Here is a 72089-nt window from a genome sequence, read left to right on the forward strand (position 1 = left end):
ATACACAACAGGGATCAGGTCTTCCTTCTGAGGAATCTCAGGTTCCGCTGGGCAGCTGAAGGGTGGAAAAAGTCCACTGAAAAATGTAATCAATAAAAAAAAACAGCAAATAAACCCAGAGTGGTGCAGTAGAATCACTCATCAACCATAACATTTTAGGAAACCAGGCAAGCAGGATGTAAAAAAGAAGCGTTACGGAAAAACAATGCAATCCTTTTTTTTAAAGGCATTCAGAAAGAAATCTCTCTGAAGCTGCACATCATGGAAAATCATCACGTCTTTCAAAATGAACCGAGACACTTTCATTATCCAATTAGACTTTTCTTTTTTTGAACACCATACACAAAGTTTCACAATTTAAAATGTAATATAGAGCTCGGCTTCATTTTGCACTATGGAAATGGTATTTTATTGTATTCTAATTGTAATATTATAATGTCTGAATTTTAGAAGTCGCACTTTTGCCCTGAGTACCAAGAACATTATGAAATCATATTGAACAGGGAAATTCGAGTGGATTTTTTTTTTAAATATCTTGTAGAGACCCATGATCTTCACTGCTACGTCCTAGATTAGATTTCAGTCATTTATCATTTAAACGGTATGAGACAGTTTTTAATTTCACTTTTCCAAACTGCTTGATTGTGTTCAATACTAATTCTGGAGATTTCCTCATTTCCATGCACCCAAACTAATTCCCCTCAAAAAGGTTTGTTTTTTTAAGGCTTTGTACCGAGTTATGGGTGAATTTCTGTAAATTCTTGCTCCTGTCTTGTACAGAAGAAACGACAGGACAATATACAAGTAAGCCAGATACACAATGTAGACGTCCACAAAGAAACGCTGGAAATAAAGACACTGATCAATCCGAGTTCACTTCTAACACTGAATCCATTGGGAAAATGGATGGATGAGGGTGTTCGAAGGCTTTTGAAAAACAGTGATTAATTAAAGCAGGACCATTGTTTAAGCCATTGAAAACTCTTCAGTGAATGGCCAAGAAAAAAAGGATTTAGATAATAATAATAATAATAATAATAAGTGCAGGAAGTAGGAGCTGTATCTTTTGTCCTGGTGTTCATACAGATTACATGATCTACAACTAAGCTTTCATTCTGATGTTAATGTGCAGTAAATGCCTTATAATATCATAAACACCCACTGGCCATTTTAAAAGGAACACCTAATCAAGAATTGCATGCTTATTCAACAAGAATGTGTTTGTTGAAGGTAGAAATAAATGGCAATGAAGCAAAACATTTCATCGTTTGCCTCACAAGATCATAATTAGGTGAACAAGAAGATTCAAGTTGGCAAAACTCTCGTCTAAACTTGAAATCATTCGTCAAAAGCTGAGAAGTTAAAAATCTCTTACAGTATATTGCCTTGGTAATTTGTGTTCTCAACATTTTTGTTTTTACAGTGCGATCAGCCAATCATGCAGACAAGAGTTTTAGATTAGGCTCAGAACCAACAGGGAAAAGTCTGATCTCACTGACTGACTCTGGTCGGCTTGTTGTATTTCAGAAACAGCAGATCAGCTGTGATTTTCAAGCACAAATAACTAGAGCTTACACAGAATTCTACGAAAAACCATCCAGTGATTGGCAGCTGTGCAAGCGGAAACCCCTTGCTGATGAGAGAGGTCAGAGAAGAACGGGAAGACTGTTTTGAGCTGACAGGAAAACATCAACTCAAATAACCACTCTTTATAACGGTGGTGAGCAGAAAAGCATATCAGAACACACAACAGAGTGAAATTATGTACAATATAATTAACAGTTATTGCATGAAATCGAGTCATACGAGTTGATGTCTATAATCCCTGCGTGACGAGATTGAGTGGAATAACTGTTTTATTCTCTCCACATTCACTGGATTTTCAGAAACTGAGCATTTTTATTTTTTGCAAATTCAATAAATAAAAACTTTATACAAAACGTCCGACAAAATCATTTCCATTTAGGCGGATTTCTTAAAAACCTGTCGATGGCAGCACAAATTGACTTTAGTGTTGCTGTTTTTTTTGTAGAAAGTGCCGTCTCGCTGCCGTGGCGAGGAATAGAATAACAGATTTATTTAATTCTTCCTCGGACATTTCGGTTCTGTAATTTTCAAACTTCTTTGAGCTTTTGAACCAGTCTAAAAAAAAAATTCAACAAATTTTAACGCTTAAAGATGAATGTAAACAAACCAGAGAAATGACAGGAACAATTTGTGAAAAATGCGATAATTCTTGAAAAAAAAAAAAAAAGATACGTTCTTATCTTCAAATAGTTTCATTCCATATTTTGTTGCTTTTTGGGGGTTTTTGTTTTCGAGTAGAGTTTTTATTTCACCCTCGGTTGGTTCAGCAACATGATCCGCCATTTTGTTTTTCTCTAATCACAGTATATGAGCTGATAGCCTAGTAGCCAATCAGAGCGCACGATTGCTCATATCCAGTGAACGTGGACAGGATAATCTGTGATATCAGCTCCAGTATGACTATCCCAGTGAATTTAGATTTAAAATGTTTTGTGAAATTTATGCTGCTGATTTCAAATGCTATCAGTCTTGGTTTTGTCGAGACACTGATTTTACTTCCACACAACCCTGAGGCTGATGAACTCCCTTTAATGCAAGGTGAAACTTATAAGTTTGCTCATTCACTGAACTGTAGCTGTTCATATGATGCTTAACCTCCTAGGGCTTAGCGGTCACATGCGTGGACAGCACTTTTTAGAAATTCGGAACAAGAATCCACATATGTGGACATACTTTTTCTCTAAAAGTACATCTTATCAAAAGATGATGCTTAGTTTTTATTCTAATCAGGTTCTAATAAGCCCAAATAGCAACGAGAAATAAAAAAAAAATGCATGTAAAAAACAGCTTGGGCCTTAGGAGGTTAAAATAACATCTTTACAGAAATCCAGATGTAGATCCCTAATGACCCATCCAGAGACGACAGTGGTGAGGAGACTCTCCTCGAGACGACTTGAAGAAAACTTTGCGCGAATCCTGACCGTATCCAGGTGGAACAGTGCAGCAACGAGCAGCAGGAAGTGCGTTAGAAGGATGCTCTCTATGAGCAGATCGTGAAGGAGTCCTGGAATGTGCACAACAGGTTTTATGATTACAGAAGTAGTTCATGGACACAAGTTTGCAGTGTTACTGATCAGAAATTCCACTGAAGAGTGAGATTTGGGTCAAACTTGTTTATGAGAAGTGTGTGGGGGACGACTGGCAGCAGGTGCTGGGAGGATGAAGACCGAGTCTTTAGTGGTGCTTTAAGGTGATCAACTACATCGTGTCATTTTTGTACACCTTTATTTGTGAAAAAAAATTACAACAGCTTGTTTTTTTGTTTTGTTGTTTTTTTTTTACAAATAAGCCTGTGAGAAGAGAAGCAAGAACTGAAGACATGACGAAACCAAAGAGTTTTGCTTTTGCACACAGTAGAATGAACAGTATTCCTCGAGCAGCTGTACTGTTGTGTCTCCAAACAATTTACAAAGATAATTAAGACAAACAAAATCTCTTAACGTATCAGCGAAAGATTGAATAAGAAAAGCCTGTGCACATCTCATGAATCAACTAAATCCTTCTGCTTCAAAAACTTATCATTAATTCCAAGCTTTAGATGCTACTGCTCTGATTTCCATCTTATCACGGCCAAGAGCTTATGACAGAAAATGTTTGGGCTTATGTACTAATAATGCGAGATCAAAATGCATTTAAATATGCATCACTGCTTTCAGATTAGTAATAAAAATCCCGACATAAAAAGAAAAGGCCCAAAGCAAATCAATGCATTGTGGTCGTCCCCCCCCCCATTTTCATTATAACGGATTTACACAAGGTTAAAAAAAAAAAAAAAAAACTACCAGTTATACCTGATGTTATCGCAACCGCTTGATGCTTTCAAGCCAAAGTGTTTAGACTGAATCTCAGATTAGAGATGATTTTTGGTCAAATATCCCCCCTTACATAACTTTTTCAGTTATAAAATATTTATTATATGTCCTGATGAACTTAATGTACTTTAGTTGATTAATACAGAATCACAAAAAAAAGCACTCATTTTAAAGAAATGACAAATGTGTCAAAGGACATACAGGAAGATAAATTGGAAATAAATTTTTATGTACATGACTTTACACAATCGCACGTCTAGCCATTACGAGTTTGTAAGTGCATGAAAAAAAACGTCTTCTGTTATTTTGTCTGTGGAGGCGAGGAGTGGGTGGTGGTGGGAGAGTCATCAGGGAGTTTACAGAAGTGCAGAGTCGCCCTCTTGTGGATCAGGTCAAATGCTGCGTCGAGAGCCTTCGGGAACCATGAAAGGGTGCTCTGTACAAGACACAGTGCAGCTATGGGGCCCTGGGTGCGCCGCTCTAATTCTGTCTCTACACTAGTAAGCCACAGGCTTTAATCTGGCCTCTCTGATGCTGTGTTCACACTAGCAAGTGACAAATTGCTCGTGCTACTTCGACTTTCTCGAGTCTTAAACTCTGCTAAGTTATAAACAGCTTCCTGTGTAATTTATACACATCGCTGCGCTATTTCAGTCATTTTAATACTGAGGTAAGTGCGAACGCTTCACTTTTCTCCCATCGTGTTCACACAGCAAGAAGGACCTCATCCTGTCTACACCGCGTGATCCGTCCCCGTCCAAGGAATCATCTGAATTTGTCAGAACTGAACTGCATACAATTAAGAAAGTCTTAATTAGAACTTTGTAGACACCCTGTAGCCAGAACTGTGGCTCCATGTTGCGTTTCTTCACAGCAAATACGTAACCGACGGTCAGTTTGTTGCTTGCTATTGTGAAGGCAGGTCGAACGAGAGACCTAACTGATTCTACCTACTCAGTCTGAGCTTTATGGAGTTTTTCACCACATGGATGGGGTTAGCAGGAGGAAGAGGAGCATCACACAGATCAGCGCTGGACGCTTTCTGAAAATCATCATGGAAATCATGTCAGTGATGGATCCTGCTTCACACTGCTCAGGATTCTCAATCATAGTTATTAATATCATAATATCTATCCACATTCACTGGATATGAGCAATCGTGCGCTCTGCTTGGCTACTCTACTGCTAGGATATCAGCTCATATACCGTGAGTAGAGTAAAACAAAATGGCGGCGCGTGTTGCTGAACCAACCGAGGACAAAATAAAAACTACTCGAAAACAAAATCACAAAATACACAAAGCAACGAAATATGGAATAAAAATATTTGATGGTAAGAACATTTTTTGTTTTTTTTTCCCCCCCCAAGAATCATTATCGTACATTTTTCACAAATTGCTCGTGTTATTTTGCCGGTTTCTTTACATTCTTCATCTTTAAGCATTAAAATTTGTTGAATTTTTTTTTTTAGACTGGTTCAAAAGCTCAAAGCAATAAGTTTGAAAATTACAGAACGGAAATGTCTGAGGAAGAATTAGATAAATGTCTAAAGCTATTCTATTCCTCAGCACGACAGCGAGACGGCACTTTCTACAGAAAAACAAAACAAAACCCCGCTAAAGTCAATTTGTGCCGCAATCGATAGGTTTTTAAGAAGTCCGCCTTTAAGAATTTGCAAAAAAAAAAAAAAAAAGCTTCGTTTCTGAAAATCCAGTGAATGTGGATCGAATAAAACAGTGCTACATATAAAACCAGACAGACAATTAAAGTATGATTTAATGCAACAGTCAATTAACAATTAGACAACTTTATTTAAGCTTACCAATGACAGTTTTTAATTATGATTAAAAAATTTATTTGTTCCTAAATAAATAAAAAGAGACGATGCCTATTCATTAAATTTTAAAGATACAACAGTCCAGCTTTAATAATGCTGTACCTGAGTTGGTGGTATCTTCCCTTCTGCATCCGACTCCTGTGTCAAAAAAGTTTAAATTAAAAAAAAGAAGTCAAGCCTTCATAAAGCAGCATGCGTGCAAAAGAAAAACACGTCTCCACTCACCGCTGCCTCCGTCTCCATTCTCACCTCTCCATCTAAAGCAGCGAAATCGCTACCCTGCACCAAATAAACAATTAGCAGCTTCAGAAATGGAATACGGCTCTGCGAAACATTTCACGTTTGTTAACGGCGCGTGATATTCCTGAGAAAACGAACATATCTACCTGAGAAAACTCAGCAGCCTGGTCCACTGACTCTGAAGTAGAATCCTACAGTGAAAAGGATTTTATTGTATTTATAGGGAAATTATGATTAAAACAGAATATATTCATAAACTACTGCGGCATCGCCAGATAAGTAAGGACTAGAAAGGAAAAACCACACAAGAACATTCAAATTCAAAAACACAAAAGATTGATATCATTAACTGCACTGATTAATTCGCAATTGACATTCACTGCCATCACATGAAGCATGTTCTGTAATGAAGCAGGAGTTCTCCGGCTTTACCTCCTCGAATTGGAGCTTCTTGGCGTGCTCATGGTGGAGTGGCGAGCTCCGCCTTTTCCCTGCACCAGAAGGACATGCTGGAACACAGGACAGGGGATTACACCGTGGTCTAACTGCTGTCCATCTTTCTAGGACAGTTAATTGACACTTGCATACACACAGTACCAGTCAAAAGTATTGACACCCCTACTCATTCATAGGTTTTTCTGTAGTTTGTATTTTCTACACTGTAGAATACTGAAGACACCAAAACTATGAAATAACATGTGGAACATACACCGATCAGCCATAACATGATCACCACATACATTGATTACAGTGGCACCTGTCGAGGGTTTACGGGGCAGCAAGAACGAGAACAGTCAGTTCTTGAAGTTGACGTGTTGGAAGCAGGAAAAATGGGCGAGTGCAAGGATCTGAGTGACTTGGACAAATTGCGATGGTGAGATGACTGGGTCTGAGCATCTCCAACACGGCACATCTTGTGGGATGTTCCCAGTATGTAGTGGTTAGTACCGAACAAAAGTGGCCCAAGGATCCAAAGGACAACCGGTGAACCGGTGACGGGGTCAAGGGTGTCAGCATTAACTGTTTCAGCGGTTTGTGCTACAGGAGCTCTTCTGTGGGATTGGACCATACGCGCTAGCCTTCATGCCCCATGCAAATCAATGAGCCTTCAATACCCATGACCCTGTCGCCGGTTGTCCTTTGGATCCTTGGGCCACTTTTGTTCGGTACTAACCACTGCATACCGGGAACACCCCACAGGATGGGCCATTTTGGTGGAGATGCTCAGACCCAGTCATCTCACCATCACTATTTGTCAAAGTCACTCAGATCCTTAGACTCGCCCATTTTTCCTGCTTCCAACACCTCAACTTCAAGAACTGGCTGTTCCCTTTCTTGCTGCCTCATAAACCCCACCCCTCGACAGGTGCCACTGTAACGAGATAATCAAATGTTATTCACTTCTTCACCTGTCAGTGGGTTTAATGTTACAGCTAATCAGTGTATATGGAATTATGCTGTAAACAAAAATGTGCTAAAAAACGTTTGATATTTTAGATTCTTCAGTGTATCCAGAGTTTCCCTTGATGACGCTTTGCACACTACTGGCATTCTCTTAACCAGCTTCATGAGGGAGTCACCTGGGATGCTTTTCAATTAACAGCTGTGTGTCTCGTCAAAAGGCCATTAGCGGACATCAAACAGTAAATTGCCCGATTCCACACCTGTACTAATCCACATGATGTCAAGAACCGAACAACTAAGTAAAGAGAAACGACGCCGTTATTACTTTAAGACATGAAGTGACTTTTAATTAACAACAATAAAGAAAAAACACTGAATGAGGAGGTGGGTCCAAACTTGTGACTGGTTCTGTATATTGCAGTAAAACAGACAAATAATAAGATAATATAAAGCAGGTGTGTGCATACGTACCTGCAGCAGAACACGTGTCCACTGACGTGTCCATCTTCCCTTGAGAATCGGAGCTGGCAGTGGTCCCTGTTGAGCTGTATATGCATGACAAAAATAACCAGAAGGTTATTCACATTGCAACTTCATATATATAAAATGCATATCAAAGCTCTTTACAGGAAGGATAAAAAGAATTTAACTTGACTAAGAAAAAGTACAAACATGAATTTTTTAAAAAGCCTGCATCATTTAGTTTATTTAAAACAGTTAAAGGAATACAAATCTCTAAATTTCCACTCTTTCAATATTATTTCTGAAAATCCCAGAGAGCAGCCAATCAGAGCTCGAGTTCCTCAAGCAAACCGTTTCTCAGAGCCAAAAAATTAAATCAGATAAATACAGCGTTTGTAGTTTAGTGCTTAGTACAGTAAAACCCCGCATCCTGACATGACTGAAACTCAGAAAATACATTTGGGAACAAATTCTTTCTAAATCAATCACTACTGATGCATCACAAAAAAATATTTGATAGTCATTTCAGTTTTTATTTAGTTTCCACCAACATTTCATGAACCAGAACGTCAAGGGCGTAGGAGCTCATCTGGTCTGCCATCAAAACAACCCTGACGACCAAAACATCAAACAGAACTGAAATGTGACGATGTGAGAGAGAGAGAGGACCAACCTCCACCACTAACTGCTTACAACAGGAACATCAACAAACGACTACATTTTATTCCCCGAGTGAAGATCGACCCAAAACACCCATCAGAACTGAATTCCCATGATCAATGAGAGGAGATACAATTCTAATCAAAAGAGAATGTGTTGACCTAATTAGGATGCAGTGCTGCAGCACAGCAACCTATGGGCTCCCCTAGGGGAGCCCATAGGTTTCAGTGCAAAGCACTGCAACTATTGTTCTTCTACGTGTTTCTTCTTCTTATTCCTACGCAAATTTCGATTTCGAATAACTCAATAACCGTACGTCGCACACAGACAAACAATATATCCAAACATGCGGCTCGATGGGACTCGCTATGCTATTACTTTTCTCTACAGAATACGATTTTTTCGCGACGTAGTCGCGAAAAAATCGTCAAAAAAAACCCCATTCATTTCTATGGAATTAACTGAAAAAAAAAGCACTTTTTCAACGTTTTTCAAACGTCTGCTGCTCTGGCATGCTTTCACCTAGAGACATGATTCAAACTCTAAAATGTAGGAAAACGTCTCCTCTGTGGATCTGGCATTCAACTTTTCTGCTAGGTTCTACACTTTCGGATCAGTCCCAGCTCAAACGCCATGTGGGTTCCGGGAGAAAATCCGGCTTTTGAATGGGTGTCTATTGCGTTACACACCAGTGAAGCTCGTTAACTTGGAGTGGAGAGAGCTTGAAAAAAAAGCTCAAACTTTCTCACAAACTGTTTTCAGCCACAAATGTCACTCTACAGACATGATTTTCTCAAAAGTAGTAGTAAAACTTGTCCTGATTCACACAATGTCTCTACCTAAACGATAGGATTTACAGTTTTTGAATGAGAAGCCTCAAACTGAGAAGAGGGCAGCCGAGAGGCCTCATTGACACCCATTATAAACGTGACAGAAAAGTCACTCATTTTTAACTCGCTCTAGTGTCCTCATTTTTAACACTACAGACAAAAAATTACATCAGTTTATTCAGGAGACCCTTCTAGCGCTCACTGTGAAAGAATTTTGTGAATAGCTGCTTTCATTGTCGAGTTATTTGTTGTTGTTCGAGGCCTGGTCCTTAGCAAAAAACAGCAGACACCTGACAAAATCTTGTGTGTGTGTCTTAACTCTCCTGCTCAGGCCCGTCGCCATGCCGACTGGGGCCAGTAAGGGAGTGTGGGGGGGGGGGGGGGGGGGGGGCTGCTGTCTCAAGCACACACAAATCATGGCATTGTAGCTTCACAATGCAGGTCACACAATGCAGGTCACACAGCTTCATAGCAGGTCACACATTCACGGCCAGCAAACATGCATGACCGGATTGCTTCGTGCACTGCATCCTCTCTCAATTTCCCCCGGGGAATTGTCCGGTCTAGTTTCTAATTTGTTAGCCAAAAATTTGACAATACAACAACCGAGTTCTGCTCAGAAGGTCGAGTTCTTTCAAATAAAACAAATCAGAACTGAGGGAGGAGAAATGATTTAACTGAAAATAAACAAAGTTGTAAACCAATTGTTTACAACAGGAAAATCAACAAACACACGACCAAGTTTTGTTCCTCAAGGAAAGATCGACCCAAAACATCGATCAGAACTGGAATCCGATGAGAAATGAGAGAAGAGATACAATTCTAGAGAGAGGCCTGGAAAACTCGTTAATTTGGTCTAATTAGTAACTCGTTAGAAAAAAACTGACAAAACAACTAAGTTTTGTGTGGAGTGATGAGTTGTTTTCTTTCAGACAAAACAACTGGAACAGAAATCCGTGGAGAACTGACGGAGGAGATATGATTTAACAGAATTGTGGACAATGGACGCTTTTTTCTTACACTTTTTTTAAAATAAACATTTTGCAATTAAAAAAAAAAAAACAAGTCAGTTGGACATCAATGAGATTCTCTATATTCTGTCATGGGAAAGTTGGTTGTGAGTGTTTAGCAGGGTTCCGACACCTTCTTAAACATCAAACTAAAGGACTTTTCAAGGTGCAATTTAATCAAATTCAAGAACCCAAGACGCAGATGAAGGTTAATTACTGTTACAGCACTAACAATTACCATGAGAACTAGCAAGCTTTACAAAAACTCAGTGAGAGAGACAGTGAGAGAGAGACACACAGTGAGAGAGAGAGAGACACACACACACACACACACAGAGACACACACAGTGAGAGAGAGACACACACAGTGAGAGAGAGACAGACAGACAGACAGACACAGACAGACAGACAGAGAGAGAGACAGACAGAGAGAGAGACAGACAGAGAGAGACACACAGTGCGAGAGAGAGAGACAGTGTGAGAGAGAGAGACACACAGTGAGAGACAGTGAGAGTGAGTGAGAGAGAGAGAGACACAGTGAGAGAGAGAGACAGTGAGAGACAGTGAGAGAGAGAGACAGTGAGAGAGAGAGAGACAGTGAGAGAGAGAGAGACAGTGAGAGAGAGAGACAGACACACACACAGACAGAGACACACAGTGAGAGAGAGAGACACAGTGAGAGAGACAGACAGACACACACACAGAGACAAACAGTGTGAGAGAGAGAGAGACACAGAGACAGTGAGAGAGACAGTGAGAGAGAGTGAGAGAGACAGTGAGAGAGAGACAGTGAGAGAGGGACACAGTGAGAAAGAGAGACAGACACAGAGAGAGAGACACAGACAGACAGACACACAGACAAACGGTGAGAGAGAGACACACAGTGAGAGAGAGAGAGAGACACGCACACTGCGAGAGAGACAGTGAGAGAGAGAGAGAGAGAGAGACTTGAACGTGTCAAAACTTCTCATTTGTACCGTTACAGTGACAGTAGAGTATGTGTTCTCTTGCCTTCTCCATCACAGCACAACACTGTGGAAGTTGAGCGACAGAGAGAGAGACGTACGAGCTGAAGTGCTCAGTAACTGCTCGTTTATTAGTGTTTATTGCTTGAGCACACAGCAGGCGAGCACACTACTGTTCTTTAGTTTACTTATTCTGCCTTATTCCCACACGGTTTTTGGATCCACTCCTCCTCCTAGGGCGTTCGAGATAGAGACACCGTTCCAACTCTGAGACGTCTGGCCCCAAGTGGTGTAGTGTGCTTGTATACAGCTTTTGGATCAACGCGCTCGTTCTCTTGTTCTTGTCGTTTTTCTTTTGGTTTTTTTTCCCCATAGAGAATGAATAGGGCTCATGAATCGAATCGTCCTACTTGGACACGCTCCATCACAGATGCACCAAACCTCATGCGATCCTTCAGGCCAACTCCCCCGACACATACATGCAATCGGTTCTGACCCGCACTCATATTTTTCCTTTCTTTTTGCTCATCCCTTTTTCCTCCATAGGCTTGCATTGATTTTTGGCCCCATTGAAAATGAATGGTGTTTCAGGAGAAAAACTTTCACTCTCCATCCATTTTTTTAACCAAGTGACCAAACTTCAATAAACTTCACTTGATGCCTCAGGCCAAGTCCCTGCACAGATCCATCCCCTCATCTGAGACCTGCACTCATCTTTTCCTTGGTTTTCACGCATCTCTTTTTACCTCCATAGACTTCCATTGATTTTTGGCCCCATTCAAATGAATGGAGTTTTGCTCAGTAACACTTCACCACACATCCACCAAACTTCATACGGCACCTCAGGCCAAATCACCATCACACACATGATATCGGTTCTGACCCGCACTCGCCTTTCTCTCGCCTTTCATCCATCCAGTTTTTCTCCATTTTGCCGCTAATCACTGGAAGCTCGACTGAGTCGTTCCTCCCTTCCCCCATAGGTGATGATGCATTTAGCAAGGATCTGCTCATCTGAGACTTTGACAGCAAATCAACTTCAACTCAATGGCCACTTTATTAGGAATACTTACACGCACACACGATAGCAATTAGCATATAATCATTCACGTGTTACCATGCTAGCTGTTAGCATGCTACCCATTACGATATCATGCCTGCTGTTAGCTCACGAGTTGTTAGCATCTTCACCATTAGCATGTTATCATGAGAGCTGTTAACATGTTAGGATTAGCATGGTAGCATGCAGAGTTCACGTTTGCTGTTAGCGAGTTCGCCTGAGCATGTTAGCATGCTAACTGTTAGCATGTCACCCTCAGCGTGTTAGCATGCTAAAAGTTAACATACTAGCCATTAGCATGTTAGCATGATAGCTGTCAGCATATTAGCCTTAAAGTGTGAGAATTTTAACAAATAGCATGTTAATCATTAGCATGTTAGAATGCTATCTGTTAACATGTTATCTATTAGCATGTTTGCATTAACATGTTAACATGCTAGCTTTTAGCATGCGGTTAGCATGTTAGTATGCTAACTGTTAGCATGCTAGTTGTTAGTATGTTGGCATTAACATGCTGGCATGCTAGCTTTTAGCATGCTAGCATGATAGCTGTTCTGCTACAGCTCAACAAGCACACTGCATTTTCTCTGCGGAAATGCAGTCTAGTTATTATTATTATTATTATTATTATTATTATCCATACACATTCCTTTCGGGTGTTCAATGCATCTTTCTCTTTCAAAATTCTCCCAAAATCTTCCATATTTAATGAAGCAAACCTGGCAGCCATTTTGTTTGTTTACAAATTGTTTCAGTCGCTCACTACCGCAGAAATTTTACGTCTCCGACGTGCGTCATGTCTTGACAACCATGCAATATCGTAAACCATATTCAACACTCATTCTCCATTAAGTAGAGTGACGTAATACCTGTAGGATAAGCGATACGCTGACAATATTGCATGCTATCAAACCAAAGGAATGAAACCCGCTAGAAGGGAATAGAACACGTTTTTATTCCACCTAAAAAAAAAGTGTCCTGTATGGATAAAACTTTCAAGGCCTTTTTTTTTTCTCAAATTCACAAACTTTCAAGGACCCATGGGAACCATGATTTACTCTGTGTGTGTGTGTGTGTGTGTGTGTGTGTGTGTCTCACTGTTGAGGACTGGCAGAGAAGGTTGTCCTGGAGGTGCCGGTAGGCGAGGGCGTGGCTGTGTCGTTATCCCTGTCCACAGGTAAGTCCGCACTGCTCTCATTCACAGCCGAATGCTACAGAGCACAGGATGATAGTTACCTTTAAACATTATGAAACCAAAAAGTTCATAAACTAATTAAAAAACTGGAATAACAAAATCAAATGCGTTTTCAGCTGCTTTTTTCCACATAAACAGCTGCTGCACCATGAGCTGTGTTGAATACGGATAAAATAACTTGCACATTCAAATTAAAGTATTCAGGAAATTTCCCCATAAACACAAAAACAGTATTCTATATCAGCAAGCACAAGAAATGCACCCAAGTATTTAAGCAGGAGCACTCTGCCTATACCTCGTGCAATCTGAGCTTCTTGGTGTTCTCATCATGGAGGGGTGAGCCCGGTCTCTTCTGTGTACGTGGAGAACTGCTCCTGCTGGAGGTCTTCGGCTCTGGTAGACCCGCTGGAACAGAGGACAAAGCATTACGCGGACATGCTGTGATCAGAGAGGCTGAACGTGGACCCTCAATCGCGAACAAGAAAAATCCTAGCAGGTGGAGAGAATTTTTTTTTTTTTTTAATTACAAACACTCATGACCGCGAGTTAGCCTAGTGGTTAGCGTGTCCGCCTCTTGACCAAGAGGTCGCAAGTTCTACTTGTGGTCAGGTCATAAAAATGTTACCTACTGCCATCTGGTGAGGTGCTGCAATACAGATGTGAGTAGGGAGTCAAACTCTCACGGTTACCAGAGGACCCGCCCCCTACCGTAACCCTAGCTATGTAATAGGCGAGAGGCCGAGGGCTATAGGAGTGGAGACTGGCGCCACACCCGTGTCTCTCAAAGAGCTGGATAGTACTGGGACAGGAGACTGCCTGGGAAGACCAGATCCTGGTGTGGGAGGGACTTTGACTTTAACAAACACTCATGTACATCAATGGATGAGATGCCTAGTTAATCTGAGCTAGCAGTGCTCACGCAAATTGTTACTCTCACTCAGGATCTTTATACTTTATTATTATTTATTATTATTACTACTACCACCACCATCATCCTAATGTTTTTAGGATGCTATTTCTCCCTCAGTTTTCAACTAATCACCAAATTTCACATGAAGAATACGGGGGCCAAATTACGTTGCTATGACTTTTGGTGCTGATCTGGATCACTGAACCGGAACGATCCAAGAAAAACGAGATTTTTTTTTTTTTCAATCACTGACAACTCTTTTTTTTTTTTTTATTTTGTTCAGGGCAGCAGGACACAACTTTTCCTCACCAAATGTCATTCTCTATCTCTTACTGTTCTGGATCTACAGGGTATTGTCACACTTGCGAGCGCTGTGAACTGATTCACATGTGTGCACCACTAACAACTCACACCAGCACTGGATTAAAGCGCAATCAGCATGCATACATAAGAACACCAAAGACTAACTCTGTTTGCGAAGTATTGAGTTGTTTAGACGCATTACTGAGCCGTGCGTTGTTCTGATTTCCTGCTTTCCTTTGATTCCATCTTTCTTTGTGCCTACGACATTCTGCTTGTGCCTCACCCGACCTACTGCTTGATTATCGTTTCTGATTTGGACTGTTTGCCGGATTGCACTTTTCTTAATAAATATCTTCTGTGCATACATTCGTCTCCACCCATCCCTGACCAGTACGGTGACCAGACATCCTGGTTTGTAAGAGCTAGCGCAAATTACTGCAACTTTACTCAGAGTCTCAATTGAGTTTTTTTTTTTTTCTAGATGTGCATCATGGAACAGTAAGACAAAACTCCGGTGTGATCGATGCTTAACAATTAGCAGCTTCTCCAATGATTAAAGAGTTCAAAGTTCATCTTGATAAAGTCCGCACAAAGCAAACGTGCTTCCAAAAACAAATGCTCATTTTTCACGTCCCTGGAATTGGTTTGTCTGACAATTTTGGTGCTTTATTCATGTTTGGTCTGATGAACATTTTAGCTGAAACGCTAGAAGAGCCTGGTTTTCAGGTGGCCCCCGTATCGCTGCAGATAGATACTACAGTGAGGGTGGCTGTGAGCCAAGCCAACGCGTCAACATACAGTTTCCAGAACAAAAAGACATGTCAGGAGACCGGTTTCTCTTTCTCTCTCTCGCACACCAAACTACATGAAATTCGAATCACTGCATCCATCTGGCTAAAAAGACATTTGCGCATCTAAACATATTTTAATCCGAGGTATCCAGCCAGGATAAGACACGAACACATGGACACGTACCTGTAGCAGGCTGCGTGCCTCCCGAGGTGTCCGTCTTCCCCTGAGAATCGGAGCCGGCAGCGATCCCTGTGGAGCTGCACGTGTGCAAACAGGCATGACTTTATCCATTCAAAGCTTTGTAAAAAATTTAATTTTTAAAAACGATAGTATGAGTTACTGAAAGTTGGATGATAAAATCAAATAAAATAAGACAGACGAGTCTGAAATACAGTGGCATGCAAAAGTTTGGGCACCCTTACTGAAAATGTCTGTGACTGTGAATAGTTAAGTGAGCAGAAGATGAACTGATCACCAAAAGGCATAAAGGTAAAGACGAGACATTTCTTTTCAGCGTTTTCTGCAAGATTTGTGTATTATTTTTGTTTTGTACAACTGGAGAGTGAAAAAAGAAAAGGAACACCATGCGAAAGTTTGGGCACCCCAATACATTTGAGTCCTCAGGTAACTTTTCCCAAGGTTCCAGACCTTAATTAGCTTATTGAGCTGTGGCTTGTTCAAATTCTTCGTTAGGAAAGGTCAGATGATGCAGATTTCAAAGCTGTATAAATTCTCTGACTCCTCAAACTTGTCCCTAAAATCAACAGCCATGGGCTCCTCTAAGCAACTCCCTCGCATTCTGAATAATAAAATAATTGATGCTCACAAAGCAGGAGAAGGCTACAAGAACATAGCAAAGTGTTTTCAGGTAGCTGTTTCCTCAGATCGTAATGTTATTAAGAAATGGCAGTTAACAGAAACAGCGGAGATCAAGGTGAGGTCTGGAAGATGAAGAAAACTTTCTGAAAGAACTGCTCGTTGGATTGCTAGAAAGGCAAATAAAAACCCCTGTTTGACTGCAAAAGACCTTCAGAAAGATTTAGCAGACCCTGGAGTGGTGGTGCACTGTTCTACTATGCAGCGACACCTGAACAAATATGACCTTCACGAGAGAGTCATCAGAAGAAAACCGTTCCTGCGTCCGAGCCACAAAATTCAGCGTCTGAAGTTTGCAAATGAACATCTAAATAAGCCTGATGCATTTTGGAAATGAGTCCTGTGGACTGATGAAATCAAAATAGAACTTTTTGGCCACAATGTGCAAAGGTATGTTTGGAGAAAAAAGGGGGCCAAATTCCAGGAAAAGAACACCTCTCCAACTCTGAAGCATGGGTGTGGATCCATCATGCTTTGGGGTTGTGTTGCAGCCAGTGGCACAGGGCACATTTCACTGGTGGAGGGAAGCATGGATTTGAATAAATACCAGCAAATTCTGGAAGCAAACATCACACCATCTGTAAAAAAGTTGAAGTTAAAAAGAGGACAGGTCCTACAATAAGACGATGATCCAAAACACACCTCAAAATCTGCAATGGAATACCTCAAGAGGCACAAGCTGAAGGTTTTGCCCGGGCCCTCACAGTCCCCTGACCTAAACATCATTGAAAATCTGCGGATAGATCTCAAAAGAGCAGTGCATGCAAGACAGCCCAAGAAACTTGTAGAACTGGAAGCCTTTTGCAAGGACGAGTGTGTGAAAATCCCCCAGGTAAGAACTGAAGATTATTAGCTGGAGACAGAAAGTGTTTACAAGCTGTGATACTTGCCAAAGGGGGAGTTACTAGGTACTAACCATGCAGGGTGCCCAAACTTTTGCTTCAGGCCCTTTTCCTTTTTTTCGTCATTTTGAAAATGTAAAAGATGAAAATAAAAAATAGTTTTTGCTTAAAATATAAAGGGAATGAGTCATCTTTAACTTTATGCCTTTTGGAGATCATTTCATCTTCAACTTGCTTAACTGCTCACAGTAACAGCAATTTTGACCAGGGGTGCCCTAACTTTTGCATACCACTGTAACACATACAGAAATTCTACAGAGTGCAAAATTGCTATTGCAGTATTGTGATAAAATCTTTGATCAGGGAAACTCCAGAAGGTAGATTATAATTTTAGAAAACAAATGTACGAGTAAATGAGTATGAAATGAATAAAAACAGAACTCTCAGATCTTCCAAACGAACAAAAGTGTCTCGGTTGTGAATATTTAGCGAGTGTGTGAGGAGCTCACCGGTGAGGACTGGCAGAGAAGGGTGTCCTGGCAGCACTGGAGGTGCCAGTGGGTGAGGGCATGGACATGCTGTTATCACTGTCCAGCGACAAGTCCACACCGCCCTCGTTCACCTTCAGTCCTTCAGTCGAATGCTACAGTGCAGAGGATCACAATAACGACTAATTAAACACTGACAGAGCAGACAAAACTGTATGGTTAAGAATTTGAACACAATTTCACTTACCTTCCTCCTTTTTGGGATAACAAGGTCCGGCAGGAGTTGCTGAAGTTGCTTCCTCTTCACGTGCATCGCTGTTATTTTCATATCGGACTCGAACATCTTGCTGCTGATGGCCTGACGGTACACTACATTTATAAGGTAAAAAATTAACAAGTTCCTGATGATCAGTAAGACTTGCATACAAATCAGGCTGACAATAACGCTGACACAAGCTCCTCTTCTTCTAATTATAATTGACGGAGTTATTTAACAGGAAAAAAATTTTTTTTAAATCTTCAATTTGTAGATTTCACCACAAAATCAAGAACTGGAAAAGCAGTGCTCAAATTGTGGGTTCTACTTTTTGTAGGCATGTAACAATTCACTCAATTCATGATATTTTTTGGAAAAAAAAATTAAGAAAAATTTGTTAAAATAAAAAGCAACATTTATTTTCCTTGTCTTTACCAACTAAAAAAAACCTTTTCATTTTCTTAATAAATAAACGATTTGCCCACATTTGTAAAGGCTGGAGAAACATAATAGCCCATTTACTAAAATATTCCTTTTTTTTTTTAAAAAGAAAATTAATAACAAAATCGGCCTTTTCTTAATAAACTTTCATGAACATTTGTTCCGCCTCCATTTGCTTCTCTTTTCTTTACCTTTCAGCAGTCTGTAAAAAGAAAGCGCCGATTCATTGTGGAGGTTTTTTCGTGGCATTAGAGCTGTGCTACTTCTGCCTACATTCTTGCAATCGTACGTGACTTACTGCGCCCTCTGCTGTCTAAATAATGCAATTACAGCTAGGAAAAACTAACCGTGTGTCTGAAATCACGCACTACTCACTATATAGTGGACTACGTAGTGAGTTCGCCATTTTGTAGTGCTGTCCGAATATATAGTGAGAATTATTACACCCTATATAGTGGACTCACACAATGCACCGTGAAAAGTAGTGTACAACCAATGGGCACTAACCAAGCAATATATACCATCATGCATTGCGGTCACGCTGAAAGAAAAAAAGTGTGTTGGGGTGAACGGACGGAGGAAGAAACACATTATAAACCGACATTCAAGTCCAATTAAAAATAGTAATTAATCAAAAGCCTCAAATTTGGTTTAATAAAAGGGAGCAGCAAAGAAGAAAGAAAGGATTCAGCCTCGATTTAAAAGAACTGAAAGATGCAGCAAACACAAAGCACTTTGTATTTATTAAATGTGGGAAATATGCTCAGTATAATATGGATTTATTATTTTGAAAACCCACCAGCCGACTGATCTGGCACGTTTTAATTGTGCGACAGTAATGGCGTAAATAACGGCGCGGTGGAGTAGTGTCCAAAAGTGTGTGTTCATTTTACCAATGAGCTCACTATGTAGTCCTCTATACAGAATTCCCTAGATAGTGAGTAGGGAGCAGTGAACGAGTGAGGGATTTCAGACACAGGGTTAAATTACGCAGGTGATCATCGCAATTCTTTTTAAATCCCCACGGAGTCAAATTTGTATCGCGATTTATCGTCATACAATATATCGTGACATGCCTAACTTTTAGCTTTCAAAATAAATTCAGTTCTATTTTAGTCCGACATCACAGATGTCACCTGATCACTAATACTGAATTATTCCTGATATTATCAAAGTAAATAGTTGTTTGTTTACATGTATACAAGATGGCTGCCACATAGTTAAAAAAAAAAAAAAGGAAAATAAAGAAACTAACTCCAGAATAGGATATCATACCCGTGTCTGTGAACGACTGTATGTCGAAGGTCAAGTCGACGTTAAGAAGTTCAGACCCTTCCATTTTCCTGAACTCGATACCAATGACCCACATTGTGCTCAACTCGGGCCTGGACACAAACAGGACAAAAAGTAACGTTCCAACGTGCTCAGAAATTCATCTGCAGCAAAACTAATCTACTACACTCACGCTTTATTGCTTTCCTTGTGTCCTGGGAACGACTGTGGATTCACATGTGCGAGAGTGATGAACTCGTTTTTCTCCAGGCTTCCCACCAGGATTCGGATCTTGGACTCGACGAGGCCGATCCTGTCGGGAACGAGAGCCTTAAAAGTCTGCGCTCACAGTAAATCTGTTTATAAAGAGTGTGTTACTGAACAGGCTCTCTGGATGCTGTGTGTAAGGTATTATAAAGGCTCATCATACCAATCATGTGACTCAGCATGGTCTACTCACCACTCGAGGTGCTGCTTCTCAGTGGGCGCGCTTGCTAGCAACACAATATAATGCCTTGGAACATAAAAAACAAGAACAAGGCCATTACATCCTTTAGACAGAGGTCATTTAGCTCAACACCGGGAAGGCGCCCAAGGGGTTATATCGAGACCGACAGTGAATTCAACTCAGACGCTCTGATACAGCACAATTAGTCTATTCTGGTTTTAAAAAAATAATAATAATTATATATATATATATATATATATATATATATATATATATATATATATATATATATATATATATATTTCCAAAACACCCTGTACTGTCCAAAAATAGTGCCTATTGAACATCAAGTTCCTAGAATGAATGAATGTACAATTTTTTAAATGTATTTTTTAGTCCTCTCTGCTCTCAACTAGTGTCTCAAAAATATCTGTCTACACAATGGTACAGTTAATTCTACACACTTCCTCCAAACAAACCTCACTCAACATCGGGATATGAAGTGAACAAAAAAAAAAAAAAAAAAAAAAAAAGTGTTGCCCATCAAGTCCAAAAAAATGAATTTCTGCCATTATAGATCACAGTCTTTCAATTCTCAGTCTTCAGTGATCAACTAAAATCATGAGCGCAGAGTATTTGAAAAAATAAAACACTACACAATTTCACATTAACATTTATTTTAAGTTGAAAAAGAAAAAAAAATTAAATAAAAACAAACAAAAAACATTCAGTGCAAAACTCGACCCAAGCTCCATCGTATTAACCATTTTCATCCCGCTCATCTTTAAAAATTTTATATAGAAGTGAATACAAATCCGAATAACTGGATTGATTTTGTCTAAATTGCAGCATTAGTACAAGACGTAGAGTTGTTAATAGTGTTACGCACACAAACCCACTTAAGTCCTTACAGTCGGAAGTGAATTCATTCGAAGTACGATAGCACCATCCACATGCTGCTTTTTTTTTTAAACAAAATCAAATAAGTTCATGACATTCATTCGTCAGTTGAATTTTCTACAAACAATTAGAAAAGTTGACTTTATTTTCAACATTAGACATTAACTCAATGAAAGTGACAATTTCCCCCATAAATGCTTCATTATTATTATTATTATTATAAAAATGTGTCTTTCAGCAGTGTGTGAGATGATTTAGGCATGCAGTGCTAAAGTGGTAGCTATAATCTACCTTATTCGATCTTGTTCTTTAAGCACTTTCAATTTTATCAGCATTTCTTTAAAGCTAGACGGCCTTTAAGATTTTTCAAGTGTAGGTCATAAAAAGAATTTTCCCGACACCCAATTATTTTTGTTTAATGACCGAAAGCTACTGAATTCGAATCACAGACTTCCAATTTTATTAATTTTTTTTAATAGAACAATTAATGAATTTATCTCCACGTGGCCCTAAATTCTCCACTATTTTTTCCTGCTTCACCATGACCCAATACAAGATACTACATCATGCATCACGTGGTGGGCTTTCCCCGTTCACGCAAGGCATTGTGGGATACAAATTTGAAACAGGAGAGAAAAATGGAGGACGTGAGTGTGCGAATGAAACATGAAAGAGCGACTACAGTAACGGAAAGAAAGTGAGAAGAAAAGACGTTATGTTATATATGAAGGAAAGGAAACGCAGGACCAAACTAATAAATATGGGCGCTCAGCGAGCACCTCGGTGTGATCAGCTGTTCGTTTAGCGACAGAATGATGGAACTGTCAGTGCACGCTCAAAGGGAAACCTGTAGATGGCAGTAATGCAACACTGTGGATGCCAGCTGCCGTAAAACCTAAAAGAAGGTAAACCTGCGCATGCGCACACGGACTTCCTCTGTCTGCTCGACTGCGCCAAGCGAGCGATTTCATGCACATTATTTGCTTTAATCCCCTCAAATTAAATAACTTCCCAGCCACAGAATGGCCTGATATTTTGTGAGATATTACAGAAATAAACATCACAATGAGCACATTTCACAGATTTTATGAAATTGAAAGGCTGCCTAGCTTTAAGGATTCACTGGAAGTACGAGACAAAACGTCATGTCTGATGTAAAGGGGGAAATTGCGTACAGTTCATTTTGGGCAGAAATATAGCTTAAAAACAATGACAAACTGTTTATTACAGGTGAGAGAATACAATACAGAAAAAACACAAACATGAACACAGGGAAAAGCATGTATTGTACTGCTACGGCTCTGATCAGGGACCTTTACTTCACTAAAACATGGTGGTTTTAACTGACACAGCACTGGTCAAAAGTTTAGACACACCTTCAAATTAAATCTTTTTTTCTTTATTGTAATCAAAAGACACTTCATGTCTTAAAGTAACGATGGACATCATTTCTCTTTACTGAGTTGAATGATTCTTGACATAATACAGATTACTACAGTTGTGGTGTGGAATACAGATATTTACTGTATTTAATTTTTTTTTACTGTTTGATAAACGCATTAAGGCGGCACAAAACTCGTCCACTAATGACCTTTTGACGAGACACGCCTGTTAATTGAACAGCATTCCAGATGACTCCCTCATGAAGCTGGTTAAGAGAATGCAAATAGTGTACAAAGCGTCATCAAGGGGAACACTGGATACGCTGAAGAATCTAAAATATATAACTTTGTTTATGGCGTAACTTCATGTGTGTTATTTCATAGTTTTGATATCTTCAGTATTGTTCAATGTAGACGACAGACAAAACACAGAAAAACCGATGAATGAGTACGGGTGCACAAACTTTTGACTGGTACTGTGTGTTTCTCTCACGTTTCATTAAATCTAACCTTGAGTTGAAAACAACTGTACTAAATATTTTGGAAAACTTTTTTTTTTTTTTTTTTAAATATTCACTGACTGGCAGATTACACTGTATAGATTATGAACGGAGGATGTTTTCACACTTGGTCCGAATGCTCGAGTCCAGACTCAGGACCGATTCTGGGCTTGTTCGGGGGCGGGGCTCATAACAACTGCAAGTTTGCACTCACAGAATGCATCCGATCTTCTCCGCAAAGAATCGGGGTGAGTGCGGGTTTTCACTCCAACTCCGCAGGAGCCGCTTGTTTGGAACTGAAACCTGTGTTCACACCAACACGTTTCAGATGAGATCATACACCTCAGACAGAGGAGGCCGACTTCCTTCTGAACCATGGACTGGAGTTCGCAAAATGGTAGGCACCATGTTCATTCATTTGCTGTTCATAATAATAATAATAATAATAATAATAGTAAATCCTCCTCCTACGGTACCGATACCCGAGTATGAGACTCAGTGCTCCTACAGAATCTTTCCAGTCCCGCATGCCAGCACGATACGTGCATTTTTCACGATTCTCTCAGCGCACCAGAAAGGCTTGCTAACTACGCTGCTCCAGTCCTATTAAAAAAAAGTTTTATAAATCAGTCACAAAAATAACTTCCTCCACAGCATCAAGACAACAGAAACAGGAAGCAGCATGAAACCAATCACGTTACTCAGCACGCAGCCCGAGCGTGAACAGCTTCAACACCTGATGTAGGTTCGGCTAGATGTTTTCAAGGAGGGCTGCGGATTTCCGGTCCTGGGCTCCAAAACAACGTTCCCACTTGAATCTTACCAAACTCAGGGCTCAAATATCCGGAAAAAACCACAAGTGTGAAAACAACTTAAAAAACTTTTTTATTATGGACAGATGTAAAACACAAAATACCACAAATTAAATCTGTTTCCCATTTTCAGATACCTACCTCAGGAATAACAAACACACTTATTTCAAAAATGATTGCCGGTCTACAATGATCAAGTCAAACAGTATTATTACAATTGAATTAACAGAAATGTAAAGCGCAGAAATGCTAAGACAGCAGCTCGGTACTAGTGCAAAGTATGAGCATGAACTCCATAATTACTCTTATTGAGATCAGATGCAGATTTTATCACCACACAACAGATGATGCAAGCAAGAATTAGGAAGGTGTGTAAAGGGGGTGGGGTGTGTGCCATTTTGAAAAATAAATCTTTATTCAAATAGTGTCGCCTTGGCGCATATATACAACAGGATAAACAGCTAAATACATACTTGTATTTCTGAAAGAAGTTTGGAGCTTCAAATAGTTTGGACCAGTCTGCTTTGTTCTGCAATATTTCATCCATGATGGCCAGACCTGGGGGCAAGAAGCACAGTGTTAAAGTTTATATATAAAATAAATAAAAAAATTAAAAAAGATCAGCTGTGAGCTCCTGCTCGCTTACACATCCCCCGCTCTCGCTTATATCAGAACACAAGCGATCGAAGGAACAGGACTCTTATTATGAATGCTGACTTCAACAAATAATGAACCCTGAAACAAGTAAGTAAAGAGCAGCGTCTCTCCCCAGGGGTTTCAAACAGCATCCTGCTAAACTCTCATTCTGAAACAGCGTCAAAATCCACCCTGTGTGTTTCGTAAATACACAGTCGGTAAACAGGAAGTCGATGCGTGACAGACCTGAAAACCGTAAACACGGTATAGAACCCCAAGCTGAAGCTCAGTACCGAGTGGCTATGATTTGTGGTTGCTGAGAAAAAGGGTGTTTTGGATGGACAGAAATATGGAGATACAGACAGACGGACGGACAGAGGTAAACCAGTATCCCCCCCCCCCCCCCCCCTTGGAGCAGGAGTATAAAAACAAACCACAACTGCCCAGAATGAAAAGGCTGGTTTTGGATGAGTTTCTGTGTTTCTAGTTCACTGCAGGAACCCTGACCATGACGTCAAATAATAGAAGTGAAAAACTGTGCAACAATTCTGAAAAATCGGTCCCCTATGGGTCCATGTGGCTCCTGCTTATAAATAAAATAGTTTTCTGATCCCATGTCCATACAGTAAATATAGCGCATATATATTTACTCTATGAGGCAGTAGCCACAAAAATGAAGCGTAATACAAAAATTAACAGTTTTTTAAAAAAATAAATAAAAATCACACAAGTAAAATATACCAAGTGTCTGTATTTTATATTATTCTACTCTTACCTCTTACAGTTTTTGAAACTGAAACCTCCGAACCGAGGCGGACACACGCTGTCACCATGACCCAAACTCTTATTTCCCGGAAATGGCCCGGCGCTAGAGCTCAGTGGTCTCGATACTCTTTTCAGCTAACAACTCGGAAGTGCATCACATCTCCATCACACACAGGACCACTGGCTGAAGGTGGCGAGGAAAGGGAGCCGACATGGAGTAGATTTTAAAATACGAACGTGCTTTCCCTCGGTAATCAACATAAACACGTCTGAAAGTGATTTCTTTAGTCTAGTCAATTTATTTCGAATGGTGAACTGACTTGTATACACTCACCGGCCATTTTAATCGGAACATGTGCATGCGCAGTGCACTCGTTACACTCATCCTTACAACACAGTGACTACAGCCTGTATAGGAGGCAGCAGCCACAAAAATCCACCAACAGCAAAACAGAACACGGAGGATGTTGAAAATGATGGATCAATCAGTAACCTGGGCAGGCAGAACAAGCAAACAGTGTGTGGTGCAGCTCTGCAGGCAATAAACAGGAGTAACAACCTTCCTGTTTTCATTTGCTGTGTACAGTGGAGTCCAAGTCGGACACCATAATGAAAAACGGAAACAATCCCAGGTTCATCATATAAATTATGAACTGAGGATGTTTTCACACTTGGTCCGAATGCTCAAGTCCAGACTCGGGGCTTGTTCGGGGGCGGGGCTCATAACTGCAAGTTTGCATTCACACAGAACGCATCCGATCTTCTCCGCAAAGAAATCGGGGTGGGTGCAGGTTTTCACTCCAACTCCGCAGGAGCCGCTTGTTTGGAACTGAAACCTGTGCTCACACCAACACGTTTCGGATGAGATCATACACCTCAGACAGAGGAGACCGACTTCCTTCTGAAAACCGTAGGTGATCAACTGTTTCCACTCCTTCGCAATATATATTCACCACTCAAAGATTAACTTCAGATCTTCACACCACTGTATATCCTCCTATATAATGTTTGTTTTTAATGGTGGAAGCGGGCTTCTATAAAAACCTGCGACACCAAATGTCCGTGTTGTGGTGTGACTCTGTACTAATCAATGATGAGCAGTTTCACTCTCCAGCTGCAATAACAACTGAGATTTTGAGAAACGTGACTAACCCTGTTTGAACTCTTCAACCATGACGTTACGGGTGGACACGGACACGTTGTAGGTGGAGTTCTGTTGAGGATAAGCTGGTGTGATGATGGGCATGAGGTGGTACCGGTCACTCGGGATCACCTGCAGGAATTGAGAATGACCTTCAGTGGTGTTCAAACCTCCAGTCTGAGCTGAAAGGACAAACATTCAGAGTGCGTAGATCTGCATTTAAAGAGAAGAGAAGATTAATACCCTCGGGTCCCACACTGGCAGGTTGAGGTTACACTCCACTGGCTGCTTCAAAAGGACTGGATTAGGCCACTCCCTAACACATGAAAGAGAGACGGTGAAAAAATTAATTACACACCTGTCAAAATGTGCATTCTGATCCATTATGTGACGTGATTAGAGAATAATCTTTAAGCCATGTTCACACCAACAAGCGCAACATTTACTTTTCATTTTATTCTTTTTTTTTTTAAACACATTCCTTAAAAATACATCTGAATACTTCTGAAGCAGGAATGTTTTACTATACTGTACATTATCCTGTTAATATTTCAGCCAAAATAGCCATTAAATAATTCTGCTGAAATCTTCGTCACAGTAAAATATGAAAGCCTGTGAAATGGATAAATTACAGCATTTTGCCCGTTACTATTTCAGAACCTTAACAACACAACAAGGAAAGGACTCACCATTTAGAAAACACTAAGAAGAACTTGTACACGAGGGTCGAAGCCACAGCATTGGGGTAAAGCTGACACGTCCTCGCTACCAGCATCGCCCATGACACACCGCCCAAGAAACCCAAGATGTTCGAATATATGTTGTGACCTGGAACAGAAATGTTCATGTTGAATACAAGAGAAAATTAAAAAAATTTATATTATATATATATATATATATATATATATATATATATATATATATATACACACACACACACAGTCCAAAAAACATGGGGAACATGGCCTAAGGGTTAGAGAAGCAGCTTTGGGACCAAAATCTGTGGTTGGTTGAAGAGAGCAACTGGACTTGCTTGAAGATTCTTGAAAACGTTTCGCCTCTCATCCTAAAGGCTTCCTCAGTTCTGTCTGACTAATAGGGAGTATCCGGTATTTATCCTCTCATGGATCATCATAGAATCCGAATCAGAATGCTGATGGCTGCGTTGTAGGTGGCTGATAAAAGATGTCATAGACACCCACCTCTGTTCAATGTTCCAGGTTGACAAAAATGAACGATCCTCTCTGGCTAAGATGTCTGCCAGTTTTCTGGAAGTCCTCTCATAGGGATCTCATCCCAAAGCGCGTAGAAACATATCTGTGATGAATCTCAGTCATCCAGGCACATAGTCAGACAGAACTGAGGAAGCCTTTAGGATGAGAGGTGAAATGTTTTCAAGAATCTTCAAGCAAGTCCAGTTGCTCTCTTCAACCAACCACAGATTACTATGTACCTGGATGACTGAGAATCTTCACAGACATGTTTGGGACCAAAAGTTCACCAGTTTGATTCCCTGGATGAGCAGAAATGGCTGAAGTGCCCTTGAGCAAGGCACCTGACCCCCAACTGCTCCCCAGGCTGCTCTGGGTCTGTTGTACAATCGCTCTGGATAAGAGCGTCTGATAAGCACCATAAAGCTGTACTGCCTTTCAGATTTTTCAAGTGTAGATCATAAAAATAATTTTCCCGACACCCAATTATTTTTGTTTAGTGACCAAAAGCTACTGAATTCGAATCACAGACTTCCAATTTTATTACTTTTTTTTGTTAATAGAACAATTAATGAATTTATTTCCACGTGGCCCGAAATTCTCTGCTATTTTTTCCTGCTTCACCATGACCCAATTCAAGATACTACGTCATGCATCACATGGTGGGCTTTCCCCGTTCACGCAAGGCATTGTGGGATACAAATTTGAAACAGGAGAGAAAAATGGAGGACGTGAGTGTGCGAATGAAACGTGAAAGAGCGACTACAGTAACGGAAAGAAAGCGAGAAGAAAAGACGTTATGTTATATACTGTACGAAGGAAAGGAAACGCAGGACCAAACTAATAAATATGGGCGCTCAGCGAGCACCTCGGTGTGATCAGCTGTTCGTTTAGCGACAGAATGATGGAACTGTCAGTGCACGCTCAAAGGGAAACCTGTAGATGGCAGTAATGCAACACTGTGGATGCCAGCTGCTGTAAAACCCAAAAGAAGAAGGTAAACCTGCGCATGCACACACGGACTTCCTCTGTCTGCTTGACTGCGCCAAGCGAGCGATTTCATGCACATTTGCTTTAATCTTCTCAAATTAAATAACTTCCCAGCCACAGAATGGCCTGATATTTTGAGATATTACAGAAATACAGATATCACAATCACCACATTTCAGAGCGAACTAAATTTCACCGATTTTATGAAATCAAAAGGCCGTCTCGCTTTAATGCAGTCCTCAAATAGTGGGGCGCGGTACGATGCCGGGGGGGGGGGGGGGGGGGGGGGACACGCTTTTGCCGTACTAGAATAAAGTGTAATTGCACATCCACTACAGTAGGTGGCAGTGGTGCTCTCATTGTCAGGGTGTGCGCAGGGAGTATTAGCGCTATGGGGTAGGGTGTTTTTGCCTACACACAGCGCAGAGCAGGAGATATGAAGTGCAGTGAACAAACCGTCAAGAGACACCATGGAAAAATATTTAACAGGGATGAAAAGAAAGGTGGAGACAGACGGAGATGAGACAAGCGACAGTCTCCCGAAAGCGAAGACGAGGAAATATGACAAAAGCGTATTATTGCAAGCACTTTGATGGACTTTAAATCTTTTCTGTTACAGACTAAAAAACAATGTTAATAAAGTTATTCTTTATTGTAAGTTGATCTATATTTTTCTTTTTTTGTTTTCTTTAATGTTAATAAGAATATAATGTTATGCAGAGGTGTACTTGTATTATAAGTACACCTAACACCATTGTTATAAGTCTTAAAACAATTTTATAGACAAATTATACTATTTATAGTCACGGCGGAGAGTGGAGGGGCGCGAAATGTTTTCTTCTTCCTAGGGGGAGGCGTAACAGAAAATAATTGAGAAGCACTGCTTTAATGTAATGTAACGTCAAACATTTTTCATGTAATCTTAGGAAACAGTCTTCTGTACACGGTTAAAATCCAAGCATCAAATTTTCAGTTCTAATCTTCAATAAAGGAGGATTTTGTTAGAGCCCAGGATTAACATGCATCCAAAATATTTAATAAGGGGATTCCCTGACTTAAGGAAGAGATTCGCACTAATGTACAACCAGAGACTATGGAACGTCAAAGAAATTGAGCAACATGCAGCGACAACGGGCAAAATAACCACTGGCTATGTAAAGTGGGCGGATACAGAGTTAAACTAACCTCAACATTGAGGTGATGTGATGAAGCAACAACCAATGGGACAGAAGGATACCACCGACTGACAAATGACACCAACACTCAAACGCTTCCCACAAAGAGACACCATCCTCACCTTTACTTGTTATTTTGGTGAAACTAACCAGTTTTCCAGTCATTTTTATTTCTAAAGATTTATCTTGAGATGATTTTTGATAGGAAGAATGCAATTAGCTTATTGCTGCAAGTGGCAGGTTATATCTCAACAGCTAAATTAACAGAGACTGACAATGCGCCTTCAAGTGTTACAGAAACCAGAAAAAGTTACGAAACTGAACAATCTGAACTAAAAGAAAGTAAATGTCAGTGAAACGTCACTACAGAAGCATAGCTCTGTCCGTATGCATACGCTCACTATCTTTATGGCCTTGAAGTGAACTAGCCAGCTACTTTACTTTATCTGTCCACACCCTTACAGAAAACACTGACTCACTGTGCTCTCTCTAAAATGCACAATGGACGTGAGACAGCAGTTGAACACGAGATTGAGTTCGTCACCGGAAGTGTGGCTCCTTCTACGCTATTGGTATTTAAAGGTCAGTTCTGCGCCGATTCGCAGATCAGTGGTGCAAGAACACCTGCTGGGGGAGAAAACTGCACCACTCCCTGCATTAAAAAAAAATTTAAAAAAAAAAAAAGTGTGGATTTTTAAAAAAGACCATTACCTATATATAGATAGTGAGCCAGAGAGTAAGCAAAGCATGAGGTAAACATGCCGATGATGACATGACACCACGTGATTCCTGCTGGCACAGAGTATAAAAATCCATACAAAATAATGACAGTCACATGACACACAGATCTGAGAAAGCAGATGAGATGTGCTTCACCTCTTCAGGTGACGTGATCGTAGTGTTTCCGCCTCATCTGCGAGTCACACCACTTGTCTGGCATACACACCACTACATCACCAAACAGCCGATTATAAGAAATTCAGGTAATTTAAAGTGAGTTGATCCACTGAGGTTTAGAAAGTCACGTATCGTACATTCAGCCTCAAGTGAGTCGTTATTTCCGAGGTGCAGAAGCTAACCCAAAAGGCAGTCTACTGAGGGAGCTGCGGACCAAAAGGAAAACGCCAACTGCTGAAAATCACGGGACAGTACGTCATCCAACCGATCACTTCCTTCGCCGATACCGGACGCCAAAATCTAGCACACCGATGTAATCGTATCTACTGCAGTACCGATATGGTGTTTTCAAAACGGTGCTTCGATAAAGGTTCCAGAAAACCAACGTCTATTTTTCTGTTGTTTCCGAAAGCACGCTTTGAAAAACTGCACATGCACGTTAAACTATTCTGCCACAACAAAAGGCCTAAATCCGAACGCAAAGTGCTGCAGCATGGCTGCTTTTGACTGCATTCATCCTTTCAAACGCAGCAGCTTTTCACCTGCTTTTGCAAAATCACTGCCATGTAAGAGCTGTGCTTTCTGGATTGAGAGATATTGGGTTTTTTTTTTTTTGTGTGTGTGTGTGTGTGTGTGTGTGTGTGTGTGTGTGTGTGTGTGTGTGTGTGTGTGTCTCTCATCTAAGCAGTGCTACTACGGTACTTACAGAGTGAAGCAACACGCACAGTATGTACAAGAAATAAACACAAGTAGAGCCGAGTGATATGGTGCATCAATATTGTGCTAAATGTCTCAATACACTTTTCTGAAATATTACAAACATCTATTACTTTAACAAACTGACAGCAGGTGATGTTAAATTTTGTAATCTTAAAATTGTAAAAAATATTCTCTTTATTGTTAAATGTTAACTAAAATTTACTCTCGTAAATAGAAAAATCTCTTTTATAACTAACAATAAACAAATATAACTTGCATCCATTTTGCAATGCGACACGCACATTATACAAGTTATTCCACGAAATCAATTCATATACGAGCTGATAGCTATAATACACATATGAGATTGAGTGGAATAACTTTTATTCTATCCACATTCACTGGCTTTTGAGAAACAGAGCATTTTTATTTTTTGCAAATTCGATAAATTAAAAAATATATATATATATATACACACACATACATACATATACACACACACAAAACGTCTGACAATCATTTCTGCTTAGTCAGATTTCTTAAAAACCTATCGCTGGCAGCACGAATTGACTAATATTTTTTTGTAGAAAGTGCCATCTCGCTGTCGTGCCGAGGAATCGAATAACTTTAAACATTTATTTCAAAGATTGTCAATTCACTATATATCAGGACATGTAGGAGAATCGAAATGCAAGATGTTAGAATTTGGTAAAGAAAAAAATAAATATATTATTTACCAGCTTAAGATCGGTCTGTATGGTGAAATACCGTGACCTCGGCCTTGAATACTGACCTCAGCCCAGAGGGGCTCGCTCAGTACTTTCAACACCTCGGTCACGGTATTTCACCATACGGACCTCCCGGCTGGTAAATAACTTCTATACGTTTCACTCCAATGACGTCACTCCCAGTGTTTTCCCGCTGACTAGATGCATGTTGTCAAAACAGTGAACTGGTTCAAAATTTAAATTCTTTTGATTAACTTGCATATTCTTTTTTTTTGTGGGCGTGTCCATATAACAAAGAACGTTACACGGTGGTGTGAAGATATGAAGTTTATCTTCTCGTGTTGGAAATATTTTCCCCTTATGAATATGTTCACTCAAAGATAAACTTCATATCTTCGCACAACACAAATGGTTAGAAAAAGTCCACCTTTTGTTGAAGTAGCTTCATCTCACAGTGGGAAATGAAAAAAAAAAAAGTTAAAATCCAACCTTTAATTCAGGGGTGTCAAACTCTTTCACTGAGGGCCACATCACTAAATTTCTAGGTCATCGAGGGCCAAATAATCACTGAGCAGCCATCTGAGAATGGCAACTACGAAATGTGCACAGCAAAATTATTAGTTTATTCAAGAAGTTTTGAACAGTTTCATTGGGAATCAGTCAGTCAAACAACTAAGAGTCTAATTTCCCGATTCATTTAATCTGATTCCATTTCAATACATTTCCAACTTTTTGTTTGAAATCTTTTAACATCAAAACATGAAAATGAGCGCAGTCAACAATTTACATTCAATATAACAACTTGCCTGCCCTCACCATTCACAAACTGTGTGGCAGTTAAAAAGTGTGTGTGTGTGTGTGTGAGTGAGCGTTTCAGTGAGCAGAGCTGTGAGCAAACTGAACAAGGTGTCTGACTCTTCCCAAAGCAAACACGCTTTCATCCACTTTTCCTGAAAGCGCTGACTATCAACTTTCCTTTTCTCTGACGTCCTGACAACAAGAAGCTAGCTCATGATCTCGCTTTAATCATGAACTAGCTGTTTACTTGAAATAGGTTGGCACCACCTAGTGGATGGATGAAGAACGGCGTTTCATGGTCATGGTTGTCGCAAAGAATGTAGAATCTCTGGTTGACGTGCGGGCTGTTCTGAATCTTTGTGTGGGCTGGATGTGGCCCGTGGGCCAGATGTTTGACACCCCTGCTTTAATTGAAAATGTTATTCAGAGAAAAGCACACCCCTGATCAAGAAGTACAACCTGTGGTGCACTCTCCTCTCAGCTCAGCCACAGGTTTCACTGGAGCTCAGGGCGGGGGGCGGAGGTGGCCAATGGCAGATTTCCCCACCATGTTCTTTTGAAAAAAAAAAAAAACTTTTTCCTCTTCTTAATAACCAACAGTAATTATTTATCCATGTTTGTAAAGGTTGGAGTAAAAGATAATAGCCAATTAACCAAAATATTCCTTTAATTAAAAATAGGCATAGCAGGTGAAAATTCAAATTCAGTCCAAACTGCTCTCAGTGAATTCAGAATCGAATGCAGAACAAACTTTTTACAGAATTAATATAATGTTTATCCATTCTTGAGATATTGCAAATCAAACATTTAATTTTTATTAAACTGCTGTAATATTCTGTCTGAGGATCACATGGGGCGGCACGGTGGTGTAGTGGTTAGCGCTGTCGCCTCACAGCAAGAAGGTCTGGGTTCGAGCCCCGGGGCCGGCGAGGGCCTTTCTGTGCAGAGTTTGCATGTTCTCCCCGTGTCCGCGTGGGTTTCCTCCGGGTGCTCCGGTTTCCCCCACAGTCCAAAGACATGCAGGTTAGGTTAACTGGTGACTCTAAATTGAGCGTAGGTGTGAATGTGAGTGTGAATGGTTGTCTGTGTCTATGTGTCAGCCCTGTGATGACCTGGCGACTTGTCCAGGGTGAACCCCGCCTTTCACCCGTAGTCAGCTGGGATAGGATCCAGCTCGCCTGCGACCCTGTAGAACAGGATAAAGCGGCTACAGATAATGAGATGAGATGAGATTTCTAATCCCCTCTTTGTACTCAGTAGGGCCGACTAGTGTTTATATGAAAGAATATAAATAATTATTTCAATTAATATTCACAGCTTTCAAGGCGAACCTCAAAAAAAAAAACTGTCTGATCCACATCCAATAAACAATTCACATTAACTCAACTGAAATCAACACTCGCGTTTCTGACTTCCGGTTTTTTAAAATCTCATTCCGACCACTAAGATCTCAATATTTTTCATCAAAACAACTCCAGTTATATTCTAAAATAGTTATTTATTTACAGGAATCAGTTTGATGTGAAAAAAATAAGTGGGTAAAGCTATGAAAACTCACTTCAAAGTCTCCCAAGAATCAGAAGGTTTTTTTTTTTAAACCTTTGTCACATGCACACTTCAGGCTCCGTGAGATTCCTCCTCTGCATTTAACCCATCTGAAGCAGTGAACACACGCGCACACACCCAGAGCAGTGGGCAGCCACACCAGAGCGCCCGGGGAGCAGTCAGGGGTTCGGTACCTCGCTCAAGGGCACCTCAGCCCAAGGCCGCCCCACGTCAACCTAACTGCATGTCTTTGGACTGTGGGGGAAACCGGAGCACCCGGAGGAAACCCACGCAAACACGGGGAGAACATGCAAACTCCACACAGAAAGGCCCTCGCCGGCCACGGGGCTCGAACCCAGACCTTCTTGTTGTGAGGCAACAATGCTAACCACTACACCACCGTCCCTAGCAGAGGGAAAATGTTGCTGAATCCTTCATCAGAAACAGTGAGAGCGAGAGAACATCCCTATAAAAGTGATCTGACTGATATTGACGAGTAATCCAGTGGGAAACCGATCAGGAGAGAGAGAGAGAGAGAGAGAGACAGACTGACCGCTTTCCAGTGTCTCAAAAAGAAAAGCAGCGGCAGTTTCCCGACGTCCCGCGAGCAGAGTTTTTACTCTCTTGTACCGACTTCAACCTGCCGTTACTCCCAAAGTACTGAACACATCTTAACCAGATACATTTCTTTGGAAAGCAGAGATTATAAACTTTTTAATGATAGAAAATATTCAAGAGTTAAGCAATGACAGGTTTGGAAACTTAGATGAGCGTCTGCATGAACAATTTTCACAGCGAGCGTCTGATATACCTAATAAAAGTTAAAAAGTTAAACAAATAGGCCTTTTTTTAAAAAGAGAAACAAATGTGCTCCCACATTTGTTTCTCTTTTCTTTACATTTATCCAGTCTGTAAGAGAGAGAGCTCTGATTTCTTGTTAAATCTCTCTGTACAGTCAGACAGCAGCTCTTTCCCAGTGTAGATCTGTGTTTGTGTGTTTTATTGCAGCATTAGAGCTGCGTTACTTCTGCCTACTGTGAAGCCACGAGCATTCCCACTACTGTATATTATTGTGCCCTCTGCTGTCTAAACACAATTATGGCTCGGAAAAACTAAAGTTACACAGCCTGATAATAATTGTGATTCTTTATTTCATCAGACCATCTTAAATTTGTATTGCAGTTTATCATTGCATGATAGTTTACATGCTGAACAAAACTTCGTCTGTTGCTCTATTGCAACAAGAGGATTCAGTTGTAGTGCAAAAGTGCTTAAAGCTTTTAACTGTAGCTCGCCCCATGTATGGACGTCTGTAGTGCACTGATAGACAGGCGCTGCATATTAGAGAGTGAAGCAGCCCGAGTGTCGAGACCAATATGACAAATACTTTACGTAACAGAGACCTTTAAAAATGTTAATCTGTCAATATGTTAAAAATTAAAAGGCAGGAGTAAACAAAGATAATGCACAAGACTAAAATAATTTAAAAAAAAAAAAAACAACAACAAATACCACAAACTCACGTTTAGCCCACAGTTTGATGGCCCGAAGAGTGAGTCGGAAATTCTCGATGCTGGGCACCAGGTGCAGAATCTCATCAGTCACCCTGCAGCCTGAGCACAAAGATCAGCACGATAGCAGAATAAACAGACCTCATATAAAAGACTGATGTTCATTTGGTCATTCAAATACTGTTTAAAAAAAAAATTACCATTCAGACTCCGTATACAGCGGATATCCAGATTCCTCAGTAAACTATCGTCCCGCAGGTCCAGGTTCTCTGGAATGGTCTGCAGCGCTAACCGAGCAAACAGGATATCGATCTGGCACAAACATTTTTTTTAAAAATTTTTTTAATAAAATAAACACGTAAAAGACTGACGATATTACTTTCTGTATATTTTGATGATTAATCAAACTGAAATACCTCAATGCCATCAAAGCACAGTTTAATGACGGGGACAAACGCCTCTTCAACCGCCTAAAGACCAAAAACAAGCAGAGTGTTACAAAGGCAGTTCTCTTCAGTAGATTTTACACAATGTGTGCCATTAATTTAACAATATCACACGCCCAAGAGTGCTGTTGTACTGAAGATCAGCACAGCGTAGGCACGAGGCTGCAAGTAATCATCGTTAATCCCAGCTGTGCTGATATTCAGTACATCACTACTACACGTGTGATATTGCTTTTACACAACTGTTCTATAAACAAGGAATTAACATCGAATTACTTTTCAGACACAGTATGGCCAAATAATTTGTTTTGCTCCATCATTGGGAATCGTTCCCAAAGAAGCCACAGCTGAACAGAGCAGCGTGTGTTGTCATGACAACACACACACAGACAGCCCAGAGTAAGTGTAATAACGGTTCCAGTGTAATAGATACTAGGCATGTAACGATTCTCCCATTTCACAATTCGATTCGCAATTTGATTTTCCGACAATATTTATTAAAAAAAAAAAGCTTTATTACCAAAAAATTCAACACTTATTTTCTTATTCTTTATCAACATAAATATTCTTTTTGTTAAATAAAAATAAACCTTTTGTTTCTTTTTAACAACCAGTAATAATTATTTACACACGTTTGTAAAGGTTGGAGTAAAATAGCCTGTTAACTAAAATATTCCTTTTATTAAAAAAGAAAAAAAAATTAATAGACCTTTTCTAAATAATCTTTTATAAACATTTGTACTAGCTTCATTTGCATCATTTCTCTATCTTTCATCAGTCTGTAAAAAGAGAGCTATGATTTCTTCTTAAATATATCTGAATAAATCAATCGCACAACAGCTTTGTCCTGTTTTAGATCTTTTTGTGCATTTTTGAGCTGCATTACTTCCACTGAGGGTGAAGTCATGCGCGGTGCCTCTATTTTACATTATTGTAGTCTCTGCTATCTAAAACTACGCAATTACAGCCAGGAAAAACAGATTACACAACCTGACAATAATAATTCATTTATTTCACTGACTCAAATCGTTATAAATATGTATCACTTATCATCACATGATACATCGTTACATGCCTCAATCCTGCAGTTGGAAACTGGCATAGCAAACAGACAAGCAGAGTCTCTCTCTCACACACACACACACACACACACACAGAGTTAACCATCTCAGTGCTGTTATGCTAAATATCAGACTCTTGAAGCAGCTCTTGTCCAGTCAAAGCTATATAATATTTATACCAAGCTACTGTTCTTGGTCCTTGAATCTGATTGGTCAGAAGGTGTTGGTAAATTCCGACACGCACATCAGCTGTCATTCAAATGGTATGTTTATATTAACATGCTTGTTGTAATACGTTATCATTTCTATAGTAACCGTTCACTCACTGATCACGTGGAAAAGTGTATAACCGTTGATATTCATTTCATTTTATTTGAAAGGGACCATGTGCAATTAAAAACATAAATGTTGCCATTTGATGCACCAGAGTTAGCCTTAGGCTAATTTACATCTGCAGTCCCGACTTAAAAATACATATGGCACAGATAAAATCACTCAACAAGTGTTGACATGAAGAATACAAATAAAAACAATACAGATTTAAAAAAAAAAAAAAAAAAACACACACGTCACTCAGCAAGCGAAGACAATACAATATTGAAGTGCCCCTCACAGGTAGATATGGTCAAGATTTCTGTAAGGAGACGTTTATTTAACATTTATGGCAATAGTCTCACAATGTGAAATGTAGATTATATAAAAGTTAAAAAGTAAGATGTTGTTCCTTAATAAGTTAAGCATAGCCAGTTTTGGGAAACGGCTATAAATTAAGAGGAATAAAACACTTTTGGACGTGTGATTATTGGAGAATACAAAAAAAAAAAATCTTTGGAGCTGCAAAAATGTCAATGATGACAACTGTATATGAGCACACGCCTGAGATGGATCTTTTTAAAGAGCATACCCTTAAGTCTTTGACCTCCTCCTGCTCTTTCAACTTCTCGTAAAAAGAGCTAAAGAAGTCCGACCGATCCACATGTCGAGGAGCGACACACAGAGCGTCGATATCAGCTCCTGCAGGTCAAGTACAATAAAGTTCAATCATCAAACCGTACTGACTAACAGCTAATAAAAATACACTAACTACTAGCGTGTAGTATTGATCATGAACTCACCTTTTGTGTGGACTCCTAACCTATAGGAGCCGAACGTAAATATTTTTCCTCCGATGTTTTCTATCAATGACGGCGGTATATTCTGTTGAGATAAAGGACATAAAGGAACGTCACGTCACTGCTTTCCATAAACGTAAACCAAGAAGGTAAGAACGGGGTGCATGCCTTCACAGCCTCAAATGTTTAAATCTCTAGCTAACTTCCCACCTTGGATCTGCTGACGTCCTGAATCCACTCCTTGACCAGCGTGTTCAGTTTCCCCAAAACCAGGATTCTGTACAGAGAAAACACAAAAATTGCCATCCAGAGTATATTATACACACACACACACACACACACACACACACACACACACACACACACACACAGTCCTGTGCAAAAGCCTTAGGCACCCCATGTTTGTTTTTTTTCATTCAAACTTTAGATTTCTATTTTATGACTTCTACATTATCGAGTCAGTACAAAAATATTTCAGAGTCCAAACGTTCGTATTTTTTCCAGCACAAAATTAAAGGTTACCGGGGATACAAATGATACAGGAAAAAAAAAAAAAAGTTTGTATCTGAGCAGTATATTCCATAAGAGAGCGCTTTTCAGATGAAAAAGAAAGCATAATGAAGGCTGCTGGGTTTTGGTGTAAAATGAAGAAGCGAGTGTGACAGTCAAAGTGTGCAGAAGAACTGGGGCTGGTTCTGTAAGATGCTCAGGAAAACCTACAGATCATTTCCGCATAAAACTGCACTCACTGGACCTCAGACAGATATTTTTTATTTTAAAGCAAAGGGTCGTCTCACACCAAATACTGACTTTATTTATTTATTATGGCTCACTGATTACTGTTTATAGTATTTTTTAATGTTGAAACATTTAATTTCATTATTTATATATTTTTCCATCCACAGTCACTGGATATGAGCAATCGTGCGCTCTGATTGGCTACTCTACTACTAGACTATCAGCTCATAAACTGTGAGTAGAGAAAAACAAAATGGTGGAGCATGTTGCTGAACCAACCAAGGACGAAATAAAAACTCTACTCGAAAAAAACAAAAACCCCAAAAAAACAACAAATTATGGAATAAAAGCCCTCTGGGTCGAGGTCAGTATTCAAGGCCGAGGTCACGGTATTTCACCATACGGACCGACCTTAAGCTGGTAAATAATATATTTATTTTTTTTCTTTACCAAATTCTAACAGAAAACGAGAGCGCCCGAAAGGGGAAACGGAGCCGAGCCGCCATTTTGAATCCTCATTCACGGCTGTAATGCAAATGGCTTCCTCCTCGGTATACAAGTGCACTTCCATGGCAGGAAAAACAGCTACATTTTGCCGCCTATGTCGTCCCCTATTTATACAGTCATTCAGGATTCAGCCATGTTTTTGCTCGGCGTTAGCAAGTTAGAGGTTTTTACCGTTCTCCTGAAATGTTTTACTTTATTTCTTCTTCCTCAGGGGAGTAAAACTCGCTTTCACTGTGAACACTGTCGTTATCGCTATCCATGCTGTAAAATTAATGTGATTCTGCTGAGAAATACTGGCAAACATGTACAAGATTATCAAAAATCTTATGAATCTTATTTTAAAAAAATAAATAAAATGTTGACAATTTTACGTTGTTTGTTGTTGTGAACGAGTGAGTCGCCAGAGGTCCGTAACTGGGGTCTGTATCGTAGGATACCGACTCGCTCGCCAGCCAATCAGAGCGCAGGATTTGATGGAAACCAGACCGCGAAAAAAATAATTTTTGAAAAATAATCATTGCATTTTTCACAAATTGCTCCTGTCGTTTCACTGGTTTGTTTACATTCTAAGTGGAAATGATTTTGTCAGACATTTTGTATCAAGTTTTAATTTATCGAATTTGCAAAAAATAAAAAATGTTCCGTTTCTCAAAATTCAGTGAACATGGAGAGAATAAAAACACAGCTTATAGCTGATATGAGCTCATGTACAACTCGATTTCATGGAATAAGTTAATTATATAAATAAATTCTCCCAACTACCGATTCAGTTGATAAACCTACACTATACAGCCAAAACTTTATGGACACCTGTCCAGACCACACATCCATATGGGATTCTTCCTCAGAATGTTGCCATAAATTTGGAAGTACACAACTGTACTGGATGCCTTTGTAATCAGTCGCTTTACAGTTTCCCTTCACTGGAACCAAGAGGCCCAAACGTGTTCCAGCATCACGATGCTCCTGTGCACAAAGCAAGCTCTATAAGAGATGGTTTACCAAGATTGGAGTGGAAGAACTCTCTGGAAGAACTCCCTGAACACCTGTGGGATGAACTGGAACACTGACTGAACCCCAGACATCAGTACCTAACCTGACCCTCACCTCACTGACGCTCTTGTGGGTGAACGAACACAAATCCTCACAGCTACACTCCAAAATCGAGTTGACATCCTTCCCACAAGAGTGGAGCTTATTATAAAAGCACAGGGGGAATAAATCTGGACTGGGATGTTCATCAACGCAATAGGAGTGGTGGTCAGGTGTTCACATACTTTTGGCTGTATAATGTAGGTTACTAATCAATCGGGCTGAGAAATTTATTTGTATATCTGGAATCTTTCTTTAAATTATTTTGCTTGCATCAATGTACTATTTAATTATTTAATCTCATAATAATCATAGAAAAATACTAAAAAAAAAACCAACTTTTTTGGCCAAGATGTATATTATTTGGCTTAAATAAACTAATCAGGTGGCAAAACGTAAAGACGAAGGCGATTGTTTATGCACAGCTAGCAGATGGATTCACTCCGACATGCGCCCTCCGCTTCCAAAGGACCCATATGTACACACTGCTGATTTGATAACTTAGAACAACAAAAAGAACTGGACAACAGGTTAGTTATCTGAACGCTCTATCAAACCAAGATAAAGCTTAAAAAAAAAAATTTAAAAAAAAAAATTGTGGAATCTAAATCGCATTGACTCATACGGGGGCCTAAAGATCCTCGCTCCCAGTTACTATGAGTTACGTGTACAGATTAAATCACAACACAGTACAGCACCTCCTTTGCAGCTCCAGCTCCTCCTCAAACACACCAAAAGGCTTCAGTGCCTGCACCAGTTTCTGCGTCTGCACCAGGTCCGACTCTTTCGGCTGAGCCAGGCTGATCGGTGACGTGATCCCATAATTCTTTGGGGTGTCCTGGGTCAGTTGCGTAGCTGTAATTGGACTGTAGAGGTAAAACAATTATAATAAATTTCCGAAGCATATAAAAGGTCAAAATTATCTACAGTACTGTGCAAAAGTCTTCGGCACCCTAATTGTTTCCCATACAAACTTTATTATGGATTTCTATTTTATCACTTCTACATTATCAAGTCAAAACGTTACAGAAACGTTTGAGTCCAAACATTCGCTGTTTCCCCCCAGCACAAAATTAAATGATTAAAAAAAAAAAGTTTTGTTCCTGTATCTGAGCAGTATATTCCATCAGAGAGCGCTTTTCAGATGAAAAAGAAAGCATAATGAAGGCTGCTGGGTTTTGGTGTAAAATGAAGAAGTGAGTGTGACAGTCAAAGTGTGCAGAAGAACTGCGGCTGGTTCTGTAAGATGCTCAGGAAAACCTACAGATCATTTCCACATAAAACTGACCTCACTGGACCGGAGACTACTGGGTTTTTTTTCTTAAAGCAAAGTGTCGTCTCACACCAAATACTGACGTTGTTTCATTTATTATAGCTCACTAATGACTGTTTATAGTATTTTTTAACGTTGAAACGTTTCATTATTTTTTTAAGCCATTTTTGGTCGACAGCATTTCTTTACACGTGCCTAAGACTTGCAGCACTGTATATTATGATGTGCACAATTTAACATGAACATTTTGTCCCTGAGAAATGACAATTTCAAAACAAGTTTGAAGACATTTACAAAAAATATTCAAGATAAAATAACTGTCCAAGCTCGAAGGCTTCTTTTCTCCACTGCTTAAAAACCCCAGAGTTAAAAATAACTCCACAAAGTGACCTACCCTGTTTAGGTCAATAACATTACAAGGCATCTTTTGTTTGTTTTCATCTTTGGCTTTTCTGTGCACTTAATTTTAATCCCCTCCATGCTTGCAGTGATGAAAGAATGTCTATATCTGTCAGAAAATTATCACATACTCTGGTCGGCGTTCACATTCCTCTGCAGGCCAACATGCAGGACACACAGCGCATGCTGGCCGACTACATACTGGATGTGGAGCAGACTAACCCGGACTCCCTAGTTATTGTCTTTGATGACTTTAACAAAGGTAACCTCAGCCATGAACTAGGGCGGCATGGTGGTGCAGCAGTTAGCGCTGTAGCTTCATAGAAGGAAGGTTCTGAGGCCAGTGGTCAACGGGGGCCTTTCTGTGCGGAGTTTGCATGTTCTCCCCATGTCCACGTGGGTTTCCTCTGGGTGCTCCGGTTTCCCCCACAGTCCAAAGACATGCAGTTAGTCTAATTGGCGACTCTAAGGCCAAGTTTACATTAGACCGTATCTGTCTCGTTTTCTTCGCGGATGCACTGTCCGTTTACATTAAACCGCCTGGAAACGCCGGGAACCGGGAATCCGCCAGGGTCCACGTATTCAATCCAGATCGTGTCAGCTCCGGTGCTGTGTAAACATTGAGAATACGCGGATACGCTGTGCTGAGCTCTAGCTGGCGTCGTCATTGGACAACGTCACTGTGACATCCACCTTCCTGATTCACTGGCGTTGGTCATGTGACGCGACTGCTGAAAAACGGCGCGGACTTCCGCCTTGTATCACCTTTCATTAAAGAGTATAAAAGTATGAAAATACTGCAAATACTGATGCAAATACTGCCCATTGTGTAGTTATGATTGTCTTTAGGCTTGCCATCCTTCCACTTGCAAGTGGTAAGTGATATGCGCTGGGATCTCACACACAGCGGCTCAGTCCCGAATTGTGGCTCGTGCACTTCACTCGCACGCTCTGTGAGCTGCGCAAGGCCGGAGTGCGCACCCATGACAAATAAATAGCCGGGGAGGAGTAAACACAAAAACTCCTGTGCACGCAGTTCCCAGGATTAAATGTATTTTCCACAGACCGTTTATTTATTCTTCACTTTACTCAAATACAAAGTAAAATGGCAGTAAATCTTTTCTTTTCTTGCGTATTGCATCATGAGGCGTTCCTGGCTTGTAAATCTCTTATTTTCGGTGCATGACACATTCACGCAGCTGAGCATGCTATGAATTAACAACGACAATGGTCTGCAGTGGGGCGACACAATTACACACTCAGCCAACATTTCTCCATTTGTGTATGAAAATACACTCCAACCACTCAGTTTGGTTTCATTTACAACCAACGGTGTCTTTTGATGCCAGCACGTAATTGAACGAGAGAAGACTGGTTTACCGGAGACAAAATAAGCGTCATCTCTGCTTCTGTTCCCTCCGACACACGACTGCCTCCGCCGAGTGCACGCGCACTCTCAACTGAATCAGCTCTGCGCATGCGCCGTGCGGCACAAAAAAATGGCAGCCACCATGAAGGAAGCAGATCCGGAGTTTTAAATTTTGCTTAAGTGTGAAATCGCAAAATGGTATTCTAGCGAACAACAAAATAGTAAAGATTCAGAAAAACAAATCATTCAGTGATCATTTTAATAGTGTAATTTCATCCGAACCAGGCCTAACGGTCGATTTAGAACTACAAAAAGTCAGTGTGTCGGACATTTTAAGTACCTTTGTAAAAGTTTTGCAAATGTTGCAGTCAGCATTTAAAATGCTAACTTAGTTTTTGTACAAGTTTCAGTTGATTAAACTGTCATTTTATTAAATGTGTCCGCTTTTGTCATAAAAAAGTACTGAAAGAAAAAGCAAACACAGCATTGCGATTTCTTATCCATCTATATATACATAAATAATAATAAATAATAATAATAAAAAAAAAAAAATCCCTCCCTCCCGACTGAAAATTTTTTTGCTCACCCAGTGGACAGGAAACGGATTTTTTTTTAAGGATGGCCCAAATACAAACATTTTACTAAATGCCTGACCAGAGAGGAGAATATTTTGGATCACTGTTACACTACACTCAACAATGCCCATCATGCCATCCTCTGCACTGCACTGGGCCACTCTGACCACGTCATAGTCCACCGGATACATTGTCTGCTGAATGCCGTGTACTCTTATCCAGGGTGGCGTACAACGAGTGCAAAAGTCAGGTACATGAAGTGCTGAACATCTAGACAAGCAAGTTCTAGTGCCAACAATACTTCAACAGAACCTTACACTCAGTATCAATACGTAGCAAACAACCAAGGAAACAAACCAACCATAAAAAGTACAACTAAACAGAAAACTAAACAGCTAACCCCAGGCTAGACAGTACACAGCCTGGGTTGGTCAAGACCGATATACAGTTAGACAGCGGGCAAGGAAGACGGGGAGAGGTGCAGAGTGAAGAGGTGAGTCTTCAGTCTGCGCTTGAAGGTGGTCAGGGAGTCAGCAGTTCTGACCTCAATGGGAAGGTCATTCCACCAACGGGGAGAGTCAGGACAGACAGCAGTCTTGAATGGGTTGAGGAGGAGCGGAGAGGAGTAGGGGCCAGGCGACCAGTAGTATTGGAGCGTAGTGATCTGCCTGGCATGTAGGGGTGGATCAGACTCTGGAGGTATGCTGGCCCTAACCCATTGACAGCCTGGTAAGCTAGCACCAATGTCTTAAATTTGATACGAGCTGCAATGGGTAGCCAGTGCAGGTTGGAAAATAAAAGGGGTAACATGGGAAGAATGAGGGAGATTGTAGACCAAGCAAACTGCAGCATTCTGGATGAGCTGCAGGGGTCTGATGGCAGATGCTGGAATGATTCCTGCATACAGGCTGAAATTAAGCCTGAGGAAACCTGGAGCGAGGACATCAAAGAACTGGAGCTATGAGGCTGCCGAGAACCTTCAGGTGTGCTTGGACTGTACAACCTGGGATGTGATCAGGACTGCTATCAATAGTCTGGATGAGTACACAGAGGCTGTGATGTCTTACATCAGCTTTTGCGAGGACTGCTGTGTTCCATCACGCACCAGGGTAAGTTACAATAATGACAAACCCTGGTTCACACAAACTCAGACAGCTAAAAGTGCAAAAGGAAGAAGCATTCAAAAGTGGGGACAGGAACAGGTCTAAAGAGTCTAGGAACAGGTTTAGCAAGGTGGTGAGAGAAGCTAAATGACTGTGCTCTGAGAAACTCCAACACCAGTTCTCAGCCAATCACTACGTTTACATGCACATAGAGAGAATCGAATTTCTGCCGTTGCTCGACTGAAATCGAAGTTCAAAATGCCATGTATACACCTTAATGCGGCTGAAATTGAACCGAACTTGATTTCTCGGAATTGAGCTACACGACCTAGTTTATGCAATTTCTGCCGAGCTACTTTGAGCATGTAAACCCTATCGAGCTAGTTGTCGAGCTACTTCCGGAAGTGACGAGTGACGAGACCACAAGCGGGAAACACAACAGCCTCGGTCGGCATGACAACGAATCATGACAACGGCATGAATCTTTTCTTTTTGCGGCATTGTTTGCGCTGTTAAAATTTAGCTCACTTACTGTATCACCAAATACATCTGTACAGCTGTTGCATAGCTGTGAATTGTGTACATAAACAAGTCATTGTATTTGTGTGTGTGTGATATATATATATACACACACAACATCTGAAGAATGTCAATAAAAACAAAACAATTGAACTTTTTGTGTGTTTATTAAGACATAAGTTAAATTGTAAGCAAAAAATATATATATTTTTTGTAAGCAAAAAATGGACTTTAGAAAAATATTATTGTGCAAAATAAGTTGTCTTACAAAACAGTGGTCTGCGCCGGACAGTTTGTAGCCATAGTCTGTTAGAGCAAGCCTAACAGCTTGAACACGGAACTGCTAGTGTTGCCAGATTGGGGGGTTTTAAGTGCATTTTAGCGGATTTGAACATGTTTTGGACTGGAAAACGTCAGCAGTATCTGGCAACACTATAGCTCTTCTTCATGACGACAACCGGAAGTGTACCAACACGATGGGGCGTGTAGCGCCACGTGTGGCTCGGGTGCACAATGCACCTTGCACAATAGCCCAATTTCACTTGTGCATGTAGGATTGGATTTCTCTGGCACCCCTGCTGGGACCCTTTGCTCGATTACCAACAGCAGCTCGATTTGGACGTGCATGTAAACGTAGTCAATGACTATCTCGGTCTGAAAAGGGCTCAAACAGATCACAAACTGCAAACTTTCAACCCCCCACTCTGTTAATGACTTGCACTTGGCCAACCAACTGAATGAGCTCTACTGTTGCTTTGAAAGACAATGGGACTGTCCTGATATCATCCCTGTGACTCCACACTCCAGCCCACCACTCCCACCGGGGCAGTAAGAAGCTGAACCCCCACAAAGCAACAGGTCCTGACTCTGCCTCACCATTTACCCTGAAGCACTGTGCTGATCAGCTGTCTCCAGCGTTCACAGACATCTTCAGCACCTCATTGGAGACATGCCATGTGCCAGCCTGCTTCAAAGCCTCCACCATTATCCCCGTCCCCAAAAAGCCAAGGATCACAGGATTAAAGAACTACAGACCCATCACCCTGACTTCTGTGGTTATGAAATCCTTTGAGTGCCTTGTGCTTTATCACCTTAAAGCCATCACTGACCCGCTCCTGGACCCCATGCAGTTCGCCTACAGACCCAACAGATCTGCAGACAATGCTTTCAACATGACTCTTCAGGAACCTATGTGAGGATCCTGTTTATGGTTTTCAGTTCTGCCTTCAACACCATCATCCTGGCTCTTCTGCAGGAAAAGCTCTCCCAACTGAGCATGCCTGACTCCACCTGCAGGTGGATCACTGACTTCCTGTCTGACACAGGAAGCAGCACGTGAAGCTGGGGGAACATGTCTGACTCCCGAACCACCAGCACCAGATCCCCCCCAAGGCTGTGTCCTCTCTCTCCTCTACACAAACAGCTGCACCTCAAGTCATCAAGTCTGTCAAGCTCCTGAAGTTCACAGACGACACCACCCTCAATGGACTCATCTCTGATGAGGATGAGTCTGCCTACAGGTGGGAGATTAACCATCTGGTGTCCTGGTGCAGGCAGAACAATTTTGAGCTTAATGCTCTAAAGACAGTGGAGATGAATGTAGATTTCAGGAGGAGTTCAGCTACACCCTCCCCATCACCATTTGACTCCCCAGTAACCTCTGTGGAGTATTTCCACTTCCTGGGCACAACAATCCCTCAGAACCTCAAGTGGGAAACATATACCTGCTCTCTCACCAAGAAAGCACAGCAGAGGATGTTCTTCCTGCAACAGTTGAAGAAGTTCAACCTGCCAAAGACAATGATGGTGCACTTTTACACCACCACCATCGAGTCCATCCTCACCTCCTCCAGCACCGTCTGGTACACTGCTGCCACTGCCAGGGACAAGGGCAGATTGCAGCACATCATTCGCTCTACTGAAAGGACGACCAACTGCAACCTTCCATCTCTTCAGGACCTGTATGAGTCCAGGACCCTGGGGAAAGCAGAAAGGATTGTGGCCAACCCCTCTCACCCTGGACACAAAGTTTTTGAATCATTCCCTTCTGGTAGGAGGTTGCTGTCCATTAGAACCAAAACCTCACGCCATAAGGCCAGCTTTTCCCCCACTGCAGCTGTCTCATCAATAAGGTCAGATACCCCCACCGACTCTGAACTCACACTTCCTACCTGAACTGCCATTTTGCGCATTTCATGGTCATGTTGTACATCTTCATTCTGTGAATTTTTATTACACGCTGTACAGCTTGGCTACTTATTTCAGGGTTCCCGCTAGCGCTCGTCACTGACGATTTATAGAAATCCCTCCACTTGCCAAAATCCAACCCCAGTGAAGAGATGGCGGGAAGCCAGAGTGTAAATAATGAGCATGTGCTTGTGACCAATAAAAACCGACTACACACAATGACCACATGAGCACCAAACTTTTGAACAATCGGAGTGCGTCTTAAATCAGCCTGGTGTGGTGGTGTAATTATCTCTGCATGAACCAAACAATGGTGCAGTCTAAATGGACAAAGTTTTTGGGGCAGGTTTCTTCAAGAGCTGAAGATGATTCAAGGGCCGAAACAGCCACGGGGCGGGGGGTTGAGTTCCCGTGGCGAATGTATGATGTAAACGGTAGTGTCATTCTCTGTTCAGTTTGTAAATCAACAGGAAATTTGGATTCCTTCACTGTTCTTTGTTCCAAGACTCTTCTCGACTCTGTTCAATTGTAAATCAAGTGTCGTGCTGAAGTAAAGGCTAAAGGGAGTCCTAATACTTCTTCAGAATAATTCCCTGCCAAAATAATCTTCAGTAAGTGCAAACTAGAGGTTTATTTTAGCTTGATGGTGCACAGGCTGCTCAAAATCAGGTCTCTCTTATTACAGGCTGGAGCCCAAATTGGACATATAATGGGGAGACCAAACTGTATCTGGGCAATTCCATGCAAATGTCAACCTCACCATGCAAAAATAAAGCAACATGTAATACATCTAAACCACTCCCAGAGATATCACCTAGGCCTGTATTTTACAGATGTGAATAAGTTGAACCAATTTGTAACCAACCTAATATGTCACTGTCAGTCTTTCTTTCTTATAATGTAAACCCCAAGCTAAAATCAACTTTGATCATGTACAATTCTATATTATTGCCACAAGCCACAGAAATGTATGCTAAAATCCACAAAACAGCAAAACAATAGCCATCCTAAATATTATTTAAGAACTTTGATAGTTTTAACTGATATTTAGAGAGTTTTTCAAAGGGTTATGGTGGTTAACGGAATTTCGTCACATCCATAACGCTGACTTTTCCTTCCGAAACTCTGCATGAAATACAAAATATTTTAAACAAAGATTTTTTTAATATTCACCTTGGACCCCTCTATCAAATGGATATCTCCATTTCAACATTAGGTTTACAATTTCACAGAGTTTGATAAAAATGTACAGTCACCCAAGAAAAGTGATACTTTTTCTGTCACATCCATAACGCATCTTTTATTGGCATTTTCTGGCATGCCCCATGTACTATGGGAATTGTTCTTGTTCTATCACTTCTCCAGTATGGTACAGCCTTAAAATATGCAACACCTGTTTAAATACTGGGAGACAATAAAACATGCACTGGGTCATTTGTTGCCATTTTGAGTTCAAGTGTCGCGTCCATAACGCTGGAATTGCTCATCTGTACAAATGTTTGAATTGTGCCAGTTTGTTTGGTATAAACCTGTATTAAGTCCACATTGATAAGTCGGTAACTAAAAAAAAAAAAAATACAAAGTGAAGAAAAAGTGAAGAATACTTCTTCGACTTGATTTTTCAAGGATAAAAATGGAGAATAGTTTTCAGAACCCAGAGGTAACCTTGCTTATTTAACCCACTGCACATATTCTCTTCTTCTCACACATTCATGTTATGACTCTTCTTCATCCTGTGTCCTATTGTTTGCACATTATTCCAGAACATACTGTACAGCTTGGACTCCAAAACAGCCCATGCACATACTCCTTAAAGCTAGACGACCTTTCGATTTCATAAAATCAGTGAAATTTAGTTCCGTCTGAAATGTGGTGATTGTGATATCTGTTTATTTCTGTAATATCTCACAAAATATCAGGCCATTCTGTGGCTGGGAAGTTATTTAATTTGAGGGGATTAAAGCAAATAATGTGCATGAAATCGCTCGCTTGGCGCAGTCAAGCAGACAGAGGAAGTCCGTGTGCGCATGCGCAGGTTTACCTTCTTCTTCTTTTGGGTTTTACAGCAGCTGGCATCCACAGTGTTGCATTACTGCCATCTACAGGTTTCCCTTTGAGCGTGCACTGACAGTTCCATCATTCTGTCGCTAAACGAATAGCTGATCACACCGAGGTGCTCGCTGAGCGCCCATATTTATTAGTTTGGTCCTGCGTTTCCTTTCCTTCGTATAGAACATAACGTCTTTTCTTCTCGTTTTCTTTCCGTTACTGTAGTCGCTCTTTCAAGTTTCATTCACACACTCGCGTCCTCCATTTTTCTCTCCTGTTTCAAAATTTGTATCCCACAATGCCTTGCGTGAACGGGGAAAGCCCACCACGTGATGCATGACGTAGTATCTTGAATCCTTGACTTGCAAGTGACCTCAAAGCAAAATAGAAACCCGGATGTCGGCCATGTTGGTGGAGATACAAATGCAGGGTCAAGCGACGTTCCATACAAAACAGTCACCCGTGCACAACTGTTTTTCCACTGCTTTCAGCATTCTTTTAGCTCTGCCATATCTTTGTGCTGTATATAGTTGCGATCACAACAGTACTCATGACCGTGGCACGTTCCGATTTTTTAGAATTCCGTCCGTGATTCAGAAAGAGGGCGAGGAAACCCTGAGGCTTAGTACAGAGAAGAGACGAGCACAGCTGAACAACATTGGCAGGGCTGATCTACCAGAGACTAAAACCAAGACAGCTCGTGTTTGCAGTAATCATTTTATCTCAGCTGAGACTCAAAAGTCAAGTCAAGTTTATTTGTATAGCGCTTTTAACAATAGACATTGTCCCAAAGCAGGTTTACAGAATCTGAATGACCCAAGACATGAGCCAATTTCATCCCCAATGATGAAGACGGTGGCAAGGAAAAACTCCCCCAGACGACACGAGGAAGAAACCTCGAGAGGAACCAGACCCAAAAGGGAACCCATCCTCACCTGGACAACAACAGACAGCCTGACTATAACATTAACAGTTTTCACATTAAGTCAGTTTCGTTGATGTTATAAACTCTTCATTGATGGAAACTTGAGTGCAAAACTGTTCATGACAACTGCAGTCCTAAAGTTAGCAAGACAACTGTAGTCCTCAGCCATAAAAGCATTACTGTAAGAGTCCAGAGCATCTTCCAGGTGTGACTTTCAACTTTTTCTACATCATCATGGAAGAATTTTATTTCGTATTGCTAGAATTTTGCTATAAAATGAGCGTTCTCTCTTGTCGTAGTTCACTCAGTTGTTATAATTTTGAAATTGCGCATTACCATTTCACTTCTAGGAGCACCAGCAAAATTATACGATAGAAACAATCCAGACTGGGCACCCACTCAGAACATGGGCTGTTGTTTCGCCAAGGTGGGACTTGATTCTTTGGCAGCTGAACCAGATAGAACGCGATATCTGGGTACTTGGTCAGTAGAAGCATCTTAACAATAGACAATGTCTTGAACTCCTCCAGTCAGGAGAAAATGTGGATGATTTCCATCAGTCCCTTCGTCGACACTCTAAGTCCTTCTTGTGACACATCCATAGAAGACGTCTGGTCTGGGACCGTGAACGCCTTCCATGCAGCCTCTCGCGAAACTCTCGGAAAAAGACCCAAAAAATATCGTGATCAACACCTGTCTGTAGATACTCTGCACTTAATCAAACAGCACAATGAACTGAAGAAGTTGAGACCATCAAATGCTACACGCCTACAGTACTCAAGGGTTAATAAACTCCTCAAGAAGAACGTTAAGAACGATGACGAGAAATGGGCAGCTGGCATAGCTAAGAAGCTTCAGGGCGCGGCAGATTCAGGTAACCAACGAGAGGTCTGGCAGAATATTAAAATTCTCAGCGGCAAGAAGAAAAAGAACCCCTCTACTGCCGTAAGGGACAAAAACAGGAACCTCATCATATCTCAGCATGGAAAACTTGCTAGGTGGAAAGAGTACTTCGAAGACCTGTTAAACCCTCCTGCCGTTGCACAATCATCAGTTCCCCCTGCCGATCCTGTCCTAGATGATTTCTTCCTTGACCTCCCTATGTACCTCCCAACACGCAAGGAGATTCGGAAAGCTCTTGCACGACTCCGCAATCACAAACCGAGTGGTATTGACCAGATCAGCAACGAACAGTTGTGCTCTGGTGGTGAGGTATCTTTAGACCTACTACTGTAACTCCACTTTTTGAGAAAGTCTGGAATCTCGAGAAAGTGCCTTCCGACTGGCTCAAGGGCGTTATCACTAAGATTGGAAAAAAGGGCGACGCATCGTACTGTGAGAACAACCGCGGTATCACACTACGTTGTACTGCTTCTAAGCTGTTTCAGACGATCATAATAACGAGACTGTCAGACGGTACTGAGTCCCTGCTGCGAGAGAATCAATGTGGCTTCAGAAAAGGTAGATCCTGTACAGATCAGCTGTTCACGCTCCGGATCTTAATAAAGCAAGCCTTGGAATACAATCTCTCATTATACATCAACTTCATTGACTTCAAGGCAGCTTTTGACTCTGTTGATCGCCAATACATCTGGTCTGCCCTCCAACATTACGGATTCCCTAAGAAGTATATCAGCATCTTCCAAGCCTTCTATTCTGATACCACCAGTGCTGTCCGCATAGGTGACACCCTAACTGACTGGTTTGACGTAAAATCTGGAACTGGTCAAGGTGACATTCAAGCCCCTCCTATATTTAATATCGTGTTAAACTGGGTAATGGAGCGTTCTACGATGGAAAGATCTGTTTCCAAAGGCTTTCTACTCCAAAAGTGCCGTAGTTCACGTCACTTAGCAGTGCATATCTCTGACCTCGACTAAGCAGATGATATTGCTGTTCTTGACAGTTCTAAAGATGGGCTGCAAGAGGCCACCATCAAGATCTCTGACTTTGGAAGAGAAGCAGGTCTCCGAATTAATGCCAAGAAGACCCAAACTATGACCATCGGGAAGTTTCACAATCAATGCCCCTTTCCTGAAGACAAGACGCTAGAACTCATGATAAATGGCGAACCTCTGGAACAAGTGAACCATTTTAGATATCTTGGTTCTATAATTTCGAGTGATGGCTCCTTAGATAGAGAACTCAACACAAGGATCGGGCAAGCCTCCGGTGTCTTTAATTCTTTGAACAACATCTGGCATCATTCCAGGATCTCTATCAACACCAAGGTTAAGATCTTCGAAGGTGGCATCCTGCCTATCCTTCTGTATGGCTGTCAGACTTGGGCTCTGAAACAGCGGCAACAGGACCATCTAGAGGCTTTCCAGAATTCATGTCTCCGATTAATTTTACGACTTAGCTGGTATGACTTCACGCCTAACAGCGAGCTGAGAGTAAAGACTGGTTGTCTACAGCTAAGCCTGAGGATTGCCTTACTTCGCCTACGTTACCTGGGACACGTAGCACGCATGGACAGTGCAAGAATACCCAGGTACCTGCTCAGCTGGAGACCATCCCATGGGACACGCTCTGTGGGTCGTCCGCGTGGATCCATAATCTGCTTGTTAGATGATGTTAAATCCCTTCTTGGCAAGGACCAAGATCTTTTTAGTGTGCCAGTTGGCAACAGATAGAAAAGTCTGGAGAAACCTCTTTATATGCGAGCAGGCAGATTCTGGGTGACCCAGAGTGACCTTACCAACAACAACAACAGAAGCGTCTTATCTTCAGAAAAGTCTGACTTTTTAAAATAATACGGGTCAAAACCACACAACTCTATCTTCTCTTTGTATCGAATCTTCGCTTGGCGTTTACAGACACGCTTTCAGCGGCTGCCGTTTGAGTTGCTTTGTATCTCCACCACCAGGGCTCGAAATTAACTTTTTTTCTTTGTGTCCCCCAGTGGTCCCGAATTCTGTGTTGTATTGTCCCGAATGGAAGCAATAGTGTCCCCATTTTTTTCCTCTCTGAAATAACCAGTGGTTAATATTATCATATGAAGTTACTATTATATTTGTAACTATGTGATTTTGAACCCTTTATATCATTTTTACAATAAGTCACAAAACACAAGCGACACATGTCCTATACATCATCTACTTCAAAATTACAGTTATTGCATTTTCAGCTTATTAAATTTTGGCGATCTCACTGTATGAATAGATACCCGTTTATTTAAAGGGGCCAACTAGCTCATTCAGAAAATGTTTCAACTCCCTACATCTGCAGTACACTTTAGTTGAAAATAAGACCCCTTTTATGTTCATTTCATCTACTTATACCTCGAATATCTGTTGGCACTTATAAGGCCAACTTATAATTTTCACCATTACCGTTATCCATTTTTATGAACTTTCCGTTATCCATTACCGTTATCCATTTTTATGAACTTTCCGTTATCCATTTTATGAACTTTCCGTTATCCATTTTTTCCGTTATTCATTTTATCCATTTTTTCCGTTATCCAGCCACATCATTCCTGTTGTATTTTATAACGTGTCTAACAGTGTTCATTAAGTTCATTCAGTTGCTAGCGTTGCCTGCAGACCAGGCGATGACACTTTGGATCCTGAAGGTCCCGGAGACGTTATGTCTGGGCTTTCAGTTTCTTCCCCGCGGTCGGTCCGCTTCAACCACTTCAGCATTTTTGTTCTGGCAAGAGTCGGCGCAGTGTGTGCGGTAGCAATTCCATTCCAAGTCCATATAATGCGGACACCGGCCGAAGATTCTCGAACAGAATGCGCTGCTCTGTAGCCTACGGATGCAGGTGCATCGAAAGTGTAGCTACTATGTATTTTTCGCTGTTAACGTTTTAAAATTAAAATTGACAAATTAGGTGAATGTCTACGTATGTGTTACGGCTTTGTAAATAATATTAATGTAGAACTTTTTTTTCTAGATCTATTTTTTTGCATTGTCCCGGGATTGTCCCAGATATGATAATTTTGTGTCCCGATGACATTTTTTATGGTCCCCGGGACACCGTTAGTTTCGAGCGCTGTCCACCACCATCGCGGACGCTCATGGCGTAGCACATTTTGATCACGTGGTTGCAAGTCATCTACTGGGTCGTGGTGAAACAGGAAAAAAGAGAGAATTTAGGGAAGTCTGAGATTCGAATTTCGTAGCTTTTGTTCCACTAAACAAAAATAACTGGGTGTCAGGGGAAATTATTTTTATGACCCACATTTGAAAAACCTGAAAGGCAGTATAACTTTAAATATGCTTGCTTTTCAAATTTGTATATTTTAGATTTTTTTTGTTCTATTTATATTACAACCTTTGCCTTTTTTTATCCTTTTATCTTAACTGTTCAAGCACCAATTTCAATTCTTTGTCCGAGGGTTAGTCAAAAAGTTCTAAGACAAATTGAAAGAAAATATTTATTTATGAAAATAATAAAGCTATTTCTCTACAGATCCTCCATTTTAGTCTAAACACTTCTGCAAGCGATGTTTCCATCCTTTTTTTTTTAATTCCTTTTGAAATTATAGCCTCTGTCTTGGACCTTTTTGATTTACCCTCGTATGTGTGAATGGACTTGACAATAAAACTCTATTCTGGTTCTGGTTCTAAAACCACTTCTGAATAAACAGTTAGTGTAATGTCATGTTTACTAACTATAGTTTTGTCCCAAACGGCTCAATGTCAAACAGGTTGTACACTAGACAGTGCAGAAAATAAACCATTACTTATCTAATTAATCTTAGTGCGTTAAATATCGAGTAAAATTTATTTTTAAAAACAAACAAACAGCCCTGTCAGTGAACAGAAGAGCTAGCCAGGCTGGAACTACCGTCACATTTCAGTTAAGTACACGACGTCAGTAAAGAGCATTTCACAAGCGGGGATATTTCTGTGATGTGTTTATATTAGTAAATTTACCACCGAGATTTGGTTCAGTTTTACACACCTCGAGTCGCACAGAAGCAGCTATGCTATGCTAATCTAATCTATGCTAAGCTAAGCTAAAGAAGGCTAAGTTCCCACAGGCCTCGCCAGTCCCGGTTTCTCATCAACTTTCTAACGTTGAAAACAGTCAAAAATACTCACAAAGGCATTATAAAGAGCTTCGTCTTATCCTCAGCGTCCTACAGTAATTCTAAACATTTCATTTTGCCGTGTTGCTGCGTCCTCCGGCTGTGAAAGTGAACAGCTGTCTCTGTGCAGCTGTGGAAACGCTTTCTTTTGTTTACGCAAACATGGCGCTCCGGCAACAAACCGAGACCACGCCCCGTCTGAGTGACGTCACCGTCCTCATGGTGGTTCTTCCATATGGGTTCTTCTGCTGCTTCTTCTTCTTCTTCTTCTTTTTTTGAGGTTTTACTGCAGCTGACATCCACTCGTGTTGCATTACTGCCACCTACAGGATTTTTTCTACATCCTTGTAATCTGTGGTTGGTTGAAGAGAGCAACTGGACTTGCTTGAAGATCCTTGAAAACGTTTCGCCTCTCATCCTAAAGGCTTCCTCAGTTCTGTCTGTCTAATAGGGAGTATCCGGTATTTATCCTCTCATGGATCATCATAGAATCCGAATCAGTTGCTCTCTTCAACCAACCACAGATTACTATGTGCCTGGATGACTGAGATTCATCACAGATATGTTTCTACGCGCTTTGGGATGAGATCCCTATGAGAGGACTTCCAGAAAACTGGCAGACATCTTAGCCAGAGAGGATCGTTCATTTTTGTCAACCTGGAACATTGAACAGAGGTGGGTGTCTATGACATCTTTTATCAGCCACCTACAACGCAGCCATCAGCATTCTGATTCGGATTCTATGATGATCCATGAGAGGATAAATACCGGATACTCCCTATTAGTCAGACAGAACTGAGGAAGCCTTTAGGATGAGAGGCGAAATGTTTTCAAGAATCTTCAAGCAAGTCCAGTTGCTCTCTTCAACCAACCACAGATTACTATGTGCCTGGATGACTGAGATTCGTCACAGATATGTTTCATGTTAAAGGGACCAGTTTTGAGTTTTTTTAAATGAAAGTATGTCCCTTTACACACTCATCCAGAAGGGTAATTTTGCACAAGGCTATCTGTCTACAGCAGAAAAAAATAAAATAAAACACGTCTGGAAAAATCCCAAGCAAGTCTTGAGCCAGATTCGTGACGTTACCTGTGGAAGTGCCAGCAGGCTGCGCGAGCTTTGCACGGTTTCAGTGCACAGCCTGTGTAGACCAAGTTTAGCAGCGAGCAATTTTGCAATGAAATATAGAATTGTCACCTGAGTGCAATGTTACGTCACCTTTGGATGAAGAATATAATGAGATGTCAGAATTTTTTTCTGGATGGCACAGTGGTGTAGTGGTTAGCACTGTTGCCTCACAGTAAGAAGGTCTGGGTTTGAGCCCCGTGGCTGGCGAGGGCTTTTCTGTGTGGAGTTTGCATGTTGTCCATGTGGGTTTCCTCCGGGTGCTCTGGTTTCCCCCACAGTCCAAAGACATGCAGGTTAGGTTAACTGGTGACTCTAAATTGACCGTAGGTGTGAATGTGAGTGTGAATGGTTGTCTGTGTCTATTGCCGCTTTTCCACTACCAACGCGGCTGAGTTGGGCTGAGCCATGCCATGCTGAGTCGAGCTGTTGGAGTTGCATTTCAACTACAACTGCGCTGAACCGTGCTGGCTGGAAGTGGGTGGACACATTGGGTGGAGTTAGCGAAAGTGGGTGGACGTCACGTGATGTCGTTAGGCAGCGCAAACAGTGACATCAGTGAGCTTTTAAGCGGTAGTCTCACAACCCGGATAGTAAACAATAAACATGGAGTCGTTAGTGTTGCTGGTCTTGGTGCTGTGGCTTGTTGTCACCGACAACGCCAACAGATACTGGCAAGAGCGTATAGATGAGGCGAGGCGCATAAGGCTTCAGAAATTCTCGTAATTCGTAATTCTTCTTCTTCCGGGTTTACGGTGTTTACAGATCCCAGCGTGCTCGCAGGGCGTGTGTGGGCATGTGAGGACACTCCTCCTCACCAATCAGTGCACAGGGGAGTGTCTGCTCACGCCCCTAGCCCCACTCGGCTCGGTTAGGCTCGCTTCAGCCCCACTCCAAAACGGTGCGAGTTTTGGGTGCTAAGCAGGGCTGAAGCGAGCTGAGTCATGCTGCTCTAAGGAAGTCGAAACGCGAGCCGTGTCGGGCTGAAGTGAGCTGAAATGAGCTGAAGTGAGCTGAAAAAGGGTAGTGGAAAAGGGCCATATGTGTCAGCCCTGTGATGACCTGGCGACTTGTCCAGGGTGTACCCTGCCTTTCACCCGTAGTCAGCTGGGATAGGCTCCTGCGACCCTGTAGAACAGGATAAAGTGGCTAGAGATGATGAGATGAGAATTATTTCTTACCCTGGCAACAGTCAACTTGTGAATTGCCGATTTTCTTGGTCTTTTTCTCGGCTCTGCTTGGTCCTCAGCTTCCGGGAGCCTCACACAAAGCGCTGCCATTTCTCTCTCATTGTCTGGTCTTATGGAAAACAATGAGTACTAATCCCATCATGATTGGTGTTGCTACACCCTCCAGATACATCTGTTAACCATTTGAATAATTACGTGATAACGTTGAAGAAATTTGCAGAAAAGCACCAGGTCGTTTTCTCATAAACAAACCAGCGCTGACGTAGGATTCAGAGGGAGGCGTTCCGCACGCGACGTCACGAAAATCAATGTTTACCAGGAAATCCAAATGCCAAGATTTTTCAGAGGCGGACCAATTCACTTCAAATGGCTTGATTTCAACTGAATTTTTCTGGTATTGCACAAGGTAAAAAAATTGCACAAAATGCAAAATGTGACAGATATTTGACCAAAGTTTAATATAAAATAGGAGAATTACATTGATCTTGCTCCTGAATTTACCCCTGGTATGCACTTTAAAGCTGCCTTTCCAGTCTAGTTGTTCTTAAAGCTAGACGGCCTTTCGATTTCATAAAATCAGTGAAATTTAGTTGCCTCTGAAATGTGGTGATTGTGATATCTGTTTATTTCTGTAATATCTCACAAAATATCAGGCCATTCTGTGGCTGGGAAGTTATTTAATTTGAGGGGATTAAAGCAAATAATGTGCATGAAATCGCTCGCTTGGCGCAGTCAAGCAGACAGAGGAAGTCCGTGTGCGCATGCGCAGGTTTACCTTCTTCTTCTTCTTTTGGGTTTTACAGCAGCTGGCATCCACAGTGTTGCATTACTGCCATCTACAGGTTTCCCTTTGAGCATGCACTGACAGTTCCATCATTCTGTCGCTAAACGAACAGCTGATCACACCGAGGTGCTCGCTGAGCGCCAATATTTATTAGTTTGGTCCTACGTTTCCTTTCCTTCGTATATAACATAACGTCTTTTCTTCTCGCTTTCTGTTACTGTAGTCGATCTTTCACGTTTCATTCGCACACTCACGTCCTCCATTTTTCTCTCCCGTTTCAAATTTGTATCCCACAATGCCTTGCGTGAACGGGGAAAGCCCATCACGTGGTGCATGACGTAGTATCTTGAATTGGGTCATGGAGAAGCAGGAAAAAATAGCGGAGAATTTAGGGCCACGTGGAGATAAATTAATTCATTGTTCTATTTTTAAAAAACTAATAAAATTGGAAGTCTATGATTCAAATTCAGTAGCTTTCGGTCACTAAACAAAAATAATTGGTCTCGTCTTCTTCCGTTTTATCCGGAGCCGGGTCGCGGAGGCAGCAGTCTGAGCATGGAAGCCCAAACTTCCCTCTCCCCAGACACCTCGGCCAGCTCCTCGGGAAGAACACCGAGGCGTTCCCAGGCCAGCCAAGAGACATAGTCCCTCCAGCGTGTCCTGGGTCTTCCCCGGAGCCCTAATAATTGGTTGTCGGGGAAAATTATTTTTATGACCTTCAATTGAAAATTTTGAAAGGCCGTCTACCTTTAAAAATGTAAATAACCATTTCCTCCCCTTAACCGTGTTTCCATTCTTTTAATATTGTCCTCTACACATCCCGTAGCTCTGACATCATTACTTTCCGCTCAAATCTAAATTTCTTGCATGATGTAAGGATATGCTTAACTGTCTCAGCTTCACATCATTGATCACAGAAACCCGTTGGATGTTTTCCCATGATGTTAAGTGTGCTGTTTAGTTTGCTGTGTCCAATCCTCAGTCTGTTTATTATTATTTGCTCTTTCTGGTTTGGTCCCCTGTTTCTCAACATACCTTCTTTGTTTTGGATCAAGTGTGAATATCTCCCTTTTGTTTCATTATCCCATTGCTGTTGCCACTGTTGATCAATCTTTCTCCACACTCTGCTAATTTTGATACCAATTCATGATTCTGGACTTCATTTGAATTCATATGCTAATGAGCAAAATGATCATTCAAATGTGTATTTTCAATTGCATTTGCACAATGTGCAAGACATCAAATTCAATTACAAAACATATATTTACAATTGAGCGGCACAGTGGTGTAGTGGTTAGCACTGTCGCCTCACAGCAAGAAGGTCCGGGTTTGAGCCCCGTGGCCGGCGAGGGCCTTTCTGTGCAGAGTTTCCATGTTGTCTGCGTGGGTTTCCTCCGGGTGCTCCGGTTTCCCCCACAGTCCAAAGACATGCAGGTTAGGTTAACTGGTGACTCTAAATTGAGCGTAGGTGTGAATGTGAGTGTGAATGGTTGTCTGTGTCTATGTGTCAGCCCTGTGATGACCTGGCGACTTGTCCAGGGTGAACCCCGCCTTTCGCCCATAGTCAGCTGGGATAGGCTCCAGCTCGCCTGCGACCCTGTAGAACAGGATAAGCAGCTACAGCTAATGGATGGATATTTACAATTGCACTTCCATGTGCACCATATAGCCAAAACATTGTGTAGGGGAGAGCATAAGAATATCCAGATTATTCTAGGAGCGCACACACTCACTTGAAGCTGGATAGAGGTTCATCATGGCTGTGTCCCTAATGCATACTTGTACTAGTAGGAGACCCTGAGAGATGCCTGAGAGACATTTTTGATGAGGTACCATGTTAAATTATGGGTTATAGTATAAATAACATTATTTCATTCTACTATATTAGCTCTTATTGTTAATAATTACACATAATCTTTGTAACTGCTTCAGAAGCACATTCTCTCATACTGAGGCTACACATCCACAATCCAAGATTCGAGCAGATGGGTTGTCAGTGGAATTCAACAACAAATCATGTTCAAGTTTACACACTTAGGAAAACCCAAAATCTGCTTCCCAACAGTAACTTCTGACAAGGATGGGATTTGAACCCATACATGCAGGGCACAACGGATTAGCAGGCCATCAACTTAACCACTCGGCCACCTTGTCCTCGAAAACGCACCTAAATCGTTGAAGCTAGTAAATACTGTTATCTATTGGTGACGCCTTGCGACTTCAGAAGTATTTTAAAGATGAACCAAAAGAGTCAAATAATAAATGAAACAAAACGCTAACTGAAACAGGGAGTGTGGGTTTGAGTCCCAACTGTGGTACTTTCAAGTTAAAACCTGTCTGCTTCATGCCCCAAAGAGAAGGATGGCCAAGATGCCTTTTGTTTTCCCTTACCATGAGTATTGTTGAGTAATGCTAGTTGTTTGAGATCAAGGCTTGTGTTGATGAGGCGCTAGCCAGTGATTGTGCTTCATCGTTAATGAGAGAAGGGCTTTGTCCCAAAGTTTTTGAAAGTAGTGACTGCATGTGTTTAGCAGAGAGGGGCAGCAGATTGCCTCTCACACCAAAATTTCCAATAGTGCAGATAAGAATGAGTCATGCTTCAGAGTGAATTACAGTAAAGCCTTCCCCAAAGTCTTTTGATTTTAGTGTCTACAGGTGATCAGTAAAGTGGAGTCACGGTCAGATCCATCCACCCATCCATCCATTATCTGTAGCCGCTTATCCTGTGTAGGGTTGCGGGCAAGCTGGAGTCTATCCCAGCTGACAATGGACGAGAGGCGGGGTACACCCTGGACAAGTCTCTAGATCATCGCAGGGCTCGTGGTCAGATACTATTTTAAAAAAGACATGTCTACTTCCCACCCCTACCTGAAAGATAGACCAACTGCCTCCTAAGCTGCAGTGGCTGATTGGGTGAAACACTGGCCTCCTAAGCCAGTGACTGTGGGTTTAAGCCCCAGCTGGGATACTGGGGTAGCAGAAGCATGCTGGGCCCATAATCCAGAGGTTGATTGATGAATTGATCCCATCTTCTGCTAAGTGTAACCTTTTTCATGCATCAAAAGCCAGAAATGGTCAATATTCAATTGATTTGGGATGTAGATAAATATGAGTCATCTTTCAATGTTAACAAGACTAAGGGTGTGACCAAAGATTTTCAAATTTAGAGCAGCAGAAGGATACAGGTCTCATAACCAGAGGTTGATTGACCGAGTCCATCCTTTGTTACGACCTGTGTGCTCCATGATTCGAACACAAACATGGCCACTACTCCAATGATTCAGAGCGCAGATACGTATGAGTAGTGCTTCAGAGAGAATAAAGGCCTCTGCATGCTCTTGCGACAAGGCTTTAGCAGATAGCTTTTCGCAGACAGTTGTAATTTATTGTTGAGTGGGGAGTAATAGGCGTGCGCGATGCTATTCACCGGCACAACGCAAGGGGGCGCGAAGTCGCTAGGAGTAGTTGGTGGGTGTGGTTAGTGGACTGTTTATCCTCCGGTTACTTATAATGACTAGAACTTTTTTTTTATAATGACTAGAACTGGAGTCGTATAGATGTCCGTACTTCCTTGATCAACCACTCTTCATGCTGCTCCATCTTCGCTCGTGTTTTTAAAAATGCCGGTCGTGAAAACAAACCAAACCGGGAAAGTAGGGAAGCGGAAGTGCGTGTACAGCGGATGTACAGTAGAGTGGACCAATCAGAGCCCTCTTGTCTGCGGCGCTGTCTGCGAGGCTTCTGCGGTGGTCACAATTTTTGGGAGGTGCGCGCAGAGCGTCTGCGAAGGTGGGGGGGCTACGCAGACACTGTCTGCGAGGCTATCTGCGAGGACTGGGTTGTCAGTATAAATTGGCCTTAAGGCCTTCTCCAAACTCTTATGGTTTTAGTGTCTGTGTGTGTTGAGTACCGTGGTTCAGCAGACAGATGCTGAGCCCATAACCTAGAGATTAAAACCTGTCTGCTTCATGCCCCTAATAGAAGGATGGCCAAGATGCCTTTTGGTTCCCGTTAGCTTGAGTATTAGTGCTATCAATGCTAGTTGTTTGAGGTCAAGGCCTGTGTCACAGTGGCCTCATCGATGAGGCGCTGGTCTCTTAAGCCAGTTATTGTGCTTCATCGTTAATGAAAGAAAGGCTTTGTCCAGAGGCTTTTGAAAGTAGCAACTGCATGTGTTTAGCAGAGAGCGGCAGTAGATTGCCTCAAATACCAACATTTCCAATATTCCATTGATTAAGAGCGCACATAAAAATAAGTCATGCTTCAGAGTGAATTACAGTAAAGCCTTACCGGTGAGTGGCCTAGTAGTTAGCGTGTCTGCCTCTCAGTTGGGAGGGTCATACCAAAGACCATCATAAAAACGGTGCCATCTGCCAAGGCACGCTGCAATACAGATGCGAGTAGGGAGTCAAACTCTTGCAGTTACCAGAGGACCAGCCCCCCCACTGTAACCCTAGCCATGTAATATAGATGAGAGGTTGAAGGCTATGAAACAGAGATCAGTGCCACCAAATGTGCCATGAATGGTGTGGGAAGGACCTTGACTTTGATTTTAGTGTCTGCAGGTGATCAGTAAAGTGGCACGTGTAATATACAATGCATACAACTCATTCACTTTTGGTCAAGTGGTGAAACTAATTTGCAAACTTTTGATTGCTTGTCTGATTCTGTTGTACACCGAACAAGCTCAGATTACTGTGGTATTTCGCCAGTGTTGGTCACAGCCCTTGCAATATACAGTGCATGCAACCCATTCACATTTCTAAGTGTACAAATTCATATTACATCACATTCGTTTTGAATTCCAGTCTAGATCAAGCAGCTTAGTGTAATTATTGTCCTTCAGTTGTCCCTCAGAGTTGGATTTGAAATGGTTGTGACGTCATGGCGCCGTTCTATGGCGACTTGGCATTACTCCCTGTTTTGTTTGTTTGTCTTGCGTTATTTTGTTTGTTCCTGGATCCCAGTTCTGGCATTGTCCAGTATGACAGATTTGCTCTACTTCATATCCATGACAACATGCCCACTTTTCGGCCTGATCTCCCACTGGGCTTTCAGCAACACAGGGACCGGCAAAAGCAATTCTGGAAGCCTCGGAAGCGAGGTGCAAGAGGCGGCACACTTGTCTGGCTACGGCGCCGCATCCACCGCCCGGCTCTTCCAAGCTTGGTTCTCTCCAACGTCCGCTCCCTGGTGAATAAAATGGATGAATTTTCCCTGCTCACCCGCTCACAGAGAGACTTCAGGGATGCTGCTGCTATCTGCCTAACTGAAACCTGGCTCGATGGAAGTTTCCCAGGCTCTTCGCTACAACTACCCGGCTTCTCTTTTCATCGTGCAGATCGCACCACAAATTCACTGAAACAACGCGGGGGTGGTGTTGGCTGCTACATCAACAGCAACTGGTGTACTGACTACAAGATCTTGTCACAAACCTGCACCCCAGAGTTGGAGTCTCTCACGGTGATATGCAAGCCCTTCTACTCTCCAAAAGAATTCTCTGCCGTTGTCCTGATCATTGTTTACATCCCTCCCGACGCCTCTGCGCCCTCTGCCTTGCAACAACTGGCGGATCATATAATGGAGGTGGAAAACAGCAACCCAGATGCGGCTATGATCGCGCTGGGTGATTTTAACCACGTCACCCTGAAAAAAGTCTTACCCAGATACAAACCCCACATCCACATCGCCACCAGGTTGGATAAAACACTGGATCAGTGTTATTCTCCAATCCCCGAGGCTTTTCATGCTGTGGCCAGGGCCCCCCTGGGTAAGTCCGGCCACAACTCTATTCTCTTGATTCCCAAATACCATCAAAAACTGAAGGTATCAAAACCAACTGTCAAACACTTTAAGTGCTGGTCCCCACAGGCCATAGAAACATTACAAGACTGCTTGCACTCCACTGTTTGGAGCAACTTCTGGTCTGACGGCCAGGATGATATTGACTCCTTCACTGATACTGTCACAGCCTACATCCAATTCTGTGAGAGTGTCTGCATTCCTGTGAGAACTGTGACTGTCTTTAATAACAGTAAGCCCTGGTTTAATAATGAACTAAGACTGCTCTGTAGGAAGAAACACTCTGCCTTCAAATGTGGTGACATGACTAATTACAAAAAATTGAAATATGATTTTCAGCGAGCTGTGGTGAATGCCAAAGCTTCCTATAAAGCTAAACTTGAAAAAAAATTACAGGCAAATGATATTAAAGGTGTCTGGCAAGGGCTGCAGGACATCACTGACTTTAAAACAAAACATCATGCTCCAGTCAGCGACCCTGATAAGCTTAATAATTTTTACTGCCGCTTTGACGACGGTGTTCAGCTGCCTGCCCCCTGTTACAAAGAACAAGGTGGCCCTCCACCCACTGTTTTTGAACATGACGTCAGAATTTTGTTGCGCCAGCAAAACACCAGGAAGGCTTTTTTCTCTATATATGTTACCTCTGGGCGATATTATTCGTAAACATTGTATTAGTTTCCACTGTTATGCTGATGACACACAGTTGTATGTCTCTGCAAAACCTGATCAGAGACACCAGCTTAATAAAATTGAGGAATGTGTTAAGGACATTAGACACTGGATGCTTATAAATTTCCTTCTGCTTAACTCTGACAAGACTGAAGTACTTGTGCTAGGACCACATACAGCTAGAAGTAAGTTTTCTGATTACACAGTAACTCTGGATGGCCTTTCTGTTTCTTCACGTGCAGCAGTAAAAGACCTCGGAGTGATTATTGACCCCAGTCTTTCATTCGAAACTCACATTGATAACATCACCCGGATAGCTTTCTTTCATCTCAGAAATATTGCAAAGATAAGAAATTTAATGTCATTGCATGATGCAGAAAAACTAGTCCATGCTTTCGTTACCTCCAGGTTGGATTATTGTAATGCCTTACTGTCTGGATGTTCCAATAAGTGCATAAACAAGCTCCAGTTAGTTCAAAATGCCGCAGCAAGAGTCCTTACTAGAACTAGAAAATATGACCACATCACCCCTGTCTTATCCACACTGCATTGGCTCCCAATCAAATTTCGTATTGATTATAAAATACTACTATTGACCTTTAAAGCACTAAATGGTCTCGCACCGCAGTACCTGAGTGAACTTCTGCTCCTCTATGACCCGCCACGCCTACTTAGATCAAAAGGTGCAGGCTATCTGCTGGTACCTCGTATAGTGAAGGCTACATCAGGGGGCAGAGCCTTTTCTTACAAAGCCCCACTGTTATGGAACAGCCTTCCAAGTAATGTTCAGGAATCAGACACAGTCTCAGCATTTAAGTCTAGGCTGAAAACATATCTGTTTAGTCAAGCCTTTTGTTAATGGTGTTTGAGGTAAAGGAGTAGATCTGGAGGGTCCTCAGACATAGAGTGTTTTGGTAAACTGGGATGTATGGATGCTGTCAGTCCCCACTCGCTTGCTCACTCGAGTTTGTTGATGGTGTAGTGGCTGCTGCTTTATGTCCCGGGGCTCCCTCATGCCTGTGTTACCTTCTGGCTCTCTCCTTTTAGTTATGCTGTCATAGTTAGTTGCCGGAGTCCCTGCTTGTACTCGGTGCAATATGCATACTGTTCCTACTTATTCAGGTGACATTGGGCATACCTAACCACCTGTGTTTTCTTTCTCTCCCCCCCCACTCCAAATCTGTCCCTCTGAGTTACATGGAGTCAACAGGAAATCTTTTGGTGGAGACGGTGGGGACCTCGACTGGCTATCGTAGCCTGCAGGGAATCGGCCGTCAGACATTCTGTTGCATGCCCCAGACCCGGTGAAATGTAACTGAATTGTCTTGGCCAGGCCTAAGGGTCCCATCTGCATCTCATCATTGCTGAGGAGTGTGCTCCCATCACCCAATCAAGCATCCAGCCAGAGCAGGTCATGATATATATATTTTTTTACCATATTAACATGCCATTGTGTGTCATGCCTGATGTAAAGACTCTCGTCTCTGCGAGCCTACCACACAGATTTAATACTTGTCATTTTTAGGGCATACCTAACAACATGTTTTCTTTCTCTCTCTTCCCCCCCCCCATCTGTCCCTCTGAGTTACATGTTGATCCTGGGATTGAGATGCTGGCCTCTTCTGCCCCTCGGACCTGCTTGATCCATCCTGGTGCCCTGTGTCTGGTCGGAGTTTTATCGCCCCACTCCTGTGAAGGACGGCCCCATGAGGACAGTTGAGGGTTTTACCTGTTAAAACTGTTAATATTATAGTCAGGCTGTCTATTGTTGCCCAAATGAGGATGGGTTCCCTTTTGAGTCTGGTTCCTCTCGAGGTTTCTTCCTCATGTCGTCTGAGGGAGTTTTTCCTTGCCACCGTCGCCACAGGCTTGCTCATTGGGGATAGATTAGGGATAAAATTAGCTCATGTTTTAAGTCGTTCAAATTCTGTAAAGCTGCTTTGCGACAATGTTTATTGTTAAAAGCGCTGTACAAGTAAACTTGATTTGATGATTTGATTTGAAACTTGAAGGCATCTGGGCCTGATGGTGTGGCGTCTGCTACACTTAGACACTGTGCTGACCAACTCACCCCTGTCCTCACTTGTATTTTCAACTGGTCTCTCCAACTTGCTATTGTGCCTGCCTGTTTCAAATCTGCTGTGATTATCCCAGTCCCAAAGAAACATAAAATCACTTGTCTTAATGACTATAGGCCTGTTGCCCTAACATCTGTCATTATGAAAATCTTTGAGCGCCTGGTTTGTAAGCACCTGTCCAGCATTACCTTAGACCCCCAGCAATTTGCCTACAGAACAAATAGAAGCGTGGATGATGCAGTATCCTTTTGTTTGCACTCCATCCTCCAACATCTGGAATCGAAATGTACATATGCCCGTGTTCTCTTTGTTGATTTTAGCTCTGCATTCAACACCGTTGTACCTGTAAAGTTGATTAACACTCTGCAAGAGCTGGGTGTCAGTACATCACTTTGTAGATGGATTTTTAATTTTCTGTGTGATAGGAAGCAGGTTGTTAGAATTGGTGACTACTTTTCACAGCCCATGGTCCTAAACATCGGAGCACCACAAGGTTGTGTCTTATCTCCTCTTGTACTCCCTATACACACATTTCTGTCAGTCTCACTCCAATTCAGTTTTGTTGTACAAGTTTGCAGACGATACATCAGTTGTTGGCCTCATCACAAACAAGGATGAATCTGACTACCGCAGGGAAGTGGACGAGCTGGTGGGTTGGTGTGATAGGAACAACCTGATTCTTAACATCTCTAAGACCAAGGAACTGGTCGTTGACTTTAGGAAAACCTCTGGCCCCCTCTCCACTCTCTCTATCAAGGGGGTGGAGGTGGAGAGGGTCACTCACTTCCAGTTCCTTGGGACTACTATTCATGAATCTTTATCATGGGACCTTAACACCAACATCAAGATCAGCAAAGCCCATCAGTGACTTCACTTCCTGCGGCAGCTCAGGAAGTTTAAAGTCAGTCAGACAGCCATGATTCATTTTTACAGAGCTACAATTGAAAGTGTTCTCACATTCTCCATCCTTGTCTGGTTCGGTAACACCACCTCATGGAACAAGACAAGGCTGGAAAGGGTTGTACGCAGAGCATCCAAAATCATAGGCGCCAACCTCCCCTCACTTTCCTCCCTCTTTTCATCGCGGTTAATTAGAAAGGCAAGAAAAATCATAGTTGACCCCTCCCACCCAGCACACCATCTTTTTAATCTCCTCCCATCAGGAAGGAGATATAGAAGTTTGAGAACCTCAACATCACGGTTTAGCACATATCCACTAGTCATCAGACATCTGAACCTTCTCTGACTGCCATGATATGTAGCACTCTATATGCATGGTATGCACTTTACCATTGGAACACTCTAAGATGCACTTTATCATGCAACTTTAAATGCAACTTATTTTTAGCCATTATTGCTGTCCAGTGACTACTGGGTACCCCACTACTGTTCACTGTCTTTGTCTGTTTTACCCATGGCTGTCTGCCCTTAGGTATGTGTTCTGTTTTTTTTTCTTCTTCTTCTTTTTCTTTTTTTTTCATATGTATTTGATGTTGGGGATGTGCCAAAACAAATTCCTATCAACTGTGTTGACATGGCAATAAACTATTGAATCTTGAATCTTAGAGCCGGAATCCTCAAAAAAGGTTCAACAACAACATCTGTTCTTTCTCAGGTGAATTAAAAGCTTTGGGATGAACAAAGCAACTAACGTTTACCAGTGCACAACAGAAGGCGTGTCCTCACTGGCTGCCTCACAGTGTGGTTTGTCAATCTGAGTTCACACAACCAAAAGCTCATGGAGCACTGCATCAGAAACCATGAGCCTGGATATGAGAAGGGCTGTTTTTACTGTGTCCTCTTTAACTGTGTCTGCTGCTAACACTAATGCTCCAGGGCGAAGTATGTATGTTCAAAGAGTTTGTAGCGAAAAGTACTGAAATGTAAAAGAAGCTGTGATTCAGTGAGATTTTTGTTTTTGTTTCATTTATTATTTGTCTCTTTTGGTCCATCTTAAAAACAATTCTGAAAGTCTGAAGATGAGGTGGCCGAGTGGTTATGGCCAGGGGTTAAATTGGGATAGGTTATGTGGGGGGGCTCTGCCTCGTACCCGCCCCCGCCGCCCTGCCCCAATATACTTTTTGGAAAATAACCCTCTAATTTGATAACCATATCATATTGCACAGAGATATACACCTTATCTGTGTGTTGTAGGCCTATGTGTGTCTTGTAGTGCCCCCCTACACATTATGGCAGTTTGAATGTAGATTGGTTGGCCAATGTAACAGATTGTACAGGTTGTTGTACATTGGTTTGAAGGAAATGATTAGTGGGGGTCTGGGGGTCCTCCCGCAGAAGTTTTTTATTATCATACATGTTATTTGCTGAATTCTGGTGCATTTTAATAAGTTGTTAGCTGACTTTACAGAGGTAGGTTGAGCAATATCATGTTAAATCTTGTCACATGCCTACAGGTGAAAAATGTGATGGAGAAATGTTCAGTGAGAAAATTTGAAGGCTTGCACAATCTTAAACCAAAACAGTTGATTTATTTTGGAGGATAAATGTTAAATATGCCAAAACACTGTCAGTCAAATTGTCAATCAAATATATTCATGCAGTGAATGCAACCAAATACAAACAACACTATAACATTGGAAGCATTTATTATTATTGTTATTATTATGTATTCAATTATTTATTTGGCATGTGGTGCTTTTTGTATTGTCTAGAACATACATAAGATGAGCATATTATAGCAGCAAAATAGAAGCACAATCATTTGAATGCAGCAAAACACATACTGTCTAAAAATAAAAACACAACATATTTAGATCAGTATTATTTTTTCCCCTCTTCAGTATTATTTGATATTTTGTTTTTAATAATAAAAAAATATGATGCTGCCCACCTTTTGAAGAAATCTGTAAGCTTCCTCCTCTTTGCTTTCCTCATTTTTAACCTTTAGCTGCTGACCTCTAAAAATCTAAGACAACAAAACAATTTATTAACCTTCTTGTATAAAAGTGAAATTGACTGTATCGACAGTTAATTAAGGCTAGAGCACAAGACGAGTGTTTTGTTTATGTTTGCCAAAGGTAGCTAACTTGAGGCAACGTTAGGCTCAACTTTTGGTCAATCTCAGTAGCTAACTTTAACTGACATCTCCCCCTTCCCCCTGGCTAATTTCTGTCGATAACTGGGGACTATGGAAATTGAACTCGCCAAATGCACAGACAGTTCGTTCAAGCACCTCTGATGGATTAGGATCGTATGCAGGTAAAAGGGGAGACGGTGTACGGAGAAAATTATAAACAAGTCACAACGCTGAAACACAAGCCCAAAAACCCGCAAACCACGACTTCTGATTTTTTTTTTAAAGCGAGCTCACAAAAAAAAGAAACCCCAAAGTCGCTTATAAAAAGCAGAATTGGCAACCCACGCAGTGTTCCAGAAACCAGAATCTCTGATCGCAAGTTCTGTTCTAAATAGCTTTGACAGGTCGTCTTGTTATCAGGAAAACTATGATCTATCTCATAAAAGTCATGGGTTTATTGATTAATAAAACGATATTTAATTATTCAGAACTGAAAATCGTGAAAAGGGTTTGTTGCTTTTGATGTGTGCGTGATCATATGCCATCCGCTCCGAGCTTATGTGCCGGGGCTCAGCCCCGGACAGCCCCGGCTCAATTTAACCCCTGGTTAAGGCGATGGACTGCTAATCCATTGTGCTCTGCACGCGTGGGTTCGACTCCCATCCTCGTCGGAAACTCTCTTTTAGAAGCAGATCGCAACTTCCGGTTTTCCTAAGTGTGTAAACTCGTACATTACATTGTTGTTCATTTCCACTCTACAAAATCTCCAGTGCACAACCTTTCTATGGTTGTCTGCTTGAGTCCCAGTTTGTGTGTGTGTGTGTGTGTGAGAGAGAGAGAAGCTGAGCTATACCATGCTTCTGAAGCAGTTACAGATATTAACAATACAAGCAAACATAGTAGGATAAAATGAAGTACAAAGGTTCTTTAGAGTATAATCCATAACTTAACATGGTACTGCATCAGGCGTACCCTGTAGGTAGGGTCTCCTACCAGGGGCTGAGTCAAGTTTTCCTGGGGCTTGTATTTTTTAAGGGACATTAAGAAGATTCTGGGTTCGAGCCCCGTGGCCGGCGAGGGCCTTTCTGTGTGGAGTTTGCATGTTCTCCCCGTGTCCGTGTGGG

At 41.5% G+C, this 72089-nt stretch overlaps 1 protein-coding gene across 1 annotated transcript; it reads right to left on the reverse strand.

Moving 5' to 3' along the window:
* Window positions 1-3295: 3295 nt before the first annotated feature.
* On the reverse strand, window positions 3296-56465 carry papola (poly(A) polymerase alpha). The gene is made up of 26 exons (XM_060917983.1): window positions 56290-56465; window positions 41534-41701; window positions 38709-38775; window positions 38502-38583; window positions 38291-38400; window positions 36296-36349; window positions 36080-36191; window positions 35892-35981; window positions 27015-27153; window positions 26569-26641; window positions 26337-26457; window positions 24257-24341; window positions 20202-20255; window positions 19935-20054; window positions 19745-19854; window positions 18020-18141; window positions 17794-17927; window positions 15750-15823; window positions 13857-13966; window positions 13465-13577; window positions 7851-7924; window positions 6408-6484; window positions 6122-6166; window positions 5961-6014; window positions 5838-5873; window positions 3296-4941 (listed from the first exon to the last, which is right to left on the reverse strand). The coding sequence occupies exons 1-26, from the start codon at window positions 56295-56297 to the stop codon at window positions 4846-4848; spliced, it is 2328 nt and encodes a 775-aa protein (XP_060773966.1). The 5' UTR covers window positions 56298-56465; the 3' UTR covers window positions 3296-4845.
* Between the last annotated feature and the right edge of the window lie 15624 nt (window positions 56466-72089).

The sequence above is a fragment of the Neoarius graeffei genome, chromosome 3 (genome assembly GCF_027579695.1).
Source record: "Neoarius graeffei isolate fNeoGra1 chromosome 3, fNeoGra1.pri, whole genome shotgun sequence".
Taxonomy (NCBI): domain Eukaryota; kingdom Metazoa; phylum Chordata; class Actinopteri; order Siluriformes; family Ariidae; genus Neoarius; species Neoarius graeffei.

What these genes read in the sequence shown, in the direction of transcription:
- papola (XM_060917983.1), bottom strand. An exon ending in TTCTTAGTGTTTTCTAAATG is followed by an intron (nt 26,642 to 27,014) that starts GTGAGTCCTTTC and finishes TTCATGTGTTAG; the next exon opens with GGAGTGGCCTAATCCAGTCC. An exon ending in CACAAGGAAAGCAATAAAGC is followed by an intron (nt 19,855 to 19,934) that starts GTGAGTGTAGTA and finishes GTTTGTGTCCAG; the next exon opens with GCCCGAGTTGAGCACAATGT.